The following is a 72089-nucleotide window of genomic DNA, read 5'->3' as shown; positions in this document are numbered from 1 at the left end:
CAGTGGTTAGCACTGCTGCCTCGCAGCGCCGGAGACCCGGGTTCAATTCCCGCCTCAGGCGACTGACTGTGTGGAGTTTGCATGTTCTCCCCGTGTCTGCGTGGGTTTCCTCCGGGTGCTCCGGTTTCCTCCCACAGTCCAAAGATGTGCAGGTCAGGTGAATTGGCCATGCTAAATTGCCCGTAGTGTTAGGTAAGGGGTAGATGTAGATGTAGGGGTATGGGTGGGTTACGCTTCGGCGGGGCGGTGTGGACTTGTTGGGCCGATGGGCCTGTTTCCACACTGTAAGTAATCTAATCTAATCTAATCTAAACTCTGACATGAGCAGAGACATGATTAAGATTCAAAGAGGAGAAGAGTACAGCACTGTATTGGAGATTTGTAATCAGTGTTAAGTACACTGGGCTGTAAAAGTTATTGAATATACTTAGTGTGAGGAACAGTTGCTGTTAGTTAAGGGGGAGTTAAATGACGTCATGGTCATGTCACTGAGCTAGTAATCCGTCTGATGCACTGCAGATATTAAAGCTAACCTTCAAGAAAATCTGGAATTAAAGCTTGCCTAATGGTGACTGTAAAACCAATGTTGATTGGTGTAAATTGATAATAAATGCTGGTCCAGCCAGAGACACTCTGGAACAATTTGTATAATAAAATATAGAGATGCTACAGACTCAGAACAGTCTGGATAGCACAGCCTCAAGAGTGCAGCCCTGTGCCCAAGAAAACCCATGGTGAATATGATGTGGTGGTTAAACATCACACAACACCAGGTTATAGTCCAACAGGTTTATTTGGACGCACTAGCTTTTGGAAGCACTAGCTGTGTCTTACAATCTTATACTCCACAATCACGGAGCAGTGCTCCGAAAGCTAGTGCTTCCAAATAAACCTGTTTGACTATAACCTGGTGTTGTGTGATTTTTAACATGGTGGATAGATTATATGAAGGGGCAACCATTCAGGTTAAACCTGACAGGTGGCTATAAACATATTTATCCAAAAGATAGTAACAGCCATGTCCTCTTAAAACATTAATGATCCAAAATAATGTATTTTAAATAGCTTTGAGTTTATTGATAATTTTTGTTTTACAGAACAATCTGTGCAGATTCACACAGAAGAGAACCATCTGTTGGTGAGATTGTTAATACTGTATCTGACTTGCATGGATTTATGTCAAATTAAAATGGGAAACAGAGAAACTTATCATGATAAATCATGTTCATATATTGAAAATTGTGGTCAAGAGAAATGATCTAGGAGTGATTATTCATTAGTCCTTGTAAATCTTCAAAAGACAGTGATCCACATAAGAGTTTTGAGATTTATCAATGAAAACACTAAATACTAGTCAAAGTATCAATGGCAGTATAACTCCTTGGTGAAATCCTGCTCACAATATCATGCTAGATTCTTGTCAATTTACCTGAAAAGAAAAACTTACAAGAGCGTAGAAAATAAATTTACCGAGTAGATTTGATAAAGGAGCAGTGCTCCCAAAGCTAGTGCTTCCAAATAAACCTGTTGGATGATTTTTAACTTTACTTTCTCAAGCCAGTATGAGATTGGATATGATCTAGATATAATAAAACAAAGGGCCATGATGTAATCTATAGTGTGTCATTCCCAAAGGCAGAACTGAAAAGGTTGCCATGTCTGCTAAAAGTCCAGGAGCTGACGTTCATGTAGTTCATGTGAAAATTTAAAGAATCAATAGCAGGCATGTAAAGTATATATAACCACATGGCAGGGGTGAGTATCCATTGGACTATCCTGCAGGTCCAGGTAAGCTGTGACAGAGCTGCCTGAAAAAGGAGGGAGGCTCAGCATCAAGCCCATCAATTTGATGCTAACCTCTGTTCATCCTGCAGCAAGCTTCATTTGTTTCTGGAATCCTTCATACCCACAGCCACCCACAAAGCTCTACCCCTCATTAAGATCTACTGCTCTGGGATCCCCAGATCATTCTACATGTTTAATTCATACTGGCCCTTCAGTTCATCAATGCCTTCCTGCAGGTTCTTCTCCAAGCCATCAGGGAATGGCAAACAATGGTGATAGTTCTCAGAGTGGCCAATCCATTACTGATAATAATGCAAAAGTGGCAAGGCAACAGAACCACTAAGTCTGAGATGGTGTTGCAATACTGAGCACACAGGCCCAAGTGAGGAATTATCTTGCGCTCATTGACCCTACAGAATGGTGATATATTTCCCTTTCATTCTTCTTTGTGATTTCCTGCAACCCAGACATCAAATCTCAGCCACTGATGAATGATAGCTTTAATTCTGTCCACAATGACACATGTGACATAGAGGATGCACTGTCACCTGCCACAGAAATCTTGCTGGGAACATCTCAAGGTAATTGAAACATATGGCAGAGATCCTGTCATCAAGAAAGTATACATGCTGTCTCTCCCACTCTGAGCCTTTTCAATCAAAGTTTGGGAGAAGATTTGTAGGTTGGGTGCTTGTTGTTGTGGTTCTGTTCGCCGAACTGGGAATTTGTGTTGCAAACGTTTTGTCCCCTGTCTAGGTGACATCCTCAGTGCTTGGGAGCCTCCTGTGAAGCGCTTCTGTGATGTTTCCTCCGGCATTTATAGTGGCCTGTCTCTGCCGCTTCCGGTTGTCAGTTCCAGCTGTCCGCTGCAGTGGCCAGTATATTAGGTCCAGGTCGATGTGCTTGTTGATAGAATCTGTGGATGAGTGCCATGCCTCTAGGAATTCCCTAGCTGTTCTCTGTTTGGCTTGCCCTATAATAGTAGTGCTGTGGCAGTCGAATTCATGTTGCTTGTCATCTGCGTGTGTGGCTACTAAGGATAGCTGGTCGTGTCATTTCGTGGCTAGTTGGTGTTCATGGATGTGGATCGTTAGCTGTCTTCCTGTTTGTCCTATGTAGTGTTTTGTGCAGTCCTTGCATGGGATTTTGTACACTACATTGGTTTTGCTCATGCTGGGTATCGGGTCCTTCATTCTGGTGAGTTGTTGTCTGAGAGTGGCTGTTGGTTTGTGTGCTGTTATGTGTCCTAGTGGTCGCAGTAGTCTGGCTGTCAGTTCAGAAATGCTCCTGATGTATGGTAGTATGGCTAGTCCTTTGGGTTGCGACATGACCTTGTTCTGTTGTCTTTCCCTTAGGCATCTGTTGATGAAATTGCGCGGGTATCCATTTTTGGCGAATACCTTGTATTGGTGTTCTTCTTCCTCTTTTTGCAGTTCTGGTGTACTGCAGTGTGTTGTGGTCCTTTTGAATAGTGTCTTTATGCAACTTCGTTTGTGTGTGTTGGGGTGGTTGCTTTCATAGTTCAGGACTTGGTCTGTGTGTGTGGCTTTCCTGTAGACCAAGTCCTGAACTATGAAAGCAACCATCCCAACACACACAAACGAAGTTGCATCAAGACACTATTCAAAAGGACCACAACACACTGCAGTACACCAGAACTGCAAAAAGAGGAAGAAGAACACCTATACAAGGTATTTGCCAAAAACGGATACCCGCGCAATTTCATCAACAGATGCCTAAGGGAAAGACAATGGAACGAGGTCATGCCGCTACCCAAAGGACTAGCCACACTACCATACAGCAAGAGCATTTCCGAACTGACAGCCAGACTACTGCGACCACTAGGACTCATAACAGCACACAAACCAACAGCCACTCTCAGACAACAACTCACCAGAACGAAGGATCCGATACCCAACATGAGCAAAACCAATGTAGTGTACAAAATCCCATGCAAGGACTGCACAAAACACTACATAGGACAAACAGGAAGACAGCTAACGATCCGTATCCATGAACACCAACTAGCCATGAAACGACATGACCAGCTATCCTTAGTAGCCACACACGCAGATGACAAGCAACATGAATTTGACTGGCACAACACTACTATTATAGGGCAAGCCAAACAGAGAACAGCCAGGGAATTCCTAGAGGCATGGCACTCATCCACAGACTCTATCAACAAACACATCGACCTGGACCTAATATACCGGCCACTGCAGCGGACAGCTGGATCTGACAACTGGAAGCAGCAGAGACAACCCACTATAAATGCCGGAGGAAACAACACAGAAACACTTCACAGGAGGCTCCCAAGCACTGAGGATGTCACCTAGACAGGGGACGAAATGTTTGCAACACAAATTCCCAGCTCGGCGAACAGAACTAAACTTTTCAATCAAAATGAACATTCCTCTTCTGACCCAGACTCAATCTACACATTTTAAAGTCTCCATTAGATCCTGTCATGCTCCCTATGAGATATTTTTAATACTCCCGCCTCAAGCTGAATTTTCTCTCCCCCATAAAAAAGGATCTACTCCCCACAGTGACTGTAAACATTCTCTCTTTCTACCAACCAAAACCCTGAGTCCCACATTCCCTGAGGGTCAACCCAGTGCTGGCTTCTTTCCACAATGCTGACACTTTCATTGTGATTTTAGCATTTTGGCTGCCACACACCATGTTTCCCACTCTCAAATTCAGTCCTATATTTCCCAAAACAATTCAGTCAGTTTTGATAGATCGAAATATATCAGTAATCACTGAGTGACCTTCTCATGCTACAACAGCTATTTTTTTAAGACATAATGAGAACAGTCTTGTGATTTAAATAATTACTATTGCTGTGGCACTTTATGGTAAAGTGATCATTTTTGAGAAACTGTACACCATCTGTGAATCATTTTGATTAATTTCTGTTCAGCTGAAAGATAATCATATAAAGGGGACTCTTACATCATTGAGTTCTGGATTGACGACTTCAGGAATGAGGACCTGGATAAAATTAGCTGTAGCTTTTGCAATGTTGAGGCATTACTACAATCTGTCACAACCTCAACTTTCTTCTCATGGTGACACTAAAAGCAACCATTTACAAAACAAAAAATATCTCTCAAATATTTTCACCTGTTTCCAGGAATATAAAATCAATTCATAAGCTATTCAAAACAATGAGTCTCTAACTTTGGCTAATTGGTAACACTTATGCCTGTGAATTAGAAAGATGTGGCTTTAACTCAGGTATATGTAGTTAATTTCCAGATACTTGACCTTAATCAGCAAAATTTGGGATCTGCAAACCCATCAGCCGCTGATGAAAATGGACTGAGACCCAACTCACTTCACATCTTGATGCATGATACTGATGGTTTTCAAAAGAGTTTTTAGATTGGTGAGGAGTACAAGCAATGTCTACTGCTTTATATTTTAATATTGTCACTACAGCTGAAGCATATCGCAGAAAACATCAGTGAGGTGATTTACTCTGTTGTGCAGCATTCCATGACGAATTCTCTGGAAGGGTTTTTAAACTGTATTCATTGGATTGCTGGGCCATTTCAGAAGACAGTTAAGAGTCAGTCTCAGTAATGTAAAATGTAGGGTACATGGAACAGTCCATCTTCTGCAGTTACACTGGCACCATTCCCTACTTTTTCCTCCGCAACATTGATGACTATATAGGTGCCACCTCGTGCTCCCCCAAGGAGATTGAGCAGTTAATCAACTTTGCAAATACCTTCCACCCTGATCTCAAGATCACCTGGATCATCATGGACACCTCCCTCTCCTTCCTGTACATTTCCATCTCCGTTTCCAGTGACCGACTCAACACAGACATCTACTTCAAACCCATCGACTTCACCAGCGACTTGGAATACACCTCCTCCCACCCGACCTCCTGTAAAAATCTTATTCCTTATTCTCAATTTGTCCGCCTCTGCTGCATCTGTTCCCAGGATGACCAATTCACTGCAGAACATCCCAGGTGGCCTCCTTCTTCAACAACTGCAATTTCCCCTCCCATGTTGTCAACAATATCCTCCAGTGCATCTTCTTCACCTCCCGCACCTCTGTCCTTGAACCCCACCCCTCCAATCGCAGCAAGACCAGATACCCCAATCCTCACCTTACACTCCAAAAACCTCTGGGCGCAATACATCATCCTCCATCAAGGCACATGGTGAGGACAGTGCAGGAGAGAGATTGAAAGAGAGAACCTGCACAGTTGCTACCTTTGCTGTTTGAATTCGTGTATTACTGGACATCGGAATGCATCTGGGAAAATTAACAAACAGTGAAATTCACAACTAATCTTGGAGGAACTGTTGGGCAAAGTTCACAGCACAGAATCAGATTAATTGTTTTTTCAAGTCTGTCCAAGAGAAAGGCTGCAGTAGTGAGTACAGTGGATTCTGTCTTGATTATATGTTTTTTGGAGATAAGTCTCTTGATTAATCTTAAAATATAAGCCACAGCTATTAATTAATAGAGCAGTGTTTGTAGTGGAATAAGACAGTGTCATTTTCTGGGTCTGTAGATTGTGAAGGAGCAAAAATGGCCTTTGCAGTGATATGTACTTCTTGTCAGATGTGGGAGTTTAAAGAGAGTTTAAGGGTTACTGCGGATTATATCTGCCATAAATGCTGTTGGATGTGAATCTTATCAGATCGAGTGGATCGGTTGGAGAGACAGATAGAAGCGATGAGGAATTTGCAACAGCAACAGTATGTGATGGATGGCAGTTATAGGAAGGGGGGGGGAACGTCTCAGATATTGTCACATATGAAGGGTAAGAGAGTTAGGCAGCTAGTGCAGGGGTCTTTTGAAGTTATACCCATTTCAAACAGCTATGCTGTTTTGGAAAATGTAGGGGGTGATGGATTCTCAGGGGAACGTAACATGAACAGCCAAGTTTCTGGTATTGAGACTGGCTCAAATGCAACGAGGGGTACGTCGGCTTCCAAGAGATCAATTGTGTTAGGGGATTCTGTAGTCAGGTACAGACTGACGTTTCTGTGGCCAGCAGAGAAAAAGCAGAATGGTGTGTTGTTTCCCTGGTGCCAAGACCAAGGATGTCTCAGAGAGGGTGCAGAACGTTCTCACAGGGGAGAGGGGCCAGCAGGAGGTCATTGTCCACATTGGAACAAACGACATTGGAAGGGAAAAGATTGAGATTCAGAAGGGAGATTACAGAGAATTAGGCAGAAATTTAAAAAGGAGGTCCTCAAGGGTAGTAATATCTGGATTACTTCCAGTGCTACAAGCAAGTGAGGGTAGGAATAGGAGGATAGAGCAGATGAATGCATGGCTGAGGAGCTGGTGTATGGAAGAAGGATTCACATTTTTGGATCATTGGAATCTCTTTTGGGGTAGAAGTGACCTGTACAAGAAGGACGGATTGCACCTAACTTGGAAGGGAAATTTGGTAGAACTGCTTGGAAGGATTTAAACTAGTAAGGTGGGGGGGTGGGACCCAGGGAGATAGTGAGGAAAGAGATCGATCTGAGACAGGTACAGCTGAGAAAAGAAGTGACTCAAACAGTCAGGGACAAAGTAGGACTAATAAATTAAACTGCATTCATTTCAATGCAAGGGGCCTAACAGGGAAGGGAGATGAACTCAGGGCCTGGTTAGGGAACTCAGGGACTGGGATATCATAGCAATTACGGAAACATGGCTCAGGGATGGGCAGGACTGGCAGCTTAATGTTCCAGGATACAAATGCTACAGGAAGGATAGAAAGGGAGGCAAGAGAGGAGGGGGAGTGGCATTTTTGATAAAGGATAGCATTGCAGCTATGCTGAGGGAGGATATTCCCAGAAATACATCCAGGGAAGTTATTTGGGTGGAACTGAGAAATAAGAAAGGGATGATCACCTTATTGGGATTGTATTAGAGAACCCCCAGTAGGCAGAGGGAAATTGAGAAACAAACTTGTAAGGAGATCTCAGCTATCTGGAAGAATAATAGGGTCGTTATGGTAGGGGATTTTAACTTTCCAAACATCGACTGGGACTGCCATAGTGTTAAAGGTTTAGATGGAGAGGAATTTCTTAAGTGTGTGCAAGACAATTTTCTGATTCAGTATTTGGATGTACCTACTAGAGAAGTTGCAAAACTTGACCTACTCTTGGGAAATAAGGCAGAGCAGATGACTGAAGTGTCAGTGGGAGAGCACTTTGGGGCCAGCGACCATAATTCCATTAGATTTAAAATAATGATGGAAAAGGATAGACCAGATCTAAAAGTTGAAATTCTGAATTGGAGAAAGGCCAATTTTGACGATATTAGGCAAGAACTTTCGAAAGCTGATTGGAGGCAGATGTTCGCAGGTAAAGGGATGACTGGAAAATGGGAAGCCTTTAGAAATGAGATAACAAGAATCCAGAGAAAGTGTATTCCTGTCAGGGTGAAAGGGAAGGCTGTTAGGTATAGCGAATGCTGGATGACTAAAGAAATTGAGGGTTTGGTTAAGAAAAAGAAGGAAGCATATGTCAGATATAGACAGGATAGATTGAGTGAATCCTTCGAAGAGTATAAAGAAAGTAGGAGTATACTTAAGAGGGAAATCAGGAGGGAAAAACGGGGACATGAGATAGCTTTGGCAAATAGAATTAAGGAGAATCCAAAGGGTTTTTACAAATATATTAAGGACAAAATGGTAACTAGGGAGAGAATAGGGCTCCTTAAAGATCAGCAAGGCAGCCTTTGTGTGGAGCCACAGAAAATGGGGGAGATACTAAATGAATATTTTGCATCAGTATTTACTGTGGAAAAGGATATGGAAGATATAGACTATGGGGAAATAGATGGTGACATTTTGCAAAATGTCCAGATTATGGAGGAGGAAGTGCTGGATGTCTTGAAATAGTTCAAATTGGTAAATCCCCAGGACCTGATCAGGTGTACCCGAGAACTCTGTGGGAAGCTAGAGAAGTGATTGCTGGGCCTCTTGCTGAGATATTTGTATCATCGATAGTCACAGGTGAGGCGCTGGAAGACTGGAGGTTGGCTAACGTGGTGCCACTGTTTAAGAAGGGCGGTAATGACAAACCAGGGAACTATAGACCGGTGAGCGTAACCTCAGTGGTGGGCAAATTGTTGGAGGGAATCCTGAGGGACAGGATGTACATGTATTTGGAAAGGCAAGGACTGATTGGGGATAGTCAACATGATTTTGTGCATGGAAAATCATGTCTTACAAACTTTATTTGAGTTTTTGGAAGAAGTAACAAAGAAGATTGATGAGGGCAGAGTGGTAGATGTGACCTATATGGACTTCAGTAAGGTATTCAACAAGGTTCCCCATGGGAGACTGATTAGCAAGGTTAGATCTCACGGAATACAGGAAGAACTATCCATTTGGATACAGAACTGGCTCAAAGGTAGAAGACAGAGGGTGGTGGTGGAGGGTTGTTTTTCAGACTGGAGACCTGTGACCAGTGGAGTGCCACAAGGATTGGTGCTGGGCCCTCTACTTTTTGTCATTTACATAAATGATTTGGATGTCAGCATAAGAGGTACAGTTAGTAAGTTTGCAGATGACACCAAAATTGGAGGTGTAGTGGACAGCGAAGATGGATACCTCAGATTACAACAGGAACTGGACCAGATGGGCCAATGGGCTGAGAAGTGGCAGAAGGAGTTTAATTAAGATAAGTGCAAGGTGCTGCATTTTGGGAAAGCAAATCTTAGCAGGATTTATACACTTAATGGTAAGGTCTGGGGAATGTTGCTGAACAAAGAGACCTTGGAGTGCAGGTTCAGAGCTCCTTGAAAGTGGAGTCGCAGGTAGATAGGCTAGTGTAGAAGGCGTTTGATATGCTTTCCTTTATTGGTCAGAGTATTAAGTACAGGAGTTGGGAGGACATGTTGTACCTGTAAAGGACATTGGTTAGGCCACTGTTGGAATATTGCATGCAATTCTGGTCTCCCTCCTATTGGAAAGATGTTGTGATACTTGAAAGGGTTCAGAAAAGATTTACAAGGATGTTGCCAAGGTTGGAGGATCTGAGCTACAGGGAGAGGCTGAACAGGCTGGGGCTGCTTTCCCTGGAGCGTCGGAGGCTGAGGGGTGACCTTATAGAGGTTTACAAAATTATGAGGGGCATAGATAGGATAAATAGGCAAAGTCTTTTCCCTGCGGTTGTGGAGTCCAGAACTAGAGGGCATAGGTTTAGGGTGAGAGGGAAAAGATAAAAGAGACCTAAGGGGCAACTTTTTTACGCAAAGGGTGGTGCGTGTATGGAATGAACTTCCAGAGGAAGTGGGGTGGAGGCTGGTACAATTGCAACATTTAAGAGGCAATTGGATGGGTATATGAATAGGAAGGGTTTGTAGGGATATTGGCCAGGTGCTGGGAGGTGGGACTAGATTGGGTTGCGATGTCTGGTCAGCATGGATGGGTTGGACTAAAGGGTCTGTTTCCATGCTGTACATCTCTATGAGTCTATGACTCTATTTCCACCACCTGCAATCAAACTCCATCAGAGATATGTTTCCTTCCCCACCCCTATTTGCTTCCACGAGACCATTCCTCCATGACTCTCTCATTAAGTCCACAATCCACCAATCTACCTTCTGCTCCCAGCACTTTCCCATGCTACCACAACAGGTGTAAAAACTATACCCACACCTCTCCTCCACTTCCATCCAAGGCCCCAAAGGATTCTTCCACATCGGACTGAGATTCCCCTGCACATCCAACACCTTATCTACTCTGTCCATAGTTCTTGAAGTGGTCATCTCTACATTGGCGAACACAGATAACTCTAGGCCAAACAGTTTAACACCTGTTATTCGGAAAATGTTACACAATTTTATGAGGGATGTAATAGCATTTAGTATTGCACAGTTTGAACAAGCATGATCAGCATGGCTTCATGATGGGGATAAAATGTATTTTGAAGCTTTGAGGAAGTGCCAAACAGGATAGATAAAGGGGAATTAGTGGACGTAATATATTTTGGATTTCCAGAAGACATTTGATGAGATACTACACATTAATTTGCTTAATGAGAGCACATGGTGCTGAGAGTAGAGCATTAAAATAAGTTGGGAGCTGGATAACGCTGTAGAAGACACAGAATTGAGATAAGAGGGATATTTTCAAGATGGTAACATGTAAATAGTGGAGTACCACAGGGATCAGTGCTGGGGTCATAATTATTTATGAGATAATCATGATTTTAATTTGTTCATACAACAATAAGTTATCTTACGTAAGCATAAGCATCTCATTTCCTCACAAATGTGGCACTAAATAGCTAAGCAATTCCACATTATACTGCGCTTAATTCATCTAGAGCAGGACATGAGTCATACCTGAGGTCAGGAATCCAATCTGTGATCAGAAGTCCTATCTGACAACAGCTTTTAGCTTTGATGTTTACAGATTATCATCAGCAAGGCTCACTTCTGAAATCCTCAGCTGATACCCATCCTGATGGTGTAGCTTTTCAGAATTGTTTTTCAAATAAATAATGAAATAAAACCCCAGTTCATGGTTAGACTACCTCTGTGAAAGAACTCAGCTCCACAGCGTAACCAAATTATTCACATGGTTATCAGACATTTTTGCTCAATGCATACGGTATCCCTTTGAACACATGTATCCTTTTCTGACAAACAAAAAATATATTCCTTCCCAAGAATGATTTGAAGCTTCTCCTCATAAGAATCCTTTGTGTTCCTCATTCTGTCACTGTTTGTTTTCCCTTTGTGTCTGCTTCTGTGCAGTCATTGTCCTCAAATTCCAGCTCCTCGGTTTGTAATACTCTTTTATTTCTGCAGTTCTCTTATTTGTCTTTCACCTACTTGGGTTCGACCATGACTTCTATTTGTTAGTTCGGTTTCCAGTTAAAAGGGATTCAGTTTATGTACACCATTATTTCTCATTATTCAAGAAAATGATCAGTGATCCCTCTATAATTAATCTACACTTCTGAAAATTCTTAAAAAGCAATTACAGATTCCACAGACTTTAAAAAATTACAAATATTCATAGAGTTATAGCGTCATAGAGATGTACAGCATGGAAACAGATCCTTTGGTCCAACCCGTCCATGCTGACCAGATATCCCAACCCAATTTAGTCCCACTTACCAGCACCCATCCCATATCCCTCCAAACCCTTCCTATTCATATACCCATCAAAATGTCTTTTAAATGTTGCAATTGTACCAGCCTCCACCACTTTCTCTGGCAGCTCGTTCCATTAACGCACCACCCTCTGCATGAAAAAGTTGCCCTGTAGGTCTCATATTTTTCCCCTCTCAGCCTCAGCCTATGGCCTCTAGTTCTGGACTCCCTGACCCCAGAGAAAAGACTTTGCCTATTTATCCTAATGATTTTCTAAACCTCTATTAGGTCACCTCTCAGCATCCAACGCTCCAGGGAAAACAGCCCCAGCCTATTCAGCCTCTCCCTATAGTTCAAATCCTCCAACCCTGGCAACATCCTTGTAAATCTTTTCTGAACCCTTTCAAGTTTCACAACATATTTCTGATAGGAAGGAGACCAGAATTGCACGCAATATTCCAACAGTGGCCTAACCAATGTCCTGTACAGCCGCAACATGTCTTCCCAACTCCTGTACTCAATACTCTGACCAATAAAGCAAAGCATACCAAACACTTTCTTCACTATCCTATCTACCTGTGACTCTACTTTCAAGGAGCTATGAACCTGCACTCCAAAGTCTCTGTTCAGCAACACTCCCTAGGACCTTACCATTAAGTGTATAAGTCCTGCTAAGATTTGCTTTCCCAAAATGCGGCACCTCCCATTTATCTGAATTAAACTCCTTCTGCCACTTCTCAGCCCATTGGCCCATCTGGTCCAGATCCTGTTGTAATCTGAGGTAACCACCTTCGCTGTCCACTACACCTCCAATTTTGGTGTCATCTGCAAACTTACTAATTGTATCTCTTATGCTCGCATCCAAATCATTTATGTAAATGACAAAAAGTAGAGGACCCAGGTATTGATCCTTGTGACACTCTACTGGTCACAGGCCTCCAGGTTTGAAAAACAACCCTCCACCACCACCATCTGTCTTCTACCATTGAGCCAGTTCTGTATCCAAATAGCTAGTTCTCCTGTATTCCGTGAGATCTAATCTTGCTAACCAGTCTCTCATGGGGAACCTTGTTGAATGCCTTACTGAAGTCCATATAGATCACATCTACCACTCTGCCCTCATCAATCTTCTTTGCTACTTCCTCCAAAAACTCAATCAAGTTTGTGAGACACGATTTCCCATGCACAAAGCCATATTGACTATCCCTAATCAGTCCTTGCCTTTCCAAATACATGTACATCCTGTTCTTCAGGATTCCCTCCAGCAACTTGCCCACCACTGACATCAGGCTCATTGCTCTATAGTTCCCTGGCTTGTCCTCACCACCTTTCTTAAACAGTGGCACCACGTTAGCCAACCTCCAGTCTTCCAGCACCTCACCTATGACTATCGAAGATAATAAATATCTCAGCAAGAGGCCCAGCAATCACTTCTCTAGCTTCCCACAGAGCTCTAGGGTACACCTGATCAGGTCCTGGGGATTTATCCACCTTTAACCGTTTCAAGACATCCAGCACTTCCTCCTTCGTAATCTGGATGTTTTGCAAAATGTCACCATCTATTTCCCTACAGTCTATATCTTCCGTATCCTTTTTCACAGTAAATACTGATGCAAAATACTCATTTATTATTTCCCTATTTTTTGTGGCTCCACGCAAAGGCCGCCTTGCTGATCTTTGAGGGGCCCCATTCTCTCACTAGTTACCCTTTTGTCCTTAATGTATTTGTAAAAACTCTTTGGATTCTCCTTAATTCTATTTGCCAAAGCTATCTCATGTCCCCTTTTTGTCCTCCTGATTTCCCACTTAAGTATACTCCTACTTCCTTTAAACTCTTCTAAAGATTCATTCGATTTATTCTGTCTCTACCTTACATATGTTTCCTTCTTTTTCTTAACCAAACCCTCAATTTCTTTAGTTATCCAGCATTCCCTATACCTACCAGCCTTTCCTTTCACCCTGACAGGAATATACTTTCTCTGGATTCTCGTTATCACCTTTATGTATAACTTCTGGGTCTACATTTCAGTCTTGTTTTCACTTTCATAGCCGCACGCGCTCACTGAGCAGTCAGCATAAAATATTAGAGTGTCTACAAGATGACCCAAAATACTTTCATTCACTATGTCAATCACTGATGATGAAGGATGTTGTCTCACGCTTTGCTATGTGTCAATGATCACATATCTGAAATTCTTCTGATAATGGGATAATGAATATTCTTTGCATTGTGTTAATCTTTCTCCATTCGTAACCAAGAAATTGTAGCTTTTTATTCTTTTTTGCTTGCTCTCTAAGCATGAGTGAAGGGAATCAGCGTTTCCTCTATGTACTTTGCTGTCCATGAAGACAGATAACATTCTTTGATTTCTATCTCATTTCAAATTAGTTTGAACTTAGCAGTGTTGAAAAGAATGCAAAATTATCTCAAACATAAAATTAATGTGAAAATATTTCTCAAATAATTAATTTTGAAATGGGTGAGTTCGAAAACATTATAAAGTGCACAATACATGGTCAGTGGAAGATGGGGTTAAGTCACACTGTCAAAAATGTAAGGAATCTTTCCATTGAATCTGAAACATGTCACACCCACCATCCAAACAAATTGATGCTTGTTCCAGGTATGAAGTGAAAATAAAAGTTCCAGTTCTATCAAAGTCAAAACGTCAGTTTAGAAGTTGAGAAACCGTGCGAATGAAAGGAAACAATCAAGTAATCATAAACTGCATCATGACACGTGCCATAACAAATTTACTTTGTCCTGACATTGTCATTGAAGTAATATTCGAATGAAACGCCAATTACAATTAGTGAGTAACATTGAATTTAATTTGGAAAGTGTAGGTAAATGGTATGCTGAGATTGAGGATAGATATTAAACATCATTCAATAATTGTATGTCAGCACATCATGAGGAAGAAATGATTGAAGCAAGGTATGTTTTAATGAAATATAAGAATTTTTTAAAAATTAAATGGGATTTGGCTGTAATTTCCCAGTTGACTTGACACTCAATTTGTTTTTTTAACAAACATAAATTAACATTGGTAGCAATATGTACAACATTCATGAAATTTCTTATGCCTGCTTTTATTGAATTTACGCTTGCTTAAATTGGTTAAATAGAATATTTTTTCTCATTTACAAATAAATATACAAATTAGGAGCAGGAGTGGGCCAGTCAGCCACTCCAACCTGTTCTGTCATTCAGTAAGGTCACAGATGATCTGGTTGCACCACATTCCCTCCTGTCTCTGATAATCTTTCAATCCTTTGCTTATCAAGAATCTATCCACAACTGTCTGAAAATTAAACTCGAATACTCCACTTCCATACTTTTTCAGGAAGGGAGCTCCAAAGCCTCTCTGACCCCCCTGTGAAAATTACATCTAATTATGTTGATCATTTTCTGTTATTCTAAGGGCACGACACATAATGGTGGCTGAAAAAAATCTAGAAGTTCTTTTAGCACAAGTGTTCCTAAACTATCCAAGAACAAAATGCCTTGGATCAAATCTGAAATAGAATCAGAAATGGCTGGAAATTTTCCGCAAGTAAGGGAACTTGAAAGGAGATAGGTCTATAGTTAATCTTTAGGTTGGTGATCTGTTATCAGAACAGGAAAGGTTAGTAACGTAATTAGTGTTGATCACATACTGAGGTAGGGAAAGTGGAGAGGGGAAGAAAGAAAAGAGTGAAGGTCTGTGATAGGATGAATGGAGAAGAGACTAAATGACAAAAATAGATGAGTCTGCAAGGCAAAATATAATGGCTTTGGGACAAATAAAGAAATAAACGATGGATATAGTGAAAATGAAAACTTCTTCATAGCACTTTTGTTATCACAAAATATTTCATTTTGTTTTTCAGATCATAACACACTTTTTCTGAGTGTGGTAGCTGCTGTCTTATCAGGAGTATTTATAATAGCATCCATCTAGTCCAGTCCTCCTCCATTTTTCCAACAAAACTAGTCTGTTGATCAACATCCTGCCTCTTCATCAGGAAAGAGTGCTTGTCAGGCTGGATCACAAATATTAGTAACTTAATGAAGATTTATCACGCTTAGTTGAACAGTGTACACGCTGTTGTGCGCCATTGATATCCGGACCAGAACTTTTAAACCAATAGTGGAATCTTACATATGTGGCAAGCATACGCATTACCTCTGTCATAGAAGCAGCACTGCGCCTTTGAGTTCCTGTCCCCATCCCTTGATATTGATGCTATACTATGCTTTATTGTCACAAGCTGTTCCACACTTCTTGACATATCAATGTAGCTGAATTCTGTGCTAAGATGCCATACCAGTCACAATGTACTGTGTTGCTATTCTCCATGTGGGTTTTGTGCTGGCCCAGGGACACATCCTGCCATGGTCCACATGTTCAATCCTACTGATGTTGTAGAGTTTGCAGCAAAAGTCAAAACAACAAACATTGACAGAATTTGGCTCGAGGAAGAGAAAATAAAGAACTTACCCAAACTGGAACATGAAGACTAAATCAGTATGCATGATCTTTGTTATATGTGATCAAACTTCTGCAGCATTGAATATCTTGATTGAGCAGAAGATGATTGAGAAGATAGTGTCAATTCCAGTGAATTGTGCAATTAGTGAGATTCTTGTGCATGTTAACTATGTTCTCAACTCCTGATGGTGAGAATCATAGAATCCCAACATTGTAGGAAGCGGGCCATTCAGCCCATCAAGACCACACCAACCCTCCGAAGTGCATCCTACCTAGACCCAATCCCTACTCTAATACTTTAACTCAACATTTCACATGACCAATCCACCTAGCCTGCACATCCCTGCACACTATGGGCAATTTAGCATGGCCAATCCACCTAATCTGCATATCTTTGTACTGTGGAAGGAAATGGAGCACCTTGAAGAAACCCACACAGAGAATGTGCAAACTCCACACTGTGGCACTGTGAGGCAGCGGTGTTAACCACTGAGCCACAATACTGCCCTGAAGGTTGACTCACTTTCTGAGGAAGGAAAATTAAATAATTAAATTATCTTAAAAACAAGAAACTAACTTTTGGAATCGCATCTGATTAAGTCACGACTCCAGCCATCCTTGTCACCTCTGTGGGTGAAGAAAGTCACGCTCAATATTCTATAATTGCTAGAACATAAGGCATGCCTGAATTATAAAAAAAAACAAAATATGTCGGCATAACTATCAGACCATAAGACATAGAACAATTTTGACAGTTTTATTCTGGTCACAAGAAGGTGAGTCTATGTTCCAGCAAACGTGTTATGTTATTTTTGCTTTTGTTTCATTGGGAAGTTAAGGGAATTTTCACAGTAAATTGATACTCATAAAGTCATACAACGCAGAAACAGACCCTTCAATCCAAACAGTCCATGCTGACCATAATGCCAAACTAAACTATTCTCACCTGCTTGTGCTTTGCCTACATTCCTCCAAACATTTCTTATTTATGTAATTATCCAAATGTCTTTTAAATATTGTAACTGTACCCACATCCACCATTTCCTTTGAAATTCCATTCCACATACAAACCACTCACTGTGTAAAAAAAATTGCCCCTATATCTTTTTAATATCTTTCTTGTCTCACCGTAAAACTATACCTCCTAGTCTTGAAATCCCCCACCCTAAGGAAAAATCATCTATTATTCAACTTATCCATACTCCTCATGATTTTATAAACCTTTATAAGTTCACCCTTCAATCTCCTACCCTCCCATGGAACGAGACCCGGTCTATTCAGCCTCTCTATATAACTCAAACCCTCCAATCCTGGTCAATTGTCCAAATTTCAAAGTTAAACTTTTGAAGATAATATTGAGGTCGAGGGATGGTGGCATCATAGTAAAGTCACTGGACTGGGTAATCCAGAGATGCAAGGTAACAGGTGAGGAACGTGGGTTCAAATTCCAACATAATAGCTCATGGAATTGGACATTGAAATCAAATCAGATTAACAGCTAACATCATTCATTATTCTAAAGACATATATAGTTCACTAATGCCCTTTCAGAAAGGTAATCTGCCATCCTTGCGTGAATTGGCCGAAATGTGATTCCAGATTTACCATAGTGTGGTTGACTTTTAACTTGTATCTGAAAGTCAGTAAGCTCAAGAACAATTTGGGATGGGCAACCTTGACACATCCCAAAAACATATAAATGAAAAAAAAAACGAATTGATACAGGTAATATTGCAATCAATCCGTAATATAATATGGTGAAGCAGAATGTAATTCAAAATATATGATATGTAGCTTTGACACAATCTTATATTTTGAGTGCAGTACCCATATTATATATTAAATTATAATGTAGATCAATTGTGAATGATTGACAATAACTTTTTAAACAAATAAAACTCAGTGAAGAATAAGTAAAATATTTTTAGGACTGATTAGTGATAGTCAACATGGTTTTGTGCATGGGAAATCATGTCTCACTAACTTGATTGAGTTTTTTGAAGAAGTAACAAAGAGGATTGATGAGGGCAGATTGGTGGATGTGATGTATATGGACGTCAGTAAAGCACTTGACAAGGTTCCTCATGGTAGATTGGTTGACAAGGTTAGATCACATGAAATACAAGGAGAATTAGCCAATTGGATACAGAACTGGCTCAAAGGTAAGAAGACAGAGGGCAATGATGGAGGGTTGTTTTTCAGATTGGAGGCCTGCGACCAGCAGCATGCCCCATAGATTGGTGCTGGGTTCACTGCTTTTCGTCATTTATATAAATGATTTGGATGTGAACGTAGGAGGTATAGTTAGCAAGTTCACAGATGACACCAAAATTGGGAGTGTGGTGGACGATGAAGGTTACTTCAGAGTACAATGCAACCTTGATTAGATACAATGATGGGCCGAGGAGTGGCAGATGGAGTTTAATTTAGATAAATGTGGGGTGCTGCATTTTAAGGGCAAATCAAGACAGGACCTGTACAGGACCTAATTGTAAGATCCAGGGAGCGCTGCTGAACAAAGAGACCTTGGATTGCAGATTCATGGTCCCTTGAACGTGGAGTCAGGTAGACAGGATAGTGAAGGAGGATTTGGTATGCTTGCCTTTATTGGTCAGAGTATTGAGTACATGAGTTGGGAGATCATGTTTCAGCTGCACAGGACATTGGTTAGGCCACTTTTCGAATACTGCATGCAATTCTCATCTCCTTGCTACAGGAACGATGTTGTAAAACTGGAAAGAGCTCAGAAAAGATTTACAAGGATGTTGCCAGCAATGGGGGGGGGTTTGAGCTATAGGCTGAATAGACTTGACCTATTTTCCTTGGACTGCCAGAGGCTGAAGGTAATCTTACACAGGTTTATAAAATCATGAGGGGCATGGATAGGCTGAATAACCAAAGTCTTTTTCTAGTTTGAAGGGGTCCAAAACTAGATGGCCTAGGTTTAAGGTGAGAGGGGAAAGATTTAAAAGGGATCTAGGGGCAATGTTTTCATGCAGAATGTGGTGCATGTGTGGAATGAGGTGCCAGAAGAAGTGGTGGAGGCTTGTACAATTACAACATTTAAAAGGCATCTGGATGGATATATGAGCAAGAAGGGTTGAGAGGGATATTGACCAAATGTTGACAAATGGTCCTAGATTTATTTGGGATATACGTTCTGCATGGACAAGTTGACCAAAGGGTCTGTTTCTATGCTATGCAGCTCTATGACTCTTACACTGAAAAATAGATGATAATTGATGGAAAACAACAGTTTAAAGAATTAGCTATTTAATTTTCACCTATCTACAACTACAATTCTTGTCTGCCCATGGAACATCACTGTGGAAAATGTACTATTACATTGATGCAATATTTTGATATATAGAATGTATTACATGCGAATGTATACTGTTGGTAAGTCAGAGGATGTGCTGCTCCAAAGCGTTATAATAATTGTTTTTCACACTTGGAGTTCTCTCTTTGCAAGATTTTTCTCCCATCTTTGAAAGTATCTCATTCAAATAATCTCAAGTTTAAAGTTACAGAGAAATTTATGTTACATAAAGTGAATAACAGCCATATTCAAAACATCCATATAACATATTTTTGTGATAAAAAAGGCAACTCCTAAGGGGTTTACCAAAATTAGATTGTCAATCATTAGTTATCACTCTTCCTTGTCATATGTCTGTTGACTCAGATCTCCATTTCAAAGCGAGTAATCGAATGTAACGGGTCCCTATTACAGAGCTTGCCCAACTCTACCTTCCAGAGATTCCAAATTATATTATTAAGGCTACACATCCCCTGCTACAGTCAACAATACAAAGGTTATCTTCCTGCCTTTATAGATGTAATTTGAATGGAATATATCGCGTTGTTATTTTTCTGAATAACATCATAAAATAGTAGAATTGCCCGTGACAAAAGAAGGCCATTTGACCTATCAGGTCCATGCTGTCTCTTTGAATGAGCAATGGAGCTTGTAACATGTCCATACATTTTTCACATATTCCTATAATTTTATCTCTTTCAAGTTTTTACTCAAATTCCTTCAAATGACTTTAATTGGAAGCAGTAGCTTTCGGAGCGCTGCTCCTTATCAGGTGTTGTCCACCTCCGAAAGCCAGTGCTTCCAATTAAACCTGTTGGACTCTAACCTGGTGTTGTGTGATTTTTAACTTTGTACACTCCAGTCCAACACCAGCATTTCCAAATCCTTCAAATGGGAGCATTTTCTAAGTATGTGAACATCACTGCTTCAATGTTTTTGAAATCCAAACCACTCTTTGCCTGAGACAACTTTTCTTCAAGATTATTTTAAATGTGCCTTCTGAATTCTGAGCTCTCTGGTTTCCCTCCATCCATTGGGTTTTTGGTCATTGGATCCTCAGTCCATCTTGTTACTGTCTAATGTGCCTCCAGAATACTTGAACTTGGTACCTTTGGCCTAACCTGCAACACTTTCTCAATGATTGTTGGCAGATAAAATTAGTGTTTGGGAATGTATAATGTCTCTGGCAATACTTGAGGGCATCTCAGAAGCATTCCTATTCTTACCACATGGACTAATATGGTAGTCAAAATTTGTCAAGCAACTTTACACAAACAACAATAAGATAGTTGACTGGTTAATCTATTTCTTTTTACATTGTTGGTTGCAGCACCACTATTTTCTTGCCCAAATTCAAACATCAATATTATCGGTCAAGTTTAATTCTAGGATGCTTTCCATGGATTCATCTGTCTTTGAGTATGTTTAAGTTAGAGATGGGGTAAGTAAAAGTCATTGAAGTGTTCAGTCAACAGTGATCATATTGAATGGTGAGGCAGGCTCAACTTGGGCAATTCCCATGATCGAAGATGACTTGCTTCATCTCCGGTTTGAATGGGTTTAAGATGGATGATAAGCCAAAAATGGGATCTCCAGACTATGCCAACTGCGTAAATCAGTGCTTGAAAAATCGGGCATCTAAGTGTTTGGAAGTTTCTGTCCTTTCTCCACCATCACAATTGTCACTGATCACACTGTTTCTGAGTGCTCCTGATCATGTCTCTCAACGTGTTTGGTGTTTGCCTATGTAAACATTTTCAATCTTCACGTAATGTTGGTTGCCAACATATTTCATTGCCATCAATCATTCTTAATGATATTAAGGAAGCTATTCATATCAAGTGAGGAAGTATATCCATGCAATACATTCAGCAGGAATAAGGCTCATTCTTAATTAAGCAGTAAAGACTTATTGCATATTAATGACTAACCAGTTACACTACATGTAAGATACACAATTATCTCTTGTGAGACAGCCCTTTCGATTAAAGATTAAGTGCACATCACTACTTTACCTAAAGGCTGTAAACACCATGAATTATCACTGATCCACCAGTTAGGGCACACTACAAAACTCTGATACAGCACACTGAAGCATACTGTACAGCATTGGTTAGCTCCTCCCAGGAACACCTATCCTAATGGACAGACGATGCTCTGATGTCAGTAAATGAATCAGCTGGCAACACTTGATCTCTCTGGAGATACTTGAGCATATCCCAAATGTTTTCCCATTGTCATCCTTTACACTATTAACACAGTCAAAATGTGCCAAGCAACTTTACACAAAGAGGAATTAGACAGATAACTGACTAATCTGCTCCCTTTGACATTGTTGGTTGCAGCACTGCCACTCCTTTGTCCAAATTAAGAATTCACTACTGACCTACTGAGTCATTTTCTAATATAATGTCCTGGTGCAAGAACAAAATTAAAAGAAAACTTTTTTTATGTCCATTTTGTTCAGCTCCTTCCAAAACTATAATGTCAGTTTGTTCAGGCGCTGGTCCTGGTGGCTCTTGATTTCAACATTCCTTAGCTCTGCAATAATCCTCACAACTCTTAGTTTAACCTGCAAGAACGAAAATACAGCCTTCTACTTCCATTTGTCCAAGTTAACCATCCAGAGATGGTGAGGTAGGATAATCTGATCACACAACAGTCAAAGGAGCAAGTCGTGGCAGAGGAACCTAATTATGGATAATAAACATTAGTGATGGATGGGACCTTTGACTGTGAACGCATAATTGCTTGAGATATTTATTATAAATAAAGGGGACTTCAGAGCACCTCATGCAAAATAGAAAGAGAGACAACTTAGAATTGGCATTATTGGGGCAACAAAGAGCAAGCAGGGGCAAGGTGGAGGACTAGAGCAGAAACAAATGATGTGGAAAACCATATTCAATGATTCATGAGAAAAAGGGTTGGCCACCCATGTAGGTTATAAGGGTTGGTAAAGGTAATTAAATTAATATCGGAAGTTATATAAATATGCATTCTCTTACATGCAAACATGGAAAGGCTGTTTGATATTATAACAACAGGAACAGTTGGAAGCTGACCATTGAATCAAAATGACAAACCTGAGTCCGATTTCACAAACAGTTGTGTTTATTCTGCCCAAACATTCAGCATAACCAATTGGAAATTAGCTGATGTCTTTTATGATGTAGGTTAAGTCAATTTTTTGATATAGAATTAAAGCACTTGCTCAGGAATACATAACAGGGGAAATTCAGATTCATATAAATTAATTAAAATTCATTCACAAAACAATCACCGATCTTGTGCCATTAATGTCCCATGAGGCCCTCCAGTCAAACTTTACAGTGAAACCTCAGCATTGTTTGTGAAGTCAATACAATGTAAGTATAAATAATTTCAGCAGCTGCAATGCAATTTAAAATTCCTAAATCACATGTATAAAAGTTCATAGAATAGTCCTTTTGAAGAATGATTGTTACATTTTTAATTGCTGTGCTTAAGAATGTTGTGTGATTAAATTAATTGTGTGTTATTAAGTGGGGTCGATCTTGTTTGTACATTTTGAGGATTTTCCACTTTCAGAAACAAATAAGGCTAAAAGTTGTTATGTAATCATAGGATGTTGACAACATGATAAGAAGACATCAATCGCTTGAGCCCTCGCGAAATCTTCACATTTCTTCTAGTTGCATTCTCTGAACTTCTTTCTTCCCCTAACCCTATTAATTATCTAAGTGTTATCCAATTCCTTTCTAAAATCACAAATGAGCAACCTCTGGCACACAGATTTCATTCCATGCCTTAAACACTCAGTGTCAGTTGATTTTCCCCATACCCCTTTTACTACCCCATTCACTTTCTCAACTTTTCCATCAATGGAAACAGTCTACCCCGATAAATTCAAACCAAATCCCTCATGATTTAGCGCACCTCTATCAAATTGACTATCAACGTTTTCTTCTTGAAGGAGAATACTCCAGCTTCTCCATTCTTCATAACTGAAATTTCTGAACCCTAGAATCATTCTTGTAAATCTTTTCTGCATTCCCGCCAAAATCTTCACATCTTCCTATTGTGTAATGCACTGAATTGGGCATAATACTTCAGTAGAAGCTGAGCAATGTTTTATAAAGGATTACCCTAACTTGCTTGCTTTTGTATCCTGTACCGTTGAGAAAATGTGGCATCTCACATGACTATTTCCTCAAACTGCCTTGCCAATCAACTAACTCCATAGAGGCTATTATCCCATCACCAGGTCACCCCTTATTTATATGATGGAAGTTCAAGGATGGAGGTGCGGGAAGTGGAGGAGATGTGCTGGAGGGCATCATTGACCACGTGGGAGGGGAAATTGCAGTCTTTGAAGAAGGAGGCCATCTGGAATGTTCTATGGTGGAATTGGTCCTCATGGAAGCAGATGCGGTGGAGGTGGAGGAATTGGGATGAGAGAATAGCATTTTTACAGGAGGCAAGGTGGGAGCAGGTGTAGTCCAGGTAGCCAGAGTGGGAGTTGGTGAGTTTATAGTAAACGTCCATGTTGAATCGGTTGCCAGAAATGGAGATGGAGAGGTCCAAGAAGGGAAGGAGATAGTCCAGGTGAACTTGAGGTCGGGGTGGAAGGTCTTCAGCCACTACGATAAATGCATCGTGAACTGGATTGGGGAACTATACATTTTTAGCTTCAGAGGGAGGTACACAATCTCATGTACTGTATGTCCCATTCTTTGAGTAACACAGGGCAATGATATGCAGGTATTGTGGAAAAAAGCCTCAGCTGCTATCTAGGCCTGTGAAATGTTTGGAGATTATATCCTGGATCATCAATTCACAATCAAAGGTGACCACAAATCTTTGGATACTTTACTGAATACTACTGATTGAGCAAAGATATGCCAACAATGCAAAAAAATTCAATTCTGTTTGATAAAATTTGATGTTAGAACTGAATTTCTCCATGAAGGAATTGTTTACAGTGATCCTCTTGTTATGGATCTTGCTATAACTCCTGAACATTGGAATGTAAATTAGTACATAGTCACATATACTAATGAATAATTCAAGGAATTAATTAAATCTTAATTACTTTGTTCACATGATTATCTCATTAAGATGTGCTAAGTAACTGGTGAAACTGAAACAGGAGTTGGATGATAAAGTTTTTATTAAATAAGAAAGATGATATATATCTTGCACTGCGAAATTATCATCTTACCCTACTCCAGAAAGGTCTGGATCTATGAAAACCTTTAACAAAAGACACCTGTGGACTGAACAGCTTCTTCAGCATTGATGCTGTCTCACTGAAGCAAATTTGGACAGTGTGAGGGAGAGAATAATAAAGTTTCCAGTGAAAAGCAGCGTTACAGTAAGCACTAAAGTGCACACAAAGTACTGGATCTGCAGGCAGAGAATCAGTGTGGATTTGTGAAAAAGGTCATCACTGTGGGCGGCACAGTGGCACAGTGGTTAGCACTGCTGCCTCACAGCGCCAGAGACCCGGGTTCAATTCCTGCGTCAGGCGACTGACTGTGTGGAGTTTGCACGTTCTCCCCGTGTCTGCGTGGGTTTCCTCCGGGTGCTCCGGTTTCCTCCCACAGTCCAAAGATGTGCAGGTCAGGTGAATTGGTCATGCTAAATTGCCCGTAGTGTTAGGTAAGGGGTAGGTGTAGATGTAGGGTATGGGTGGGTAACGCTTCGGCAGGGTGGTGTGGACTTGTTGGGCCGAAGGGCCTGTTTCCACACTGTAAGTAATCTAATCTAATCTAAAATTCCTTGCGAAAACTTCATCCATGATCCTATATTGTGGATCCAGAAATGGGATAATGAAGAAACAGAAGTGCTCTAGTTCGCACAAGGAGGATGACCTTTTCCAGGACTGATCAGCTCTTCAAGATGCCTGCAATATTACCTGAGTGGTGAACTATTATGATCTAACAATTCTCTCTCTGCTTAAAATTGTTCAAGAGAATGTATGAGGCACATGAAATCTCAATCCCCTTGAAGAGAGCTGGGAACGTGCTTAGGCACTGGTGATATTGCCACAGCGGTTATCTCTGTGAACCTAGGAGAAGATGCAGGATAAGGCAATTGAAATACGTAGATGTCATGTGCAGGACAGAGTCAGAGACTTGGGGGACATGTAGCAAAAGATATTCGTGTGAATATGGGAATATGATTTATATCATCATTGGGAAGTTATGGAAGATCATATAACCAGCAGGACAGGGTTCTCTCTAACAGCCTCAGGGTAAAGTCTGAAGTCTCCATCTGTATATAGTTAGTAAATAAAAATCCAATCATCAGAAATATAAACTTCAGCAAGGAAACATGGCATAAATTAATCATCAGAAATAAGTCAACAAAGCAAATATCTTTCATTTTGCAACAATTGGTAACTTGTTCCTGATTTCAATGTGTAAGATTAGAAAAGATTCATGAGAATAATGTGGGAGGATATATCACTGAAAAAAGACTAGAAAACTGTTTCTGTACATGCTGGAATCTTTAAGGTATAGAGCCTATTCCCTTACTGAATTTTCATAAGAGGAGTGGTTGAGGACTCTGGATCTGTATTCGATACAGTTGTAAAAGGATAAAGGAGAATCTCATTGAAAATACCAGAATGCTGATAGGTTTGGATGGAGTGGCTATAGAAACAGTGCTTTCACTCGTAAGAGGAAATAGGACCCAAGGTCAAAGCTTCAGAGTAAAGTGATGACTCTTTAGAACTGAGGTGTGGAATTTCTTCAGCCAGAGAGTGGTGGTTCAGTGGAATTGACAAAGAGTCAGTTAGACTCGAAATGTCAGCTCTTTTCTCTCCTTACAGATTCTGCCAGACCTGCTGAGATTTTACAGCATTTCCTCTTTTGGTTTTAGATTCCAGCATCCGCAGTAATTTGCTTTTACCCAGTGGAATTCATTGCCACAGAAGGTTGTGGAGACTAAGTCATTGAGTATCTTTGCTTCAGAGATAGCTATGTTCTTAATTAGATGTACAGGAAGAAAGCAGGAGAATGGGGTTGAGAAATATATCAGCCATGATTGACTGGCACAGCAGATCTTATAAGCATAATGGCCTAATTACAGCATAAAACATAGAACAATATAGCAGCAGCAATAGGCCCTTTGGCCCTCAACGTTTGTTCCAACCATGATGCTATTCTAAACTAATCCAATCTGCTTACACATGATTTATATCGCTCTATTCCCTGCCTGTTCATGTGTCTATCTAATCACCTCTTAAATGTTGCTATTGAATCTGCTTGTACCACCTCCTCTAGTAGTGTGTTCCATGTACCTACCACCCTCTGTGTAAAAAACTTTCTTTGCACAACTCCATTAAGCATTACCCTTCTCACCTTAAACCTATACCCCATAATAATTGACATTTCCACCCTAAGAAAGAGACTTTGATGATCTACTCCATCCATGTCTCTCATTATTTTACATAATTCTATCAAGTCACCCTCTCAGCCTTTGATTGTCTAAGGAAAACAATCCTAGTTTATCCAAACTCACAATTCTTTTTACCAGCATGTTTTCGAGATTCCTTCCTCACAATTTTGTTTTCCTTATTGTTTTTTTAATCTCCTTCATTTTGTTAATTTTTTGGAATGACCTTATATCATTTAGAGTCATACTGATGAACAGCACAGAATCTGACCCTTCGGTCCAATTGGTCCATGCTGACAAGTTACCTAAATTAATCTAGTCCCATTTACCAGCACTTGCCCCATATCTCTCTAAACCCTTCCTATTCATATACAAATCCAAATAACTTTTAAATGTTGTAATTGTACCAGTCTCCACCACTTCCTCTGACAGCTCATTCCACACTTGCACCACCCTCTGCATGAAAATGTTGCCCTTAAGGTCCCATTTAAATCTTTCCCCTCTCATCCTAAACCTATGCCCTCTAATTATGGACTCACCCAGTCCATGGAAAAGATCCTATCTATTTACCCTATCCATGCCTCTCATGCTTTTATAAGCCTCTCTAAGACCACCCCTCAACCTCCGAAGCTCCAGGGCAAACAGACCCAGCCTATTCAACCTGTCCCTATGGATCAAACCCTCCAACACTGGCAACATCTTTGTAAATCTTTTCTGAACCCTTTTAAGTTTCACAATGTCCTTCCGATAGAGGGATACCAGAATATCACACAATATTCTAAAAGTGGCCAATCAATTTCTTGCTCAGCCACAGCATGGCCTCCAACTCCTATAGTCAATGCACTGACCAATAAAGAAAAGCATACTAACCACCTTCTTCACTATCCTATCTACCTGCGACTCCATTTTCATGGAACTATGAACTCGCACTCCAAGGTCTCTTTGTTTAGCAAGACTCCTCACGAGTTTACCATTGTATAAATCCTGCCCTGATTTGGCTTTCCAAAATGCAGCACTTCAACTCCATCTGCCACTCCTCAGCCCATTGGCCCAACTGATCAAGATCTCTGAGGTAATCTTCTTTATGAGGTGAAAGTGAGGACTGCAGTTGTTGGAGATCAGAGTCTAGATTAGAGTGGTGTGGGAAAAGCACAGTAGGTCAGGCAGCATCCGAGGAGCAGGAAAAACAATATTTTGGGCAAAAACCCTTCATCAGGAATTCTTTGCTGCCCACTACACTTCCAATTTTGATAACCACTACAAACTTACTAACTATATCTCCTATGTTCACATCCAAATCATTTATGTAAATGACAATAAGCAGTGGACCCAGTTGGTTTTAACATGATTGTTTGAAACATTCTTCAATTGTAGTTTGTTCTGAACCGTTTTTGATAGTGGAATGAGTTTGAAATTGTTTTTAAAAAATATCTATCATATATGATCCACAGTTGTGAGGGTAGAGTTCTTTTTGTATTTCACCTCAAACTTCTAAAAACTGCAGTTTAGTCTCATTGTTGAGTCCAGTAATGAAGGTTGTGCGATTATGAAAGTTGTATATGGATACTACCATTTTTTAGAGTTTGCAATTTAAACAAGTGGCACATTGATATTGGATTATTTTTGAGAAGATGTTTGAGAATTAGATCAGCCTTTCTGGAATCATGATTTCAAGCTCATTTATCAGACATTTCCTAATGAAGGGCTTATGCCCGAAATGTCGATTCTCTTGCTCCTTGGACGCTGCCTGACTGGCTGTGCTTTTCCAGCAGCACACGCTTGACTGTGATATGTCAGACAGCACAGTGGAAGTTTTCTGAAGTGTTAAAGGAATTTTGCTGATATCATGGGAGTTTACAAACAAGGAGATTGAAATGAATGATATTGGAAGCTATAAGCTTCCTTTTGCATTTAGAATAAACAAGGATTGATATTTTATTAGAAAAACCAAGAGTTTAGAAAGCTTTTGGCAGTTTGAATGGGACCAGCCTGAAAAATACTAACATAAAAACTAGGAGCAGAAATAGGCCACCCACTTGCTCCATCCCGTTTCTCTTCTATATCTTGTGGTCTTATTGTCTATGGTCTTATTAAAGTTCTCACCTTCCTCTAGGTACACAATGGTGCAGGTGTATGGTTTATCAGGCCCCTTCATTTCATATATATAGTGATGAGCAGTAGACTCATAAGACCAGCAATTGACTTTCCTGCATGCAAGAGCTCATGACCACTTGATTGATCCACCAAATGAGACATCAATAGTTGATCAGGCCATGTCTTCCAGATGATCACGCTGATTCTGTCAAGGTCCTGATGTTTGACTATGTCACTCAGGCTGATTCTCACACTCACCTTGCGATGTCAGACAATGGGGGCACATATTGTTATCCAATCAGACTGACTCTTAGATGACAGGACATATGTAGAGAGATTGGGGCTACGGTGCTGTGGCCATAACAGAGAAGTGGGTTTCACAGGGGCAGGGATAGTTGCTTGATGTTCTAGGGTTTAGAACGCTTAAAAAGAACAGGGAGGGTGTAAAAAGAGGAGGGGAAGTAGCATTGCTAATCAGAGAGTGCATCACAGCTACAGAAATGAAGGTTATTGAGGAAGGTTTGTCTACTGAGTCAGTATGGGTGGAAGTTAGGAACAGCAAGGGAACAGCCACCACATTGGGGGTTTTCTACAGACTACCTAGTAGCAGTAGAGAGATTGAAGATCTCATAGGCGGGCAGATTCTGGAAAAATGCAAAAGTAGCCGGGCTGTTGTTATGGGTGATTTCAACTTTCCCAATATCGACTGGAACGTCCTAAGTGCAGATGGTTTGGATGGAGCCGTTTTTGTCAGGTGTATTCAGGAGGATTTCCTTACTCAGTATGTAGACAGACTGACGAGGGGAGAGGCCATTTTGATTTGGTGTTCGGCAATGAGCCAGGACAGGTGGAAGAGCACTTAGGTGAAAGTGATCGCAATTGCCTCACATTTAGCATAGCCTTGGAGAGTGAAAGGTGCAGTTACCGAGGGAAGATATTTAATTGGGGAAAAGGAAATTATGATGCTATCAGACTGGAGTTGGGATGTACAGACTGGGAGCAATTGTTCCATAGAAAGGGCACAGCAGACATATGGAGACTACTTATGGAGCAGTTGTTGCGAGTGAGGCACAAATTTGTTCCTCTGAGACAGGTAAGAAGGGATAAGAGTAAGGAAGCTTGGATGAGGAGAACAGAGGAGCTTCTCATCGAAAGGAAGAAGGCAGCTTATGTAAGGTGGAGGAAGCAAGGATCTAGCAGAGCTTCAGGGAATTACAGGCTTGCTAGAAAGGAACTCAGAAATGGACTGAGGAGAGCCTAGAGGGGGCATGAAAAAGGCTTGGCAAGAAGGATTGGAGAGAACCCAAAGGCGTTTTACTCTTACGTGACGAATAAGAGAATGATCAGGGAGAAGGTAGGGCCGATCAGGGATAGCGGAGGGAACTTGTGCATGGAGTCTGAGCAGATAGGGGAAGCCCTAAATGAGTTTTTTGCTTCAGTTTTCACCAAGGAAAGGGAATTTTTTGTAAATGAAAACTTAGAGGAGCTGGGATACAGTCTTGACCAGATCAAGGTTGATGAAGTTGATGTGCTGGAAATTTTGGAAAACATTAAGATAATAAGGCCCCAGAGCCAGACCAGATTTATCCTATTCCCATTTTGGAAACAAAAAATGAGGTTTCTAAGCCACTGGGGAGGATATTTGCCTCCTCACTCTCCACAGAAGTCGTACCGAAGGATTGGAAGGAGGCGAATGTTGTTCCACTTTTCAAGAAGGGGAATAGGGAAATCCCTGGCAATTACAGACCAGTCAGTCTCACACCTGTGGTCAGCAAAGTTGTGGAAAGGGTTCTGAGGAATAGGATTAATGACTATTTGGCAAAGCATAGTGTGATTAAAGGCAGTCAGCATGGCTTTTTGAGGGGCAGGTCATGCCTCACAAATCTCATTGAGTTCTTGAGGAGGTGACAAGGCAGGTCGATGACGGTCGAACAGTAGATGTGGTGTATATGGATTTCAGCAAGGCATTTGATCGGGTTCCCCATGGTAGGCTCATTCATAAAGTCAGGAAGTATGGGATACAGGGAGATTTGGATATCTGGATTCAGAATTAGCTGGCTGACAGAAGGCAGAGAGTGGTTGTAGACGGAAAGTATTCTGCCTGGAAGAAGTGTTGAGTGGGGTTCCACAGGGCTCTGTTCATGGGCCTCTGCTCTTTGTGGTGTTTATAAATGACCTGGATGAGGAGGTTGAGGGGTGGGTTAGTAAATTTGCAGATGACACAAAGGTTGGAGGTGTCATCGATAGTATAGAGGGCTGCAGCGTGGCATAGACAGAATGCAGAGCTGGGCTGAGAAATGGCAGATGGAGTTCAACCTGGATAAATGTGAAGTGATGCATTTGGAAGGTCGAACTCAATTGCTGAATATAGGATTAAAGACAGGATTCTTGGCAGTGTGGAGGAACAGAGGGATCTGGGTGTGCAAGATCCCTCAAAGTTGCCACCCAAGTGGATAGGGTTGTTAAGAAAGCATATGGTGTTTTGGCTTTCATTAACAAGGCTATCGAGTTTAAGAGCCACGAGGGTTTGCTGCAGCTCTACAAGTCCCTGGTGAGACCATACTTGGAATTTTGTGTCCAATTCTGGTCGCCCTACAATAGGAAAGATACAGAGGCTTTGGAGAGGGTGCAAAGAAGGTTTACCAGGATGCTGCTTGGACTGGAGGGCTTGCCTTATGAAGAAAGGTTGAATAAGCTTGGACTTTTCTCTCTGGAGTGAAGGAGGAAGAGAGGAGACCTGATGGAGGTTTACAAAATAACGAGAGGAATAGATAGAGTCAATAGCCAGAGACTTTTCCCCAGGGCAGGATTGACTAGCATGAGAAGTCATAGTTTGAAGATATTAGGAGGAAGGTATAAAGGAGACATCAGAGGTAGGTTCTTTATGCAGGGAGTTGTGAATGCATGGAATGCGTTGCCAGCTGAAGTGGTGTAAGCGAAGTCATTGAGGACATTTAAGCGACTGCTGGACATGCACATGGATAGCAGTAAGTTGAGGGGTGCGTAGGTTAAGTTACTATATTTTACGTTAGGATTAAACCTCGGCACAACATCGTGGGCCTAAGGGCCGGTTCTGTGCTGTACTTTTCTATGTTCTTTGTTCTATGGTCTATGTTCTAGATTGAGAAGCTGGATCAGTTAGGACTACATAGGCAGTTTAGAGGAATGATCTCTTAAGAAGCATATCAAATTCTAACAGGACCAGATAACATAAACACATGTAGGATTTTTCCAAAGACAGGAGATTCCAAAACCAGGGGTCATAGTCTAAGGATACAGGGCAGAGTTAAAGAAGATTTGTTTCACTTATAGTGCAGTGAGTCTGTGGGATTCTTTGCCGCAGAAAGAGGTTGAGGCCAAAACACTGAATGTCTTTAAGAAGGAGATAGAAATAATTTTTGGGTTAAAGTGATCAAAGGGTATGGGGAGAAAACAGGAACAGAGTACTAAATTGGATGATCAGCTGTAGCATAATGAGCAATGGAGCAGGCTTAAAGGTTGAGTAGCACAGTCCTGCCTCTATTTTTATGTTTCTAACCATTTCTCATCTGGGGTTGTTGCCAGATATTGGCATATTCGCCCTTTGCCTCCGCTCATCATGTAGCTTTCTCCCATCTTAGATGAGTTTTATTTGTACAATGTTCATAAAAGTTCAAACTTCAATTAAAACTGACAATTTCAGCACTTATTGTCCATGGCTTTCTTAAAGTCCTCATTTTGTCAGGCTCAGTTTATTCTCTGCTGAGAGCAAAAAAAAGTACACAATTGTCAGATGGTTTGTAAGTAGGCAACCTTGTTTTTTTTTAAGCAAAAAGCAGACAAACACATTTAAATATTTTGTTCATCAATCACAAGGTTGTCTACATTTCTTCAGTCGAGTACTCTTCCTTTGTTCATGTACCCCTTTGTTAAAGTCTGCATATGGGTCAGTCAGGAGCTCCCTATATCGTGTACAGAAGGACAAAAACTCTGCACACCACTTTTAAAAAATTACTTGAATTACTGAGACTAAACATTATTAAGACTAAGAAAAGATAATGGACGTAGTTACAAAAAAGAAATAAGTTGGTTGATTTTAAGTTTTGAAAATGTGTTGCTGGAAAAGCGCAGCAGGTCAGGCAGCATCTAAGGAGCAGGAGAATCGACGTTTCGGGCATGAGCCCTTCTTCAGATTTTAAGTTTTGCAAAGGAACCACGTGCTCAGTTTAAGCAGCGATAATGTGAGCACAGTGACTGAACAATGCTCCTGAGATGGAAGCCTAAACACAAGGTCAGAATGCCTGACTGGAGGAAACAGCACAAAGTATTGGGACCACTGATGTTTTAATTGATGTCAACAACTCAAATTAGATTAGATTAGATTTAGATTAGATTAGATTACTTACAGTGTGGAAACAGGCCCTTCAGCCCAACAAGTCCACACCGCCCCGCCGAAGCGCAACCCACCCATACCCCTACATCTACCCCTTACCTAACACTACGGGCAATTTAGCATGGCCAATTCACCTGACCTGCACATCTTTGGACTGTGGGAGGAAACCGGAGCACCCGGAGGAAACCCACGCAGACACGGGGAGAACATGCAAACTTATTGCAAATCTGAAATCTCTGCAGATTTGCTACATTTGCAGATGTTAAGGAGGAAGTTGGTTCTAAATTGAAGCTTCCAAACTGTGTTGGAAAAAGTATATAAGTGGAATGAACAATGATAGATGAAATTCTTTGTAAAGCAATGCAAGTGTAGAACATTGGGAAAAAAAAAGGCAACACACATTGTTCATGAAATGTGACCAAACAACAAGGGAATATTTTGAAATTATTTTGTAATAAAAAAATACAGTGTTAGGGTACATTCCTAAAGCAACATAATAAATAACAGTAAAAAACACTAAATCCCTCCTTTGCTAAGACTCATTTTAATATTGTATCTAATATTCATTCCCCTAGACAGTGAATTGAATAGAAGCCATGGAAAGGATTCAGACAGAGACTAGTGGATCGATACATACCTAAAAGTCACGATGGTCAACATGGATTGTTAAAACACTTCACTCTGAAAATTTACCTTTGGCTGTCAGCTGCGGTTCAGTTGGTGGCCCTCTTGTGACTGACTAATTTGACCAAGCAAACCTGAGTAGAAAGAACAACGGCATCAGCAGCTGTGGGTTCATTCCAAGAACTTGGTTACACAAGTTGCTCAATGATTTGATAGCATCTGCTACGATAAGTTTTCATTTCCCTTGAGGTTTGCACGAAGCACAGTTAAAGGGTGCACTTGATAGGAACGGAGATAGGGAGGATGTGGCCACTCAGTGGGGTCAAGGAGCTGCATATGCTGGCAGACAAACGGCTTAATCTCAGTGACTGTCAACCCATCCCACCACGATCATTTGAATATGGTTATGTGCTGGACTATGGTCACTTGTGACCCCATTGTAAATCACTGGGCTGCCACCAACGTAGTTTTATGCAAGTCTCTGTGGGGAATTGAACAGCATACATCTGTGTGCTTGCAAGAGAAGATGCCTTAGGGAACAACTAAGATAAGTGATGGGGTGTGATTTCTGTCTGATCTGACCTCATGGTGGAAGAACCTCTCAAACTGACAGGGCATTAGAGCAATTGGTTCATTGCAGAATGTGAGGCAGGATGCCTGCTCAAGAGTGCAGGGTCACAAAAGTGTCCATGCACATATAAGGCACAGTGGTCATGGACAAATCAAGTTCCAAAGGAGGGATGAGTCGAAAGATTCAGTGTGTGCATTATAATAATTCGGTCTACCTTCTCTGTCCTCCTGGTCTGGATCTAATGAGCAAAGACCTGTAATAGGCTGAATAGACTGGGGCTGTTTTCTCTGGAGCATCGGAGGCTGAGGGGTGACTACATAGAGGTTTGTAAAATCATGAAGGGCATGGATAGGATAAATCAACAAAATCTCTTCCCTGCAGTGGGAGAGTCCAGAGCCAGAGGGTATAGGTTTAGGGTGAGAGGGGAAAGATATAAAAGGGACTGAAGGGGTAACTTTTTCACACAGAGAGTGGTGTATGGATGGATGTGGTGGAGGGTAGTACAATTACAGCATTTAAAAGGCATCTGTGTGGGTATATGAATAGGAAGGGTTTAGAGGTATATGAGCCAAGTGCTGGCAAATGGGACGAGATTAAGTTTGGGTAGCTGGTCAGCATGGACTAAGGGTTTGTTTCCGTGCTGGACATTTCTATGACTCTATAACTTTATGACCATGGGATAATCCCTTAGGCCTAAAAAGAATGAGGGACTTTCAGAGTCAAGATAGCCACATCCTTACCTCTGTATGTGCTACCATCACAGGTATTGTTACGCTTGGGGTATTTGTTTGCACTTAGATACATGCAGAGAATCTAGTTAATGCATCACAGAACCATCCGAGTATCCGAAAGAGACTGTGAGAGTTAAGGTCATAGTCAGAGGTCTGTGGGTGGACAAGACTACTCCAAAGGCATGTCATCTGATGCCCATGCTGAGCAGTAGTTGACAACATGATAAGGCTGCAATTGTGGCATGAGTTGAGGCTACATCTGGAGGAGCTGCCAGAGGCGTACCACATGTTGAAAAAGAAGAAGCCCACTCAGACTACAAGTGCTGTCATATATCTGGAGGGTGTGCATGGTTTGATTCTTCCCTGGCTGGATAGTGACCTTCATGGAGGGTCAGTTCCAGTAGACTACTCTGGATGCAGGACACACAGAGAACTGCCTACTATCACTGACTCTATGACAACTATATACCAATGGCAAGTTGACTAGATTAGATTTCCTCCAGTATGGAAACAGGCCCTTCAGCCCAGGTCCACACTAGCCCTCTGAAGAGTAACCCACACCAGACCCATTCTCCTATCCTTTATTTATGCCTGACTAATGCACCTATCACTATGGGCAATTTAGCATGGCCAATTCACCTGACCTGCACATCTTTGGACTGTGAGAGGAAACTCACGTAGACACAAGGAGAATGTGCAAACTCCACACAGACAGTCACCTGAGGTGGAAATCGAACCCAGGTCCCCTGGCACTGTGAGGCAGTAGTGCTAACCACTGAGCCACCTTGCTGCCTGCTGACAACAAGCTATCTGGACTCTTCACAGCATCCTCCTATTTCTCAGTCAACAGGGACGCCCAAGTGTGCGTGTAAGGGAGAAGGAGCAGTTGCCTTTAACCTGTGGGGCCCTCTCTCAGAAGGCTCCCCATATGCACTGAAATTCCTTTCCCTCCTTTGCCAATGACAATAGTGCTTGAAGTAGCTGTGATGATAAAAGAGGATCCTAAACCTGTGCATTTACCAAGTTTTAGACCACAGAGGCAGTTACCAAAAAATTCACATGACTGGGATATTGCCTCCACCCAAGCTTCCAAGGACAGTATCATGTAAAAGCATGGGTTAGAAATTTAAGAAAGGTCCCTTACTGCAACTCATCCCAAACATTAAATAATGAGTATCTAAATCCTTATCCTTCCATTATTTGTGCTGTGTAATAAAGGTTTCAAGCATCAGTGCTAAATCATCTTTGAATTTTTGCTGTCCTTTGGGATCGGTCAAAGGCAGATTCAAACTTAGAGTAGTAATTGCAGAAAGGTGGTCACAAAAGAACAGATACTTGTTGCAGGGAATTAAGTGGCAAAATACATCAAACTAAAACTCCTCTCTATAAATTATAGGGCCACCTTTAATTTTTTACTAGCCTTCAGTAACTCATAAACTTTTCAATGCCACAGGATGCATTTTCAACTCTCCAGTTTCCAGAAAAACATATAAAAAAAGTATTTCCCTCGGCCGTTTGAAGTTGCCAGCAGCATGCTCTAATTAGAACGAATGATTAGTTTGCTCACATCTGGGCCGATTATGCATACTGCAGTCTCTAAAATTAGCAAATAGGACCACGATTTGCATGATTAAAAATATATTGGTTGAAACAGCTAGAATTTTAAACACACAAAAATGCTTCTTTAAAACTGACACCAGTGAAAGAGTCAATATTAATGATTAGTTCTCCATTAGTATCACCAATCCAATATTTTAGACATACACTATTATTAACATTAATTCAGATAAGCCTGGCTCGCCTACCTGATTGCTTTCATTAAGTTGAATGAGTACATGCATTGCGAGAGCTGTTTGTGAAATAGTGGTATTTTCTATGCCTGAGTCTAGAAAGTCAGAAATTACATGACACCAGGTTATAGTCCAACAGCTTTATTAGAAATCACAAGCTTGATTGCAAATAAATTTGTTGGACTATAACCTGGTGTCATGTGACTTCTGACTTTGTTCGCTACAGTCCAACACTGGCACTTCCACATCTGAGTCTAGAGAATAGGGTTCAAATTGCACTCCAGTATTATGTCATAACATTGTTGAGCAAGTTGATAGAAAATGAATGTCTAGTTCGTATGCATTTTTTTCCCCCATTTTGGCCATGTTTAATCATCTCTGCACTGAATTGGTAAATGGAGGGAAAACAATCCAATGATAAAAACAACACATTGAAAAGACAAAGAATTAGTCCTCCAGCCCATAATGGGAAAAGTTGTACACATTCGAGAGGGTTAGGGGTATTTCCTGCATGCATAAACCCTTCTGCTCAAGGTCTCGTGTTGAGATTTCAGTGTGTCACTTAAGCCTGCAGTTCATTTTCATTTTGTGTGTGCTATATTCTGGCACATATTAAACTGAAATCCCACCTACTGTTTGAGATGTATAGAAAATGACCATGTGTGAGGAAAAGTAGTTCATTGTCATGTTTAACATTTGGCCTTTGATCAACACCATGAAAATAAATTATTTTGTCATATATCTTATTTCTGTTTTTGTGACCATTTTATGTGCTCTATTTCCCTACTTTAACATGGTGCTTACTTCACATGGCTGTGAAACATTTGGTATGATCTTAGTTTTTAAAAATTATTGGGCTAGATTTTATGCTGAGTAGTGATCTCACACAGAATTGCCACTTTGTTCCTGCTTTTTGCACAAAAGAACGCTATACTTCTTACAAGAGATTCTGAACAGGGCTCCTTCAGAAATGTTGAGCAGTACCCCCATTTCTGACAAGTCTTTCTTAGTGTAGAACAATTTAGGGAAAGCAAATCATGCCTCAAGCAGTGTAGGGAAAGGGGGCAAATCTGGCATCAGTTAAGTCAGTTCAGGTCTGAAGCAGAGAATAGTGGTTTGGATCGAGAGCAAGAGAAGGGGCACATGTTCAGCACCCGTGGTGGAGCAAAGGGGTTTGGGTCTGGTGGCATGACAGGACATCTCGGTCTGGCAATGGTGAATGTTAAGTTGAATCTCAGGTACAGAACAGAGGATGTTGGGAATGGTGACAGGGTGGTGTTGGGGTAGGAGTTGTAGTAAGGATTTATGAGGTAAATTAGGGATCAATTATACAGTAACTAAGTAGTTGGACCATGTATTTAATAAACTGACACTTCCTGAGTAACTATATCCTTAACTTCAGTGGAAACTAAATCTGAATTCTCTGATTTAAACTAATACTCTTAGACTTTTCCAGACCTAGAGTAATTGTCTAATGGAATCTTCAATTTTCCCAGCAATTCGCTTGAAGTGTGGCACAGTCAAGATTCCATTGGTTCCCGTATGCAACTCCCATGTAAGCTGGAATGTATATTTATGTCATTATCTATCTATCTATCTATCTATCTATCTATCTATCTATCTATCTATCTATCTATCTATCTATCTATCTATCTATCTATCTATCTATCTATCTATCTATCTATCTACCTGTCTATCTATCTATCTATCTATCTATCTATCTAGCTAGCTATCTAGCTATCTATCTATCTCTTCCTTCCATGATATATGGCTTTCCTTTATTTTCTGTGTCCTTGGGGAAATTTTGCATGTAGCTGCATGGGTATCTGTCAAAGTAAGTCCACCATAACCTTTATTTGCAGTCTTCATTTTCCAAAATCAGCTTGAAGGTAGTTTGCTTGCTGTGATGTTTGAAAGTTATCTCATTGTACATTAGTTACAGCAAATCAACCCTGAGGCTCACTACAAGCAAAATCAAACAATGGGGCCACATTCTGAAAGATTTGCAATTTTGCAGAATAGGTTTCTTTTATTAATTCCCTCTTCGGATGTGCGTATCACCCATAACAGAAGCATTTATTATCCATGCCTTATTTCCATTGAAAAGGTGAAGGTGAATCACCTTCTTAAACTGCTGCAGTTGATCTGATAATGGTTAAGAAGCATGTTCCAGGATCTGACCAGTGACAGTGACAGAAAGGCAATATACCATCTCGAGCTGCATGGTGTGTGTGAGGTACAGAGAAAACTGAGGGTGTCAGCGTTGCCAGGTGCCCTTGTCCTTCTAGGAAGTCAAGGTTGTGATTTTAAGAGACTTCAAATGTCAGAACAATAGTCTGCTGTAACTGTGCATCTTGTCAATTGTTCATACACTTCAGCCTGTTTCTCTTCAAATGCATTTGTTAGTTACAGGTGTCTTTGCTAAAGCCAATATTTAACATCTGTCCCTATTTAACTTTGACAGAAAATGAACCATTTTGCTATTTCCAACAAATTGGCTTGCTAAATCATTTCAAGGGTCTATAAAGAGATATGAGTCAGCTTAAAAGTATTGGCCCGATTTTCTGCTAACTAGACTGTCATTATTCCATTATACAATGGGAAACTGTGGAATTCCCATCATAACAGACTTTGAAGGAATTGCTCAGGAATTTGGAAGGCTCCCCTGTAGTTCAGTAAATAGTTACTGAGAAACTTTAGACTATTAAAAACCTAAGTGCTGAGTAACTATTAAAGTGACACCAAACTTATCTCATGCACTCATACACCCAAGTACACCTCTCCATACTTCTTATATCCCCAGACTCTGAACTCCTCTCCTGCAAAAATTAACAATCCTCTCACCAGCAGAAACAACTTTCTCCACTCCCCCAGATGCCATATCAGGTGATTGAGTTCTTCAGTCAGAGTATCATTTTTCCTTCAATGTTCCTTCCCATCACCATGAGACAAACACTTTACATAGGATTCTTCCACAACCAGTTTTCATTCATTAATATTAATGAAAAGTTTACTCAAAGTAATTAAAACTGCAATAGTACATATTGTATTGGCTTATAACATCCATCCTTTAATTGCATAATTTCAATTTCTGAGAACATTGTTTATTTACATGAGCTTTCTTGTTCTGTCTGTTTTGCCTTTACAAACATACGCTTGCAGTTTTTTAATATCTATATCCATATTTTCAACATAAATCCTACAACTGATTTATTATGAAATCATAGAATTATTACAATGTCGAAAGAGGTCATTCAGATCATCAAATCTTCACCAGCTCACCAATGAGCATAATGACTTAATGCCATCCACCTGTCTTTTGCCTGTACCTTTGCACATTGTTACCATTCAAATAATCATCCAATAATTTCTTGAATACCATGATTGACTCTGCAGCCACCACACCTCCAAGCAGTCCATTCCAGGATTAAACCATTTGTGTGTAAGCGCGTCATCATATTTGCTATGTTTGCAAACCACATTAAATCAGTGCCCTCTTTATACCAATTCTTCAATGAGCAGAAGCAGTTTCTCTCTATCTACTCAACAGAGCTCTCATGATTTTGTACATTTCCATTAAACCTCCAGTGAGTTTTCTACTCTCCAAGGAGGACAAACACAACTTCTCCAATCTGTCTGCATAATTGAAGTTTCTGATCCCTGAAATTTTTATGTAAATTTCTTCTCCACTTTCTCAATTGCATTTATAACCTTCCTGTGATGTAAAGTCCAGAATCGTACACAGCTGAGGTTCGACAGGTGTTTTTATTTTACAGTTCCAGCATAACTTCCTAGGTATTGTACTCTATGTCCTTGTTACTTAAATCTAGAATATTGTCTGCCTTAATAACTGCTTTCTTCACATGTCCTGTCCCCGTCAGCAATTTGCACACATATACACTTATCTGCCTCTGCTCCTGAGTCACCTTAAATATTATTTCCACTATTTTATATTGTCTGTCCATGTTCTTACAACAAAAATGCACAGCCTCACATTTCTCTGTATTAAAACACAACTGTCACCCATCTGCCCACTCCACTAACATATTTTGGAGTGCTACTCTGTCCTTCTCACAGTTTACAATTCTTCCGAGTTTTCTATCGTCAGCAAACTTTGAAATATTTCCCCACACCAAGAGCTAAATTATTAACATACATATAACAACAATCAACTCCATAACAACCAGCACTTGGGAAATAATTTGTATCCAAAGGTGAACTTCAAAATTGTTTCACAAGTTCCATAACATATCACACTTTTGTTTATTGGTCTGGATTTCCGGTAGGGCCTCATGATACATCTGATCTGACTGATCAAACTATTTTCTGAAAATCATCACTCCCTTCCCACAGCTCACCCAAATATTCTGTTTGTGCTGGCAAAGCATGACTAAATCTCTCTACATTATCCTGCAACTTCAAATTATTCATTTCCTAATTTTTTAAATTTCAATGCTTTTATGACTTTAAATATTCACTAATTCTCTTTGGCCAATCTGCACAAATCTCTCAAAAGGTAGGACGGGTTATTGGGCAAATCAGATTAAACCCATATGTTGCCAGAATAAATCTGAAGATTGCCTTCACTATCCCCATGATATGATATACATCGGTGATGATAAAACCACAAGGTTAACTGGACCTGCCTCTTCATCATGTCGGGGCACATCACTTTACCCCTTCAAGTTTTGTAATCTTCCAGAATATTTTTGCCCAAATGGATTGCACGCTATAATAGTTCAAGTGGATATTTTTCGCTTTTTCACTTGAAGGTATATCAATAGTAAATTGATATATTTGATTGAACTATACCAAGGCGACTTGTTTCCATATGTAATGGAACACCTAACTAATTACCATTTTATCTCATTCAGAAGCTCTGGAGAAACTTTATCAACCCAATAAAAAAGTAGAAATGCTTTCCTAATATATAGATCTTGCTGACATGCAATTTATTTCCAATCAAAAGCATTCGAATTTTTTAACATCTGCAGAAATCATAAGACTGTGTATTTTTAAAAGCTATTTTCAGAAAATCTCTTAAACCCAACTCAGTTTGAACTAATTCATTGATTCCAACTCCTTGTAACTGTTGGTTCAGATTCTTGAGGTTGAACAAAATCTTGTTCCACTCACCATTACTTGTAACTAGAAAGCTTAAAGATGCTTTCGGCAGAATGGATTCATCCAGTGGCGGAAAATTACAACTGGTTGGTGGAAAGAGTGAATTTTTTGTTATCTTTCTCACCTGTCAGCAGGACAAAGAGTTCTCCAATTCACACAATTACTTAATTTTAAATGCTTTTTTTTGGGGGAACTTTTCTTGAACAGTTCAGAGTAAAACTTTCAGTCAGGAAGTTTCAACCTGGACTTTTTGTGCCAAACATTTGGAAGACTTGCTTACCTTTATGCATTGGGGAAAAAAAAACTTGTAGCATTCACATCTTTCTGTTTCAATCACCACAAAATGTTCAAAGCATTTTCGGTTATTGTCAGTTCTCTCCATGAAATCATTTAAGATTCTTTCTCTAATTGATCTTTTAACAGTTTTTCTTCATTTTAACACATTGAGCTGGCTACCTAACTCGGATTGTTTGTTTTTAAATAACCAACATTCTAATTTGTATTTCATTTTCTATCTTGAAATTTGTGTCAAGAACAAAACTCTCAATTTTTAAAATTTCTGTGGTTTCAAAGCCGAGCTCAACCAACTCAGGATTGATCATCATCATTCTAAGCATCTCAATTTTTGCTCTGAAATATTAAGAAAATTTATTCTACATGAATGAATTTTATATCCAGATTAAAAATCTCCATGTATTCGGCAGAATATGCTGGAATTAAAATTCTGGCTAGTGATTAAAGTCAGAATTACATTTTATTTTCACATGTGCTCAAGTGCAGAAGGACATAAGTACAGTACATTGACGGTACCATTTTAGATTGATTAACTTATTGTCCTGTGTACCGAAGTACAGTGAAAAGCCTTGTTTACGAGCAATACAAGTAGATCATAGTAAGCAAGATCAGAGGTTGTAAAAAAGACTTAGACAGAGGCATACAGGTTACATTGCACAGGGTGTATGTGAGGCGAGATCAACGTTTGGAAGAACAACATTATTTGAGGCTAAACAGTCCATTCATCAGTCTAAGATTGGTTGGGAAGAAGCTGTTCCTGAACCTGCTGGTGCATGTGTTCAGGCTTCTGTATTTTCTGCTTGACAGGAGAGGTTGGAGGAGAGCATTGCCAGGGTGTGATTGGTCTTTGATGATGTTGGCAGCTTTTCCACAGCAGTGAGCCATGTAAATGGAGTCCATGGATGGAATGTTGGTCTGGGCTGTTCATACCACCTTCTATAAGTTCTTACAGTACTGGATAGTTGCCAGACTAGGAGATTATGCATCCAAACAGAATGCTTTTAGTGGTGCATCTATGCAGAAGTTGATAAGAGTCCTTATGAACATGCCAAATTCCCTGAGTCACCTGAGGAAGAAGAGGTGTTGTTATGCATTCTTGACCATTGCATCTATATGAGAAGTCCAGGACAGGTTGTCAGTTTTGTGACTCTGAAGCACTTGATGCCCTCCACCCTCTGAACCTCAGTTCCTTTGATGTAGATGGGGATGTGTTCCCTTCCTTTCTTTCTGAAGTCAATGATCAGTTCTTTATCTTTACTAACATTGAGAGAGAGGTTCTCATTGCACCATGTCACCAAGCCCACTACCTTCCTTCTGTATTTTGACTCACTGCTGTTAGATATCCATCCTAATACGGTGGTGTCTCAACAAACTTGTAGATGGTACTCATTTGAATTTGGCAATACAGTCATGGCTGTACAGGGAATATAGTAGGTGGTTGAGGATCCATCCCTGTGGACGGAGGGGTTCCAGTGTTGAGTATTATTGTGGAGCAGGTACAGTTACTTATCTTCACTATCTGTGGGTCAGAAAGCTGAGGATTCAGTTGCAGAGGGTGGAACTGAGACCAACATCATGGAGTTTCAAGCTCAGCTTGGACGGGATAATGGTGTTGAAGGAGGAGCTGTAGTCAATGACCAGGAGTCTGACAGAGGTTTCCTTGTTGTCCAGATGTTCCAGGGGTGAGTGCAGGGCTAGGGATATGGCATCTGCAGTGCACCTATTAGAGCAATAGGCAAATTGTAGTGGATCGAGGTAGGCTGGGAGAACTGGAGTTGATGTGGGCCATGACTAGCCTCTCAAAGCACTTCATGATTATTGAGGTTAGAGCCACTGGGCAGTGGTCATTAATACACATTGCATGGTACATAGGTACCTAAGTAGAAATTCTTAGGTACAAAGTAGAAAAACAAAGAAACAAAGTTAAAAGTTAAACATTTTCTCTTAGCATAAAAGAGAAAAATAAAGAAATACAATTAAAAGTTCAACAGTCTTTCTTAAGTGCTTAGCCATTGTAGGCTCCCACTTCCTAAAAGGGCTCAATCTCCTCTGCTTTGGCCTTGTCTCCAGGACACGTTGAGCTGCCTGCTCCCACTGCCACTGACACCACCACATTGGGCTTGCTCTCCACACTTGGCTCGATCTCCGACATCAAAGTCCCGATCCAGGCTCCCAGATGCTGCAACACACTGGACCGCAAATATCCACAACCTCCAAGGACCTTCATTTATACCAAACAAAGCAATTGTTTTTGGATATCAGAAACATGCATGTTATTATTATCTTTTCTTCAAACAATTTTTCTACCAAAGCCTATTCATGAAAATTATGTTTATGAACTATTATTAACTATACACGATGACCACTGAATTAGCCATTCAAGTTTTAATAACTAATGGTTCACAATTTGCCATATACTTTGCAGAAAACTGTGGATTTGTACATCTAAAGAGTTCTCCAGAAAATCCTAATCCAGTGGTGGAATCAAATAGGGAGTCAGAACTATGAAGCACTGTTAATGAAGAGCAAAACTTTCCAGACTATGCTCTTAAATTACAGGTCTAGTCCATTGCAATGTGGGTTAACATCATCAGAACTATTATTGGACAGAAATCTCCAAACAGATTCTCATTCTGTCTGAAAAAAAAACTTCCAGGACTCATAATTGAAAATCAACAAAGAGTTCAAGACCAATAATAATATTATCAAAAAATCAAAGGCTAGTAATCACTAAAGAAGAAATTGTACTTACCCAAATTAATCAGACAGACTGAAGGAAAATAGGTTTGAGAATGAAACCAAGGTAAGGATGCTGTAATCATTCAGAGAGAAGATAGTCACCAAAGATCTTATAATACATATTTCAGAAGGTACTGAATGTAGAAAATGGAGAAATCTTACCTCTATTCATCAAAGCCATTAATCTCTCACACATTTGGATGAACCAGGCTTTGAGTCAAAAATTATAAAGAACAAGATATGACATACCTTCAGGGACACCATTCATATCAAAAGGTAAGAGTTCGGGGAAGATCTTCCAAATTTAACAAAAACATGATCAAGGGAATTGTGAAACCTCTGGAGACTGAACTTTTGATGTCAGAGACATAGTGTGATGAAGCAATATGTAAAACCAAATGTAAAAAATGTTCTACAGATTTTGGAAGGGAGCAGTAGAATTAGAGTTGTGAGGGTGGCTATGTCTTGGACTGGTTGAATATCATCTTCCATGACTGTGATATAAAAGAACACGTGATACAGAAATTTAAAGAGAGTTTGATTATGGCGTTATCAATGTAAAACATGCTCACATAAAGTTGTATGTAGTTCCTGAACATGTAGCATGTGAGTTACTGTTTAAACCTGCCAAATCCTCAATCATTTCTCCAAAGCTAGACTAACCAACATATAACAGAGGTCTAAATATCAAGGGAAAACAGTTCTGGGAGCCTTCAATCCTGACGCAAGTCTGTCTTTTTTTGGAGAAGAACAGAACCTCTTTCAAGGGAACCTCACAACATGGCCTTCAATGTTTTCCTCCCCAAGGCTGCACTCTTACACTACTGTCTGTTAGGAATGTTCGTGATAACATATTGTAATCTCATCCTTTGCTCCCTTGAAGTGTCCAGGGTAAATAATGAAGTATGACAGTAGGTAGATATTGGTGATTACATTGTTATGTATCTACATATTTTCAAGCTTGGAGTATTTTAAGATTTTTTAATTCTTTGAGCTGCTGCTTGTCTGTAATAGCAGTCATGATATTCTGGGTATCAGGAGCGAACATAAATGCTAACAATCACAGAATACCACTGCAAAAACTTTCAGCCCTGAGATGATATTGTTGAACATTATCAATACTGGGAAAATTATATTATCATGCCCTATTTTCATGACAAAATTTCAAAAACAAAAATTATTGTGTCTATTCTGATTGTAAAATTATTTGTTTCATGGTTTTTAATTCATTCTTAATTGTCTTGTGGTTTTGTCACTGCTAAATTCACCAGATGCTGCCACTGTTACTGATCCATTATAACTGCTGCTAGCCCTGCCCCTTTGGCTGACAGCACCAGAACCCTCATTCTGCTGCTCCCTCCATTATTGCTGCCAGTCAGTGTTCTAAGTATATGAAGGTAGTGAGCAAATTTGCCAATGAGCGTCTCAAAAATGCTGAGGCTGCAAAGGAGGAATCAGGGTAGCAAAATGGGGTAATAGAATACAAAATGGACACAGGGGTTTCAAAGTGGAGTTGGGCTACAAAGGCAAGTGAGCTGATCCATAACGGGGAGAGGAACTGCAGAGGAGGCAGAATAGTTGAAAAGGGGATGTGAGAATATTCAAAAGCAAGGGGGTAATTTTAAACTTTTCAAGAAAAGGACAGTCAGCTAGTTCAGTAATGGAACTATTTTATTTCTTGCCAATAAATCCGTTTATCTAGCTTTGAGGCTGCAGAAAAACAGGAGCTACTGTATGGAGGAAAATGCATTGGATGTTATTGTAATGAACAGAGTGTCAATGGACAATTTAACACTGAAGAGTACTACTTCAAAAATATTCTCTCTTATAAGGTATTACATGTCAAAGTTTCTCACATACTGAGAAAAAAAAACACGCAACTCATCAGTCCACAAATATCATATCGAGGGGGACATTTTTTTAAAGTACATAAATGGATATTACCTATTTAAAATAAAATGTTTCTTTTTGCTGAGGTATGCCTGTTGTCTCATACTAATATAAATACTTTGTAAAAGCAATGATCTCAACGTGTGTTGTGGCTTTAAATGTAACGGAGAGTTGATTATTATTGAGGATATTGATGACATTTTTCTACTTCTCCTGCTGAGTCCAAATGCCCCAAACCTTCGCACAACACCGAAAGACATGTTACTTTGGGGTTACAGCATTTAATTACTGCAAAAGGAACTCATGAAAGCCAAAATGTAATCCTTGAAAATCAAATAGTAGCCGTTGAGAAAATCTCATGAGGACCTCTTCACCAAATAAGGTGGCAATCCTGTTCCTAATCCTGCTGAATTGTCCAAATGTCCAGCATTCTTTGAAGAAATCTAGACTTGAGGATGGGCAATTCAATATTGAAAGAGGATATGAAATAGGTTTCTTGCACTAATTGCCCAGTAGAACATCCTCTCACTATTTTGTGCAAATTCTTCAACGAAACATCTTTATAGCAAAAGTTGCAGAGAGTGCAGGGAAATATTTATGGAGCTGATTGCTTAAGTTAATGAGTATTGAGTATGTTTAAATCTCATCTGCAGAACAAAGTCTTGTGCAACTCCTGGGAGTGGGGAGATTGGCTCCCGCGGTGTTTTACTGAATATAAAGCCAAACTTCATCTCCCTAAGGCAGGATTAAATTACAGCATTAAGTTCTCAGAAATTTGAAGGCAGGTTGTGCTTACCCATGACAGCTTTAGAAAACTCCTTCTGTAGAATCTACATGTCATGCATGTCAATTAAAATGACATTTTGCCAGGATTTCAGTGCACTGTTTCTATGTGAGTGTAACACTGAGTGTGAGGGCGTCTTCAGGCTCATGGCTGCATATAGGTCGAGTGCAGCATGTGATATAATGTCTTCATTGGATTTGCCTGAGTCGTAGCTACTTGTCCCTCCTTGGCAGGTGTTGCTTTCTGACAGACGATGATTGCAGTTGGGTATGACAGGCAAAAGGCAACTGGGCAGTGCAGTCTGAAGCAGAAGGGAGGCTGACTGAGGCAGTGAGGGAGAGAGGGAGCAGGTTGCCAGGGAAAGCTTTCTGAGGCAGGGTCAGATGGAGGAAGGTGTCTGAGGTATGAAGGGAAACAGAACGCTGATTGACACATAAAGGGAAGAAGAAAACTAACTGAAACAGGATGGGAAGAAAACTGTCAGAGGCAAAATGGGAGAAAGGCAGCCAGACTCTCCAAGGAGGGAGAGAAGGAGGCAGGGAGAAAGTGAAGCTGTCCAAAGCAGGGATGAAGGGACTTTGTCTGAAGCAGGGTGAGAGTGAGAAAGCAAGACTATCTGAGCAGGGAGGGAATGTGAGGATACAGGGAACCATGGAGGATAGAAGGTCCTATGTTTTTGGTCTGTCTGTTGGGTGGGAAGGGGCATCCTTGGGTGGAAAGAAAGATGGGCCTAAGGGGTATGATTATTGCTGTTTATAGTCGACTCCTGGGTTTTAAACTGATGTTAATGTCAGGCAACAGTGACAGTGAACAGAAGGAGTGAGATGCAATCAAATGCAATGTCAAAGTTCGTGATTAGGTCAGTTGGCTGTACATCTGGTTTGTGATGGAGCATGATATCCACAGTCCGTGTTCAATTCCTGAAACTGATGACATTACCACAAAAGAACATCCTTCTCAACCTTTCCGCTTGCCTCAGGTGTGGTGACCCCAATGTTAAACCACTACAGGCCATTTCTCTGTAATGAGAGACAGCAGTATGGTCCTCTAAGACTATGGCAGCTTTACTCCAAAATCCATGTCCATGGATGCATCAACAAGAAGTGGTCATGGCAGTGATCTTCCAGAATTGGATTGAGAGCTGTGGGATAGATGAGGGACCAGAGCACCCAGAGAAAACCCATGCAGAAATGGAGAGAATGTGTAGACTTCACAGAGACAGTCGCCCAGGCAGGAATCAAACCCAAGCCCCTGGTACTGCAAGGCAGCAGTGCTAACCACTGAACCACCATGCCACCCTAATTGGTTCTGCTGGGGGAATGGTAGGAATAGCACAGTCAGCCACTCACTACTACTTTAGCTAGGTGACCAGTGTCCTGCTCAGAAGACCAAATGATTTAGTTCAGGTCATCAGAGTCTCCAAAATAAGTCTGCCAGAGCATTTGGATTTGCTGCCTTCATAGGATTTCAAGGAGTACAGTGAGGAAATGAGTGCACAGATGTGACAAGGAGAGCTCCCTGCAATCAATAGCAGTCATTAAGAGTAATAGCTTTTATTCTCTATGTATGAGGCTAATCTGTGATCAGAGGAAGCCAATATGAAAGGATTGAACAAGCTACTCAGGGAGTTCTTATGATGCAAGTCTCCTCATTAACTCGCAGGTGCCACAAGTGTTTGCTTCCCCCTATCAAATGCACAGCTGGCTCCTTGTTGACAGGGGCTACAAGGAAGCCCATATACAGGCTGCAACATGTACCTGTAATTTGGCACTACCACATTGATGTCTCACTGACACATTCTGCAAGTTGGAGCAATGCCTTTTATAAAAGGAAACTGTCATGTAGGCACCAGCAAAACATGAAATGACCCAGATACCAATGTTGCTCAGACATCTGCACCTGAGTGATGTGAATCAGGTCAATACGACCTGCTGAGTTGCTTAACACGCTGCAAACCCCCAACAACCCCAACATCATGCCAAGGTTTAAGCCTCATAGGTCAGGAGACTCAGAGTTACCACACTGATAATTGTGAATCCATAGCTGTTATGTCCAAAGGGAACAGAACAGAAATGAGATTTTTGCATACAACTATTATAACAATGAGCAACAAAATGAAAGTACAACAAAATGGCTCAAAATGGAACTAAATAAGGTGCTTAAACTATATAGTCTTCACTTCTGTCTTCAGAATTTCTCAATCTTCCTATTCTTACCAATGCATTCAAGAATAAACCTAGTTGCCGATTGCTATGTCCTGCAGATTAGAACAACCTCAACAGATATCATCTGAGGGCTTAAGGCCCAGGGGACTTTAGAATAGACAGGTGTAGGTGTATCTGCCCTGTCTTTTGGAGACAATGGGGTCACTTGAGGAGGTGGACCAGCACATTATACAAGGCAAACTTCATCCTATCACGATTAGCCCCACCTTCATCCTATCACCATTACCCACACCTTCATCTACCTATCGCACTTTCAGCCTCCAGCACATCTCATCCACCTCCCGCACCTCCACACACAAACCTCACCCCTCCAACCACAACAAGGACAGAACCCCCCATTGCTCACCTTTCACCCCATGAACCTACGTATACATTGCATCATCCTCCACCATCTCTGCCACCTACAAACGGACCCCACCACCAGAGACATATTTCCCTCCCCAACCCTCCCTACATTCCGTAATGACCATTCTCTCTGCGACTCTCTTGTCAGGTCCAGGACCCCCCCCCGCCCACCAAATCACCTTCCCTTCCCGGCACCATCCCCTGCCACTGCAGGAATTGCAAAACCTGCATGCACACCTCCCCCCTCACCTCTGTTCAAGGCCCCAAAGGAGCCTTCCATATCCATCAGAGTTTTACCTGCACTTCCACACATGTCATTTATTGTATCCATTGCTCCCGATGCGGTCTCCTCTATATTGGGGTGACAGGAAGCCTAGTCGCAGAGGCCTTCAGAGAACATCTCCGGGACACCAGCATCAACCAACCCCACTGCCCCGTGGCCGAACACTTCAACTCCCCCTCCCACTCCAACATGGATATGCTGGTCCTGGGCTTCCTCTATCGCCAAATCCTAACCACCTGATGCCTGGAGGAAGAACACTTCACCTTTCATCTTGGGAGCCACCAACCACACGAGATCAATGTGGATTTCACCAGTTTCCTCATTTCCCCTCCCCCCATCTTATCCCAGATCCAACCTTCCAACTCGGCACCGCCCTCATGACCTGCCCTACGTGTCTATCTTCCTTCCCACCTATCCGCTCCACCGTTCTCTCCGACCTATCACCTTCATCTACCTATCGCATTCTTGGTTATTTTCCCCCCAGCTCCACCCCCTTCCAATTTATCTACACATTCCCTTGGTTCACAAACTTAATTCCTGATGAAGGGCTTTTGCCTGAAATGCCAATTTTCCTGCTCCTTGGATGCTGCCTGACCTGCTGTGCTTTCCAGCACCACGCTCTCAACTTTGATCTCCAGCATCTGCAATCCTCACTTTCTCCTGGACTGGAAGCTTGTGATTAGTGGTGTACCTGGACCCATTGCTGTTTGTTAACTATATCAATGATTTGTATGAGAATGTTCAAGGCATGATTAGTAAGTTTGCAGATGTCACTAAAATAGATGGTATTGTGGACAATGAGGAAGGTTATCAGAAATTACAACAGGACCTTGATTAGCTGAGGAAGTGGGCTGAGAAATGACAAGTGGAGTTTAATATTCAAAGTTTGTGAGAAGATTTGTAACTCGGGTGCTCGTTGTTGTGGTTGTGTTCGCCGAGCTGGGAATTTGTGTTGCAGACGTATCGTCCCCTGTCTAGGTGACATCCTCAGTGCTTGGGAGCCTCCTGTGAAGTGCTTCTGTGATGTTTCCTCCTGCATTTATAGTGATTTGTATCTGCCGCTTCCAGTTGTCAGTTCCAGCTGTCTGCTGCGGTGGCTGGTATATTGGGTCCAGGTCGATGTGTTTGTTGATAGAATCTGTGGATGAGTGCCATGCCTCTAGGAGTTCCCTGGCTGTTCTCTGTTTGGCTTGTCCTATAATAGTAGTGTACTACAATAGGAGTTTAATATAGATAAGTGTGAGGTCTTGCGTTTTTGAAAGTCAAGTCAACATCAGAGTTACATGGTGAATGGTAGAGCCTTAAGGAGTGTAGTGGAACAGCGGGATCTTGGAGTTCAGGTGTATGATTCTCTGAAAGTGGAGTCACAGAAAGGCAGGACAATGAAGAAGGCTTTTGGCACACCAGCCTTCATCAGTCAGGGCACTGAGTATAGATGTTTGGAAGTTATGTTGCAGTTGTACAGGATATTGGTGGGGTCGCACCTGGAGTATTGTGTTCAGTTTTGGATGTTTTTAAACTGGAAAGAGTGCAGAAGAAATTTACAAGGATGTTGCCAGGGCTCAAGGGTCTTAGTTATAGCGAGAGGTTGGACAAGGGAGGACTTTTTTCTTTAGAGCATGGGAGACTGAGGGGGGGATCCTATAGAAGTGTATAAGATCATGAGGTGCATGAATAGGGTGACTGCACTCAGTCTTTTTCCCAGACTTGGGGAATCGAGGACTAGAGGGCATCAGTTTAAGGTTAGAGGGGAAAGAATAAAAGGGAACCCAAGGGGCAACCTTTTTGCACAGACAGTGGTATGCAGATGAAATGAGCTGCCAGCGAAGTTGGTTTAGGTGGGTACATGAACAACATTTAAAAGATATTTGGACAAATACATGGATAGGAAAGGTTTAGAAGGATAAGAGACAAGTACAGAGAATTGGGGTTAGCATTAATGGACGTTCTGGTCAGCATGGGCCAGTTTGGGCTGACGGGCTTGTCTTTGTGTGTTGGACTCTATATTGTAATGACTGTAATATATTGAGCACTAAGAGAGCAAGTACGATGCCATGAAATGGGTACTTGGCAAGTGTCTTGGTTGCCACATTAAAATGAAAGATGCTAATGAGCTCAAACAATAACATTGAAGTGGAGAACCCATAGTAAGTAGGTCGAAAACATGTCTTGAAATTATTATGAGGCCGGTATGTGAATGGAGGTAGGATACCGGCAGTGGTTGTCCATGGATGTTGGAGGAGCAAACAGTAAGCTAAAGCCACCAGGTTCCCACTTTGACCTTTGTGTTGGGAATTGTCACTGTCTAATTTCAATCCAGTGCATGGGAGAACAGGAAAATACATATCAATGAGGCAAGATACTAATGGCTTACAAAGTCTCACAAGTGGTTATTTTGCCTCTCTCTGCTGATTTTTTTTGTCTTGGCATTCATAATTAGTTGCAGAATCTGACTTTTTATCTTGGCTTCAAGAATCTAATTTCTTCCAATGGCGCCATATTTTCTCAAATTATTTGCTATTGTGACTGCAAAGATTTTGCCCAATTTCTTTTACCTAGAGTTAATCTAATTAAGCAGTCTTAAGCTACTGTAACCTTTTATCTTGATATTTTGCAGTAAACTTCTCTGTGTTACTCATACACATGTCTCTTCTACTGAAGACCTATTAATGGTTAATCCTTTAGACCTAACACTATTGAACTTTGCTGACTAGAATCACAAGGGGAGGGTTGGTGGTAGCAGGTCTACCAAAAAAAGATCCTAGCACAGCCAAGTGGCAACTGTGGCCTCTCTTACAGTAGTTAGACTCATCAAGCTAATTTACTTGAATAATGACCTATGTATTTCCCATCAGAAATGTACACTTATCTCAAATTATTTTTTGAGGGACTTTATTGGCTATGTTGAAGATGTCCTCAGTTAAACCTTACATATTTAACAAAGTTCTATGCTTTCATCTCTCTATGATGGAATCATACAGTGAAAGATTAAATAAACCTTAAGGCAATTTCATCATATGTTTGGTTAATATATTCATAACATAGGAATGCATCCTTCTAATGTTTTATGTTTTTCAGAAAATTGTTAATATAACCAATAATGGAATTAATGGATGTTAATAAAACCTGAGCAAAAGATTAACAGCATTACTTATTGGAGGGCAGAGTAATTATGTGCGTGTTTAAGTGAAAGGGAATTTGACAGAATGAACAAATCTTAAAATCAACAGAATATTTAGTGAACTAGAGTAGATGGAATTGATGCTTGCTTGTATAATTGAACTGTTAAATAAACATCTCAGGTTTAGATTGGTATTACTAATGTGTATATACTATCATACACCATTCTTGTCTGTAATTTGCCTCAGCAAGTCAGCTAGTCACTGCTTTGAAAAAGCAATGCAATAATAGTTCAAATGGATTGACAAATTTAAAAGCAAGTTAGGTTATTATTGTCGGAGAAAACCTAGAACTATCAAATCCCTAGAGTGTGGAAGCAGGCCATTCAGCCCATCGACCCTCCAAACAGCATCCAACCCAGCACCGGCTCCCTATCCCCTATCCCACACCCCCACCCCACTATATCCCCGTAAACCTACATTTCCCATGGCTAATTCACATAGCCTGCACATCCCTGGAAACTATGGGCAATTTAGCATGCCTAATCCACCGAAACTGCACATGTGTAGGAGGAAATCAGATCACCTATAGGAAACCCACGCAGCCATGAGTATAATGAGCAAATTTCACACCGAAGTCATCCCAGAGTGGAATTGAACTCAGGTCCTTGTGGCAGAAGCAGATATCAAATTGAATAACTGAAGTAGACAGTTCATTAAAATATTTCCACTTGAATTTAAAAGTGTTTTGTTGGATTATGTATTTTAAATTGGGAGAAAAACACCCTGGAATCTTTTTGAAGAATTACTTGAAATGTTCATTATATTGTGACAATCTTGGAGGAAATTGTTTTGAGTTTGATGTCAGATTAATGCATAGGTCCCAAACAAAAGTTTAAATATCTCAGGGAGAAGATAAAAGTGTTATGCAATTAAGGAGAGTTGGAAAATTTTAACTCAGAGATACAAATGAAGTTGAAATACATGAGAAACAAACAGACAGACTACATCTTAGTTTAGTATTCCATAAGTAATTACTCCACTTGTAGTGATTTGATAGTTGCTGTAATCATAATTACAAAACACATTCTAATTCACAAAGTTATGGGTTTTTTTCTATGTTCTGCTTAACAAGTGACAAAAATCTTTTTAACAATAGTGCTGAAATTGCTTGAAACCAAGTTTAGTTTGTTTAAACCACCGTAAGTCCAAATAAGACAAAATGAGGACTGCAGATGCTCGAGATGAAGGGTTTATGGCCAAAATGTTGATTCTCCTGCTCCTCGGATGCTGCCTGACCTTCTAAGCTTTTCCAGCACCACACTCATAATGGAGACTGAAAATAATGTTTGGGTGATCAAACCACAAGCAGAAAATACAGGTTAATGTGAACATTATTAAAGGGCCAAAAGTAGAAAGTAGTTGATAGTCAAGTAGTCAAGAACAAGTTAATGTTTGAGGTGTTGAACTTTCTCTCAAAATGTGCAATTTTAAGGACAGTTCACACTTTATTTGTTTTTGTTTTCTCCTAAGCCACTCAAAGATCTGCCAAGTGCTTCCAACACTTTGTTCTTTTTTGTCACAGACCTACTGCATTTCTTGTTTCTTGCTTTTCCATTAGTGTCTTTATCGATAATCTCTCTTTTAATTGATCATGGGATGACAAAACGCAACAGTTGCTCAGCCTGACTTGGCATGAGAATGTATTGTTAAAATTGTGGTAAATAAAGACTACAAGGGGACCCTGATTAATGAATAACAAAAAATGAATAAACAACTGCAGAGGTAGAAATCAGAAACAAAAACAGAAATTGCTAGAGAAACTCAGCAGGTTTAGTAGCATTTGTGGAAAGAAAGCAGGTTAATGTTTCAGATCCGGTGATCCTTCAGAACTGTTCTAAGATTATGATTTGGAGATGCCGGTGTTGGACTGGGGTGCTCCGAAAGCTAGTGTGCTTCCAATTAAACCTGTTGGACTATAACCTGGTGTTGTGTGATTTTTAACTTTGTTTTAATGTTAATTAGATTGCATTGTAGTATATGTGTTCTGCTATAGTTATATGAGTAATAATAAATGTTGACTTTTGTTTAATTTACAAATTTGGTGTTCAAGATCTGTTATTTGTAAAATCTGGTTAGAACAATAGAGCAATTTTGAGAGTCATTGGATGTTTTAACTTCATTGTGTTGCAAATCCAGTGTTATTGAATCCAATTTGGTCTAACTTGCTATCTGTGTGTCATATATTGGTCAACATATTGGCACTAAATGTCTATATTCCTTCCCACTCATCCACTCCACCCTCACCACTGACTTATCACAACCACCCCCCACCTGCATCTATTGCTTTCCCATCAACCTCTGCCCCACCCCCACCTTCCTATTTATCTCTCAACCCTCCCCCCACCACCCCGCCATTCCTGATTGAAGGGCTTATGCCTAAAACATCGACTCTCCTGTTCCTAGGATGCTGCCTGACCTGCTGTGCTTTTCTAGCACCACACTTTTCAATATTGGCACTACATGTCTATTACTCAAGATGTTTCAGCTCAGGATTATTGAATTTGAGATTGAACCACAGACAATGCCACACATTAGGGATGGCAAAATATATCAAGTTACTTTGTCTCAGGAATTAATCACAGACCTTAGGACGGAGTCTTCCAATTTGGTCAGAGGAAAAGAATGGGACAGTATGGTTGCAAGTGAGGCAGACAAAATGATCAAGTACGTAGCAGGGGAAGATCCTCAACCCTTGCAATTATCCAACAGGTTCAATGTTCTTGCAACTTGTAGGGTTAAAATTAAGGCTGTAGGGTGGGTGAGGGGAGTGAAGCTGGCATTGTGGTACTGGGCCTTAAGAAGGATTTTACCAGAAACATCAACTTCTCCACCTCCTGATGCTGCCTGGCTTGCTGTGTTCTTCCAACCTCCTGCTTGTCTAACCTGTGGTACTGGAAGCAATGTAAGTTGGGAAGTAAATGGGAATATAATGCTCGTTGCAGAGTGTATTGCCAGGTTGATAGACACAGTTTTCTGCAGTCACCAGAGTGAGTCCAGCTGGCTGTGTAGCCTGCTCAATCCCAGGGTTCAGGACATGTACTAAGCTGGAGAGGAACCCATAGAAAGTGAGAAATGAACAAGGTTATGATCAATGTAGGTACATAGTTAAGACTAAGAAAGAGGTTTTGTATAGTGAGTGTTAGTAGCTAAGACCTAGGCTATATAACAAAACATTGAATGTAACAATGTCTGGATTGGAAAATGCGAACTGAGAAAATAGGTTAAGGATAGATCAATGGAGTTGCAGTGGCAGGCATTTAAAAAATCTATTTGTTAAACCAGAGAAAAGTACATTCAGCATGAAAGAAAGACACTAGGGAAAAGATGGACAAATGAATCTAAGGAAGGTAAAGATACCATCAAATTGAAAGAAAAAGTGCCTATTCCCTGAAGATTGGTGTCAGGTCATAATATTTTAGAAAAATGAAGAAAAGCGAAAAATAATAAGGAGGGAGAATGTAGCATTTAAGAAAAAGCTAGCTGGAAAGGTAAAATAAATGCATAAATTAATATAAACATGTCTAAGCATATTTTCAAAAAAACAAAAGAGTAGGTAATGTGAATGTTAGTTTCTGAGAGAGTTACTTTGTGGAATAAAGAATAGAAATCATGAATAAACACCATTAAAACTGCAGATGCTGGAAATCACAAACAAAAACACAAATTGCTGGAAAGGCTCAGCAGGTTTGGCAGCATCTGTGGAGAGAAATCAGAATTAATGTTTCGTGTACAGTGACCATTTAACATTTAATTTGCATCTGTCTTCACTGTGGAGGATACAACTGGCATCCCAAAGATAATTGTGAATTCTGAATTGAATGGGGGGGAAGGACAGTGAAACAATTATGATCACCATGGAAGTGGCATTGAGAGAATAATTAGAATGAAAAGCTAACAAAGTCCCAGGCTCTGATGGACTTTATCCTCGAGTCGAAAAATAAATGGCTTCTGAGCTATTAGATGTGTTGGTCTTTATTTTCCAAAAGTTCTCTAGGGTCTTGCAAAGTCTGATCAAATTGAAAAATAGTACATGCAACTTTCTGGCAAAGAAAGGAGAGAGACACAAATTAGAAAATGATAGGTTATTTAGTTTAACAGATGTCATATGTAAAATGCAGCAATGTTATAAAGAAGGTATTCAAAGGGCACTTAGAATATCTCAATACAATTAAGCAGACAACAAAGTTTTGAGAAAGGGAAATCATGCTTGACAAATTTATTCTTTTGGGAAGCAGCAAGCAAAATGGATACAAAAACAGAAATTACTGGCACAGCTCAGCAGATCTAACAGCATTTATGTGAGAAATCAGAGTCAACATTTCGGGTCCAGTAACCCATCTGAATTATATGAAGATACCAATCAAGAATGATCCAGTTCATACTTAAATAATTAAATGAATTGATAGAGTTGACTGAGCAAACCTTCCTTGATAGTGCAAATCAGAAGTGGTGAGGCTTACCTTAAAATGGCAGTGAGATCATTCATGGGTGACATAGAAAACATTTCTTCACACAAAAAGGGAACAGAAATCTGTAACTCTGTTCCCCAATACGATTTTTGGAACTAGGTCAAATGAAGATGTCAAAATTGAGCTGGGCAGATTTTGGTAGGGAAGGCTATAAGTAGATCCAACGCTACTCTGCATAGAGAAACCACTGCATCTATGCCCATTTCATGCAAATTATTAATGCCCAAAACAGTCTTTAAGAACCTAGCAGTTAGTAGTGGTAGGGGCCAAAATGTCTCAACTACAGTTTGGTTGTTCTCTGCAAAGAAATCCCTCAATAAATCAAGGGAAGCAATTGTACTGGCATAGCAGATGTCATTGATGTCTTGACACTGAGGCTATCACACTCTCTAAGCTCTCCTGTGCAAGGCAGAAAAATTCCCGTGAGGAATTGCCATGTGATTGAGATTCTCAACTGCATCCAGAACTGCCAGTTAGAATAAAGGCTTAACGAAAACATTCAACCTGATTACTGCAGCACCCTCCAAAAGCTTTTCATTGTAAGTGTTTAACTGGTCATTTTATTTGTTACTGACTCTAAGAAATGTATATACCAATGTAAGTTATCTTGACAGTGTATAATATTGTAATGTCAATCATCAGACATGGACCACACCAATGAAATTTTGAACAGAAATGTTACTCTAGTTCTGACTATTGAGCAAGGGTAAACATTTATTTCAATAATAACACCCACATCCATGTAGAAAATATTTCCCAAAAGTAAAAATTCATAGCATGTACATATTAAAGCTCCAGTTTCAGCTTCTAAATATGTTTTTTTTAATTTCTTGTTTAAAGCAAAAACATTGTTTTGAAATAATTCATTTCTTAATAGAACTAATAAATTATCTGGAATTGAATTTAGTATTTACCACCAGTATACATATTGCCAACACTTATTGAACAGTTGCTTCAGATTACATTGTTAACATAAGATTAAATATTGTTTTGAATCAATATATGATCTTATCCATTTAACATGCTTCTTTCCATGTTACCGAATGAATCAGATATAATGCAATCTTTATCCTAAAAAGGTATTGACTATATTTTGTTATTATACTTCATTTGCAACAAAGTGACTTAAGCAAATATAGTTTTGAAGTTGTTTGTTTTATAAAAGGCTTGTATATTCCATAAAATATAATTGCTGAAAATATTAATTTACTATTAGCAATGGTATTTAACTTGGTCTAACAATAATTTAAACTATTACATACAATTATCATTTTTTGACATTGCACGCAATTGTAGTACATTTCTCTCCATTTCCTTGTTCTAGTGACAAAACATCATGGAGGTAAAATGGGTTTCCTTACCATATACTTTCACTAATTTGTCTGAATCTGTTTTTCTTTTCTAAAATTAGGCACTTCAGGAAAATAATTGAAATTTCTCTTGGATGATACATATAATTATTAATACTATTGGCAACTTAGTCATTGGAAGGACAACAAACTCTGTACCTCTGTAGGCTATGGTGGCACGGACAATATTTTCCACTCCATTGCTCGAAACGCTTTAGCTTCTTAAATAGATCTCTATCTTTGTCAACTATTTCATTAGCATTAGATTTTTGACAGCTCCTAAGGCTCGTCATCTTATAATAATCATCACATTGAAGCAATGATTCCAGAAGTGTAAGTGGACAGAGCACTGGCCATCAATGTAGGCACCAGAAACAACAGCCCTGTAGGCGATGCAAAGTCCTCCTTACCAGCATCTGGGGGTTAGTGCCAAAACTGGGAGAGCTATCACACAGATTTGACAAGCAACAGCTTGACCTTGGTGGAATTATACCACCAAGGAAGGCTTGACAGCAGCAGCAGTGATTGTGCTGGTCAATCTCCAAAGATGTGCAGGTCAGGTGAATTGGCCATGCTAAATTGCCCTTAGTGTTAGGTGTATTAGTCAGAGGGAAGGATCTAGGTGGGTTACTTTTCAGAGGGTCGGTATGAACTTGTTGGACTGAAGGGCCTATTTCCACACTGTAGGGAATCTAATTTAATCTAATCTAAAGGATATAGCTACCAGAATGGGCCTGTTGCATGCAGTGAGAGAACTAAAAAGTGGGAAAATCATATTGACCTCATCCATGCAAATCTGCTATCTGCAAATGCATCTGTCCATGAAATTATCAGTAAGATTGACCACTGCATGGTCCTTCTGGAGATGAAGTCCTGCCTTCACTTTGAAAATACCCTGCATCCTGTTGTGCGTACAATCAACATGCTGAACGGAACAGACTTTGAACAGATCTAGCAACTCAAGACTGGTGATCCATGAAGCACTGTGTGCCATCAACAGGAGTAGAATTGCACTTCAACATCACTACCTGACATATTTCTCACTTAACCAATACTTTCCAGCCAGGGGATCAAACCTGGTTCAATAGACAGTGCAGAAGGATATGCCGGGAGCTGAACAAGCATATCTACAAATTAGGTGTCAACCTGTTGAAGTACTAACATGCCAAACAGCAGAACCAGCAAATGAGAGAAAGAGCTAAACAATCCCACAGATCTAAGCTCAGCAATCCTGCTACATCCAGTCATGTTTGGCAGAGGATAATTAAACAAATCACTAATTAAACAAATAGATTCCACAAATATCTTCATCCACAATGATTGAACAGTGCAACAGATCAGTGAAAAAAAGATTGCAGCATTTGCACCAACTTTCAGCCAGAAGAAACTTGCATAAAACTGGAGCCAATGGGAATCAGGGGAAAATTCTTGGAGTCATACCTGGTTCAAAGGAAGCTGGTGTAGTGTTGGAGATTAGTCATTCCCAGATCCATGGCATCTCTGCAGGAGTTCTTCGGGTTGGTGTCATAGATCTGAACACCTTCAGCAGTTTCATCAATGACCTTCCCTCCATCATAACATCAGATGTGGGGATATTCACCAATGATTGCACAATGTTCAGCACCTTTTGCAACTCCTCATATCAAATGCAACAAAATCTAGACCATATCCAGGCTTCGGCTGACAAGTTGCAAGTAATATTTGTGCTACACAAATGCCAGACATCAACAGGAGTAGAATTGCACTTCAACACAATTGGCAACATCACTACCTGACATATTTCTCACTTAACCAATACTTTCCAGCCAGGGGATCAAACCTGGTTCGATAGACAGTGCAGAAGGATATGCCGGGAGCTGAACAAGCATATCTACAAATTAGGTGTCAACCTGTTGAAGTACTAACATGTTGAAGACCATCACTAATAAAAGACAATCTAACCACTATCCCTTGACCATCAATGGTGTTACCATTGCTGAATGCCCCCATTATCAATACCCAGGATTACCATTGACAAGAAACTCAATTGGACTCACTCTACAAACAGTGGTGACAAAAACAGGTCAGAGGTTAGGAATACTGTGGCAAGTAACTGCCTTCCAAGTCCCAAAGTCTGTCTAGCTTCCATCAATAAGGCACTAGTCAAGAATATGATTCCCAGCTTACCTAGGTGGGCGCAGCTCCAATAACACTCAAGAAGCTTGACACCATCAGGCCAAAGCAGCCCACTTTATTGATACCACATCTTCAAGCATTCACTCTGTACACCACCAATGTTCAATAACAGCAAATTACATTATCTACAAAATGCACTGCAGAAAATCACCCTCTGACAGCACCTTTCAAAACCATGATCACTTCCATCTAGAAGGACAAGGGAAGCAGATACATGGGTACACCACCACTTGTAAATTCTCCTCCAATCCACTCCCCATCCTGACTTCAAAGTATATGGCCAATCCTTCATTGTTGCTGGTTCAAAATTCTTGAACTCTATCCCTAATGGCATTGAGGGTCAACTTACAGATCATGGCTTCAGCGGTTTAAGAAAGGAACTCACCACTACCTTCTCAAGGGCAACTTGAGATGAACAATAAATGCTGGCTAGCCAGCGATGCCCATGTCATATATGCAAATAAAAAACATGAAGTCCCCAATGTTGAGGTCAACCATTTTGTGGAGAGGGGGTGGGTGAGGACGGTCAGGGGTCTGCAGAAGAATGTATTTGTACAACATGGCCTGTGGATGCATTGGCTCATGATAAATTTCAGCTACTTCCCATGAGAAATGATTTTCATTGGTGGGATGGCCACATGTGACTTGTGCTCTTTAGGTAAGGTAGAGAGTGTCTAATCCAGGACTTCTTCAGAGAGGTAAGGTGCTGGTTTAGATGTGGCCCCTGGACACATTTTGGAAAGGTAGAATGTCTTTTCACTCTATCCATTGCCCTCATGATTTTATAAACTCTATTAGGTCACCCCTCAGCTGATGATGCTCCAAGGAAAACAGCCCCAGCCTATTCAGCCTCCCCCAATAGCTCAAATCCTCCAACCCTGGCAACATCTTTGTAAATCTTTTCTGAACCTTTTCAAGATTCACAACATTCTTTTTAAAGGAGGAAGATCAGAACTGCACACAATGTTCAGCAAAAGGCAAAGGGAGTGGTAATGGTGGTAAAGGAGTGATAAAGATGCAAAATAGGTGGAAATGTCAGCTCTGAAAGAAAATAAGTCTCCTCTGCTGAGAACAAAGCCAAACCGACACAAGCAAAATATGGTTCTAATAGTGTGAGGGTAATATCAGAAAAAATGGAAGACAATGCTCATGATTTGAAGTTGTGGTGCATCAAAATTGAGTTCTCAAGACTGTAAAATGCATTAGATGGCCATAAGCTGCTCTTCCTCCTTGGATTGCAGCTCCATGGTAGGTAGAGGAACAGCACCGTATTTTCTGTCACTTGCTGTGGTGATGTCATTTCCTGTTCTTTTTCTGAGAAGGTGGTAAATAGGGTCAAAGTCGATGTGTTTATTGATAGAGTTCCAGTTGGAATGCCATGCTTCTAGGTATTCTCATGCATGTCTCCATTTGGCTTGTCCAAGGATGGATATTGTCCCAGTTGAAGTGGTGCTCTTCCTCATCTGTATGTAAGGTTACTAGTGAGAATGGGTCATGACTTTTTGTGGCTAGTTGGTGTTCATCTATCCTAGTGGATCTATCAACAAACACATTGACTTGGACCCCATCCACCACCCTCTGAGAAAAAGAACAGGAAATGACACCACCAACCGAAGAAAACTTAAATATATAAATAGAAAGTGGGTCACTAATACCAGTGCTTCACCAGAGGCTCACTGATTATGTTACCTAGTATGGTAATGCAACATCTGAACATGAATCTTCCAGCACAGTGAGCAAACTTACATCCAGAACCTGAACCTGAGCTGCAAATCTTAAAGCTCGCTAGAAACAATATAAATTAAGTGGTACAAGTTTGAAGAAGGGTATAGGATCAGAACAGCCTTGCAGTGTATGTGAAGGTGACAGAAAACAATTTTAAAAGCTAGTAAAATGCAATAGAGAATCTTTGTCTTTATAAAAATAAAATCTTGGAACAGAAAATAAGGAAAATTATGGCACATTTTCATACAAAAACAATTGATTCAGCTCCTGCCAGTCAGTACAATGTCAAGTTTTTTAGACAGGATACAGTGGAGACTTACTCGAATAATAGAAGTGAAGAATTCTTTAGTTGTATTTGGAGACAAGATAAGCTGGGGTTTTTCCTCCTTCAAAAGTTAAAATTAAGATCTAATGGATATATATAAAATAGTGAAGTGTTTTGATTTATAAAAAGAAACAGTTTCTGATGGCAGAATTGTTACTAACAAGAGGATCATCTTAAGGGCATTGAAAAAAGTACCAGATATAAAATGATGAAAAGTTTAATTATATAGCAATTGCTTTACAATATTGAAAGCACTGGCTGAAAGGGTGCTGGAAACAGGTTCAGTAGTAACTTTCAAAATGAACTGAATACTTGAAGGGGAAACAGTTACATGTTATTAGGAAAGGACAAGGAGTTGAGTGTAATTTTTACAAAAGTGCAATTTTAACTAATTTTAACAAAAGCATGTGTCATTTCCTTTACTGTATTATTCCGAAGATTCTATGATGAACATAGGAACGTAGAAATTAGGAACAGCAGCAGATAATTCAGCCCTTCAAGTCTACTTCGCCATTTAAACTGATCATGGCTGATGTTATCCTGGTCTCAATTCTACTTTCCTGCCTGCTCCCCATAGGTCTTTATCCCACTTTTCATCAGAAACATATTTCATTCTTGAATTCTGCTGATTAATTCTGCTTCGACTATATTCTCAGTTTAGGACATTTAGATTAGATTAGATTACACCGACAAGTCCACACTGACCCGCCAAAGTGCAACCCACCCAGATCCATACCCCTGCACCTAACACTACAAGCAATTTAGCATGGCCAATTCACCTAACGTGCACATCTTTGGACTGCGGGAGGAAACCAGAGCACCCGGAGGAAACCCACACAGACACAGGGAGAATGTGCAAACTCCACACAGTCAGTCGTCTGAGGTGGGAATTGAACCCAGGTCTCTGGGGCTGTGAGGCAGCAGTGCTAACCATGCCTGTGCCACCATGCTGTCCCCATTCTGGGCCAGTGAGGTCCACAGATTAACAACCTCAAAGAGAAGTAGTTTCCCCTCATCTCAGTTTTGAACCTACCTCCTCTATATCAATGACTTCTTGTTCAAGAGTGCAAGGAGAACATCAATTCAACACCCACTTGATCAATCTCCATTAGCTTTTTATATACCTCAGTCAGATCCCCACCCCCACCCCCACCCACATTCTTCTGAACTCCAGTGAGTACAAGCCCAAGCTATTTAACTGCTCCTAGAATGACAGCCCTTTCATCTCTGAAATTAACCTGGTGAACTTCCTCTGAATTCCTCCCAGTGTCACCACATCCTTCCTCAAGTAAGGAGACCAAAACTGGACACAATTTTGCAGGTGCGGTCTCACTAATGCCTTACATAATTGTAACAACACTTTTTTACTTTTATAATCCAGCTTTTTGCAATAAATGCCAGGATTCCATTTGTCTTTCTTATAATACACTACACCTGCATAACCACTTTCTGTGATTCATGCATGAAGACGCCCAGCTCCCTTTGCACTGACACACTTTGAATCTACTTCCCTTTTAAATAATAATTTGCTGTTTTGTTTTTCCTGAACAACCTTGAACAATCATGCATTTATCCACTTAAACTCCATCAGTCAGATTCTGGTCTATTCTCCTAGCCTATCAATATCCACCTGGAAACTCTTTCTCTCCCCTTCATTGCCTGCTTTTCCACCTATTTTAGTATCAGTCATGAACTTTGCTATGTTAAACTCTGTCTCTGATTGCAGATTATATATTTATATAATTTTATATTTATAGTTGAAGTCGGAGAACTGAACCCTGTGGTACCTCAGTAGTTAGAGATCACCATCCATGCAAGGACCCATTTATCCTGACCCTCTATAAGCCAATTCTCTATCTAAACCAAATCAAGATAGACCCTTAGCCCTTAACCCCCTGGGATCTAATCTTCTAGGTATAGCACATCTGCTGGATCCCTATCATACATCTTGCTGGCTACATCCTCAAAGAACTCCAGCAAGTTTGTCAAGCGCAATCTGTTCTTCATGAGCGATATTGACACTGGAGAATTGAGCTTTGCTTTTCCAAGTGTTTAGTTATCTCCTCCTTTAAGCTTGATTCCAGCAACTGCCTCACTACAGAAGCCAAATTAACTGCTCTGTACTTGCCCACTTCTGCCCATCTCCTCTTTTGAACAGGTGTGTCACATTAGCACATTTTGACTCCACCTGTAGCTTTCCAGAATCCAGGGAATTTTGGAACATCACAACTAATGCATTCACTATCGCTGCTGCCTCCTCCTTTAATGTCTATGGTGTCTAAATGTCTAAGGGACATTTACTTTCTCTCTTCTCTTCCTTTTTATATATTTATAGAAGCTTTTGGCACCAGTACATATGTTTTCTGCTAGTTTCCTTTCATAGTTCATCTTAGCTCTTTTTATTTCTTTTTTAGTAACCCTTCACTGAGTTTAAAGTTCTCCCAATACTCCAGAGTGACACTAACTGTTGAAGTCTGATATGTCCTAATTTTTCCTTCACATTATCCTTGACTTCCTTATTAAGCAATGGATGATTTTTCATCTTTTCATAATTCCTCTTGCTCTCAGGAATATACTTTCATTGAGGTATTTAGTAACGCCCTAAGCATGTGTCACTGCTGTTCAAATGTCCTTCTCTGTAATATGTTTGCCCAGTCCATTTGGGCCAACTCCTTCCTCAAGCCTGTATAATTATCTTTGCCCCAACACTAAAAATCTCGTTGCAACTATGTCTTCATGCTTTCTATCTGAATTTGAAACTCTACCATGTTGTGGTCACTTCTTCTGAGAGGATCCTTACCTACAAGACCATTCAACAATCCTTCCTCATTACATAATACCAAATCTAAAGTAACCGGTTCTCTGGTTGGCTCCATGGCATGTTGCTGTGAGAAGCAATCTCTCATACACGATGAGCCTTCCTTTGAGGCTACCCTTGTCAAATTGATTAATCCAAACAATATGAATGTTCAAGCCACCCATAACTATCATTATGCCCTTCTCACAAACCCTGATTATTTATACTGTGCTCTACTTCAGAAGTACTGTAAATTACTCCTACCAAGGGGTTTCTTCTCTTGCTTTTTATTTCCACCCAGATTGATTCAACATTTTGGTCCCCAGTGCTAATACAATTTCTGAATAGAGCCTTGTCATTCTTAACTAATAAAGCAACTCAACCTCCTGCTGCTTCTTGTCTATCCTTTCAGAAAACAGTGTACTGTCGGATCTTTAACTCCCATTCCTAATCCTCTTGTAACCACGTTTCAGTCATAATGACTTTATTTGTGTTGTAAACTCATCAACTTTATTCCGAATACTGTGTGCATTTAGGTACAGGGTTTTATATAAGTTCTACTGGTTTGTCTTTCTTTTAACTTTGTTTTTGCATACCAAACTTTCCACATTCTCCATCCTTATTTATTGATCCCTGATAACACTGAGCCTCATCTCTAACATTTAATCCAACTTTCACCTCACATTTTGATCTTTTATGATTCCTTCCCTCACCATGCTCATTAGACTGGCCTAGTCTGTTTATCTTCTTAATCTTTGTCTTCTGCTCACTTTCTAACCTGTTGCTTTGGTTCCCAGCCTCCTGCCTTATTGGTTTACATCCACTGGAATTGTACTAGCAAACAAAAATGAAGAGCACAATTAGAATGTTGAAGGATCTGGGGATGTATCCATTTCAAGATTTTAGGATGTATAATTACAGAGTTTTCAATCGAGAATAAGTAATTTTAATAACATTTTCTGTAAAATTGTTTAACAGAAGTAAGCCATTCAGTCCATTAAGTCTGCGCCACCATTCATTGTGATCACGGCTTTAGATTAGATTACTTACAGTGTGGAAACAGGCCCTTCGGCCCAACAAGTCCACACCGCCCCGCCGAAGCGCAACCCACCCATACCCCTACATCTACCCCTTACCTAACACTACAGGCAATTTAGCATGGCCAGTTCACCTGACCTGCACATCTTTGGACTGTGGGAGGAAACCGGAGCACTCGGAGAAAAACCATGAAGACACGGGGAGAATGTGCAAACTCCACACAGTCAGTCGCCTGAGGCAGGAATTGAACCCAGGTCTCTGGCGCTGTGAGGCAGCAGTGCTAACTACTGTGCCACCATACCGCCCACATGTTGTTGCTGTTACCACATGTTACCGGCTGATCTGGTAATTCTTGACTCCACTTTCCTTTTTTCTCTATGACCCTTGATTCCCTTTCCAATTAAAAATCTGTTTATTTCAGCCTTCTGTAACTTGATGATACAGCATTCACAGTCTTTTACAGGAAAGAATTCCACAGACTCATTATCCACCGAGACAGGCAGCTCGTCCTCATCTCTGCCGTAAATTTACAATTTGTTATTACAAATTATGCCCTCTGGTCATGGACTGTCCCACACACAAATGAGAGAGTTTGCCAATTAGATACAAAATTGGCTGGTTGATAGGAGAGGGTAGTGGTAGATGGTTGTTTTTTGGACTGGTGGCCTGTGACAAGCGGTATCGCACAGGAATTGGTACTCAGTCTATTGTTGTTTGTCATTTGGATGAGTAAGTTTGGATGAGTAAACCTTTCCTATTCCATGTACCTGGAGTGAAGGTGGCTACTGGTTGGGAACCATTAGAGCCTGGGCAGACTACGTAGAAGTCCTTATAGAAAGATTATAATGTTTATCTTTTTAGCTTTATTTCTTATTTTCTTAACTTATACTATGCATATCTATAATGTAGTGCAACTTTTTTCTTTATTTCTTCTATTTTATCCCTAAGATCTGTACCTAGGTACTTTGTATCTAAGATGGTGCCGTGTACTGGTGGCATTTTATATTTTTCACTGTCTTCCTGTTCTTTTGTAACTTGAGTACATGTGACAATAAATCTAATTCTCATTCTACCTGTCCAAATATATTTTAAATATTGTAACTGTACCTGCATCTACTACATCCTCTGGCAGTTCAGTTCACATGTGAATCAGCATCTATATGAAAAAGTTACCGCTCAGATCCCTTTTGAATCTTTCTGCTCTCACTTTAAAAGTGTAAGTTTTAGTTTTGAACAGCCCTATCCTGGATAAAAGACCTTTGCTTATCTAAGCCCCTCATGATTTTATAAACATCAAACTCCTAGGCTTCACCCTTTTCAACCTCACCTTATAACTCCAAACCTTCAGTTTAGGTAATATCCTTCTAAATCTTTTCTGAATCTGAGAACTTAGAACATAGAACAATACAGTACAACACAGTACTGGCCATTCGACCCTCGATATTGTGCCAAACTTCTATCCTACTCTAAGATCAAACTAACCTATACACCATTCATTGTACTATCTTCCATGTGTCTATCCAAGAGTTGCTTATATGTCCCTAATGTATTTGACTCTATTTTCCAACTTAATAATATTCTTCCTATAGCAAGGTGACCAGAACTATACATAGTACTCCAAAAGTGACCTCACTAATCTCCTGTACAACCACAACATGCAGCCCAACTCCAATACTCAATGATCTGAGCAATGAAAGCAAGTATTCCAAATGCCTTATTCCCCCCCATCCCCTCTGTACCTTTCAAAGAACTGTGTACTTGAATGCCTAAGTCTCTGGTTGACAGCGTTACCCAGGGCCCTACCCTTGACTGAGTAAATCCTGCCTTTTTTTGTCTTAACAAAATGCAACAACTTGTATCTATCCAAAGTAAACTTCATCTGCCACTCCACAGCCATTTGGCACAATTGATCAAGATCCCTTTGTAAACTTAGATAGCCTTCTTCGCTGTACACTATACCACAGTTTTGATGCCATTCACAAACTTACTCATCCAAACAACAAACAACAATAGACTGAGCACTGATTCCTATGGAACATTGCTAGTCACAGGCCCTCAGTCCAAAAAACAACCATCTACCACCACCCTATCCTACCATCAAGTCAACTTTGTATCTAACTGGCAAACTCTCTCATTTGTGTTGTGGCACAGTATACCATTAGACATATATGGTTCAAATGCAGGCAGTGGGTCTAGCATAGTTGAGAACTTTGGTTGGCTTGCACAAGTTGGATTGAAGGGTCTACTTTCGCTCTGCATGACTCTATAACTCTAACATTAAAGCAAGGTGACAATAGTTTCAAGACCAAGAGAAACAGCCCAACAAGAGATATGGAAGGATGGACAAGCTGGAACAATTGTTCTTGCTATATGGTGTGGGTTTGCCTCTGGTGTTTTAGCTGTCTATGCTGTCTCCCACATGTAAAAAACAAGGCAAAGATAGTGTGCTGTGAAGAATCTAACATACATTTATTACAACTAACTATTAAATCCAAGAATTTCATTCCTCAGGAATATAAGTGTCTGGGCTAAAATAAAGCAATTATTTTACAATAGTAAAATCATTTACAGTACAAGTATCCAATTGTGTGTTATGTTTCAAATGATCAAAGGTAAGATGGCGAATGAAAACTTTATAGCATCAGGCCACACATTATGGTGTGATGATGAAACCATGGTCATATTTCTTCAAGGAACAAAAGTATAAATTCCTGAAAAACTCAGCAAGTTTGGCAATATCTATGGAGAAAATGAAGAGTTAGTGTTTCAGGCAAAAGTGAGGACTGCAAATGCTGGAAATCAGATGCTGCCAGTCCTGGTGAAGGGCTTTTGCCCGAAACGTTGATTTTACTACTCCTCAGATGCTGCCTAACCTGCTGTGCTTTTCCAGCACCGCTCTAAGCTAGTCAATGTTTCAGGTCTGGTGACTCTTCTTCAGACCCATTCTGCTTTGTCTCCACAGATGCTGCCAGACTTTCTGAATTTTGCCTGCAATTTCTATTTTATGTTTCTGATTTCCAGCATTCAATTTGTTTCCTCTCTTTTAAAGGTATGCTGGCATACTGACAATGAGGCATAACACACGAGCTAGAATGTGGTGACATTACTAATAATATTAATGTTATTTTAATGCAAATAAAATTAGTAATATTTATTTGGAATTTGCTTGAAAATTATCTAATGTCAGAATGGGAGAAACATACAGTAAACCTTTTATATCATTTTATTCCTTTTTAAACAGATGATGAATTGATATTAGTTGAATTTTATTGTATATAATATAGTGTTATTTAAGATTCTATTGGACAGGCAATGCTCTTCAAACTAATAATTAAAACTTAGTTAACTGCATATGAGCTTTAAAACATTAGAAGTGCTTTTGTTAAATTCATAAAGGTTTTAAAATCTTGATTGCTTTGAGGATTGAATAAAGAAAACTGAAAATATTTAGAATATAATATTATTGTGATTCATAAAAATAATTCAAGCAGACATAGACAGTTGTAATTTATGCTTAAATTTCTTATTAATAAATATTTTATCCAGTTAGTACATTCATTGAGCTAGAGAATGTTTACCTCTTTGCTTCCAAATGAAATACGCTTCCAAATGTATTACCTTATTAAATAAATGGCTCATTGATTAATTGCCCACATTTGCCTGCAAATATTGCTTTATACATGATGTGTTATTTTACTGCAGTGAATATATATATCTTAAGATCTATCTGAGACTGAATGTACCATCAAAATGGTGGTAAATAACTACAATGTGTGCTTGGTTAATATTTTGTATTTTGGGCATCCAACTTGTTTGCTGAGGTATATGCTGTGTAATCTATGTATGAATAAAGCACCCTGTTAGGATTCCATCAATAAAAAAAAAGCAACTCAGCAGAATATTCTCTAAATTAACTTTTGGCAAACCTGACAGATGATTTGACTGGGTGAAGCTTTGAAAAGATTCACGACAGACACTCAATCTCAGAACATTTCATTGTTCAAGGGTGCTGCTGTTTAATGAGCTAGAACACAAACAGTAGAAAACTCATTTAAAAAATGGAACCAATATAAATATGCCCAGATCCTAAAGGCAATGAGAAGTTTTATAATGTG

The sequence above is a fragment of the Chiloscyllium punctatum genome, chromosome 9, assembly GCF_047496795.1.
Source record: "Chiloscyllium punctatum isolate Juve2018m chromosome 9, sChiPun1.3, whole genome shotgun sequence".
Classification (NCBI taxonomy): domain Eukaryota; kingdom Metazoa; phylum Chordata; class Chondrichthyes; order Orectolobiformes; family Hemiscylliidae; genus Chiloscyllium; species Chiloscyllium punctatum.
Note: the sequence above shows the minus strand (reverse complement) of the source record.